This window comes from Papaver somniferum, chromosome 7 (genome assembly GCF_003573695.1).
Source record: "Papaver somniferum cultivar HN1 chromosome 7, ASM357369v1, whole genome shotgun sequence".
Lineage (NCBI taxonomy): Eukaryota > Viridiplantae > Streptophyta > Magnoliopsida > Ranunculales > Papaveraceae > Papaver > Papaver somniferum.
In genome coordinates this window covers 116,829,567-116,901,655 of record NC_039364.1, presented here as the reverse complement: position 1 = coordinate 116,901,655, position 72,089 = coordinate 116,829,567, and the positions used below count along the sequence as shown (strand labels likewise).

At 37.6% G+C, this 72,089-nt stretch overlaps 2 protein-coding genes across 4 annotated transcripts; both read left to right on the top strand.

Moving 5' to 3' along the window:
- Positions 1-41,067: 41,067 nt before the first annotated feature.
- On the top strand, positions 41,068-44,351 carry LOC113292926. 2 transcript variants are annotated; one of them, XM_026541735.1, is made up of 3 exons: positions 41,068-41,555; positions 41,686-41,758; positions 43,922-44,351. In XM_026541735.1, the coding sequence occupies exons 2-3, from the start codon at positions 41,755-41,757 to the stop codon at positions 44,305-44,307; spliced, it is 390 nt and encodes a 129-aa protein (XP_026397520.1). In that variant the 5' UTR covers positions 41,068-41,555; positions 41,686-41,754; the 3' UTR covers positions 44,308-44,351. The 2 variants fall into 2 exon arrangements, 1 of the variants encoding a protein (XP_026397520.1); XR_003331950.1 differs by having other exon boundaries at positions 41,069-41,555; positions 41,686-41,729.
- A 2,762-nt stretch (positions 44,352-47,113) lies between these two features.
- Positions 47,114-49,273, top strand: LOC113292924 (E3 ubiquitin-protein ligase AIRP2-like). Of its 2 annotated transcripts, none has more exons than XM_026541733.1 (5): positions 47,114-47,436; positions 47,783-47,945; positions 48,037-48,103; positions 48,234-48,468; positions 48,574-49,273. In XM_026541733.1, the coding sequence occupies exons 1-5, from the start codon at positions 47,354-47,356 to the stop codon at positions 48,779-48,781; spliced, it is 756 nt and encodes a 251-aa protein (XP_026397518.1). In that variant the 5' UTR covers positions 47,114-47,353; the 3' UTR covers positions 48,782-49,273. The 2 variants fall into 2 exon arrangements, with proteins under 2 accessions (XP_026397518.1, XP_026397519.1); XM_026541734.1 differs by having other exon boundaries at positions 47,339-47,436; positions 47,788-47,945.
- The last annotated feature ends 22,816 nt before the right edge of the window (positions 49,274-72,089 follow it).

Sequence of the window (72,089 nt, the reverse complement as noted above, 5' to 3'; positions counted from 1 at the left end):
AGAAATGAACTTAAAGAAGTAAAAGAGTCATCTAGAAAGAGATACACTCATTCAAGGTAGAATAGCAAGGCGAATCAACTTAAAGAACAATATTCCAAATTAGAAGAATCTTATTCTTCTCTTGCGAAGAAAAATGCCTTTCTTATTTCTAAAGAGAAAAATCTTCAGTCTCGACTTAAAGGTTTAATTGGAGATAAATTTGATGATGCAATGGACCGTTGGGAGAATAGTTGTCTGTCCTTGATTCAACACCTTATTTCGCAAAAGGAAGGTAGTCATAATAGTTTGACTGCCTTAACTATCTTTTCTTTGTCATATCTTTCTGAGTTCTTCATCTTAATGAAATTTTGTATTCTATTTTTCGCAGAGTCTGAGAAGAATCTTCATTCCTCCATTTCTGTTTTGGAGGATAAATATGCCAAAATTCGCAAAGAAAATGCATTGCTCGTCTCTGCCCTTACTGGTTCTCGCGACCGAGCAGAAAGAAGACTTGATTATCTTGCTTATTTTAAGGATATTCAAGATAAGAATCATCATAGAGCACTTCTTCGTCAAGTTCATCTCCGTGCTGAAGTCCTTGTAAATGATATTTTATTGTCCAAATCTCTTCCTCCTACATCAATTGAACCTTTTGAAGTAGATGATGATGAAGTTCCTCTGCTGATAGTGATTATGATTACGAAAGCGGTGCAGAGGATAATTTCTTGGAAGATGAAGAAGAAATTCCTTCTAAGGAAGCATCTGCTGGTGTTAATCAAAATGAGAAAGAAATCTCTCCTGAAGAAGTAATTGCTGGCGATAATCAAGGCGCTAGTCAAGGTGAAGATCAGAACCGAAATGAAGGAGAGGCTTACGATAATGAGAATATTGGCGAAGAACTTCTGTTATCTCCTGCCACTGGAATTAATACTGAAGCTTGAGCTTCTTATCTAGTTTTGTCTTCTTGAACTGTCTTATTCTTATCACTTTTGCGAGTTACATTTTTCAACCAACTTTGGAATCAACTTTTCCTTTTAGTATTTTGCTGATGAGAAAGATAATGTTTCTTGTTTATTGATTCCCATACTTGTCTCTCATTATCTTTCTTGCAAAAAATAATCTGTTACGAATACTTATAAATATTTTGTTTTATCATGTGGTCTTATTTTGCCTTCCTAATTAAAGGTCTTATTATGCCACCTCTTGTCATTGCGAAAAAATCGCAGGACATCCTTGCACTTTCATGCAAAAACCCATTGATCCTGTCTTAACTTTTTCTTTTGTATCATGGCCTCTTTAGGAATGTTGTGACAATATAACAGGCCTAAATATTCTTTCGAAAATAAATCCCCATGACATTGCCGTCTTGCGACGAAATCGCAGGACGTCTTCGCACTTTCATGCGAAAACCCATTGATCTCGTCTTATCTTTTTCTTTTGTATTATTGCCTCTTCAGGATTGTTGCACAAATATGACAAGACTTAATACTCTAGCGAATAGAAAGCCTCATGACATTTGCGTCTTAAGACACTTATCAGCTCCCTAATGGAGGGTGCTGCCCTTATCTCCCCCCTGGTTGCCCCTTCAAGGAGGCGTACTTCTACCATACAAGGTTAGCTTCTCCCATCCAGTCTTAACAACAACCAGTTGTTTTCGTAGACTCTTATCCCTTTTACCTATAGGGCTTATGGTTACGAGACTGCACTGTGGGGTTTTCTTCGGGCCGAGTGCAGTATAAGCCAAGACTTGTCAAGAATGGCAAGTTACGCTTCAAACGTCCCTGGCACTCTTGACTCAACCGTGTACCTCGACGCCTTGATCAGATCTGCACTCCTTGGGAGATTCCTTATTACCTTAGTCGCCCAACCCAAGTCATATGCTTAAGCTGAGAATCCAAGGTGCCTCTCCCGGATGGGCTTTATTGACCCCAAATCTCCATGACTCAGGTTCCGGTGGCGGTGTAGCCTTTCCCTGAGCCATGCAACAGGTACCCCCTAATATGACGTACTTTAGGTCTTACATTTGCCTCTTGCGAAATTTTATTCGTGAACTAGGGTGTACGCCACAAAGGTTCGCCCCTTTCTTTTATGTCATTGTTCTGTGATTATCTCTGCGAAAGTTTCACACATCATGATCTTGTTTTGATATGAGTATTCTTGCAATTATTCTTTCAGAATCCATAACTTCTCAAAGCTTCTTACAGATAATATCTTTTTAAGTACAACCTGTTCCATGGTCTGTCTAGTCTATGACCAACATCTCTACCTTATGGATCCATTAATCTATAAGATCCTGTTCCAACTATCTCCTTAATGATGTAAGGTCCATCCCATTTTTTCGCTAATTTTCCACCATTTTCTTGCTGATATATTGGTGTCTTGCGGAACTAAATCTCCTGGTTGAAATTCGCGTATTTTGACACGTTTATTATATTCTCGGGCTAATCTTCGCTGATAATTCTCCATATGTTGTAAATCTTTTTCTCTTTTTTCTTCTAATTCATCAAGTTTATTTAAGATCAAACCCGCACTAAGATTTTTCTCCCAAGCTTCTCTTTTTGTTGTCGGAATAACAACTTCTGTTGGTAACACCGCTTCAACTCCGTATGTTAAAAAAAAAGGTGACATTCCAGTAGCTTCTCTTCTAGTTGTATTATAAGCCCATACTGCATTATGTACTTGTTCGCACCATGCTCTGTGATGTCCTTCCCATTTCTTCTTTAATATATCTGCAATTGTTTTGTTTGTTGCTTCTACTTGCCCATTAGCTTGTGGATACAAAGGAGTAGACTTTCCACATTTTATCTTGAATGCATTAAGTAGCATTTCTATATTATGTCCTTCAAACTGTTTTCCATTATCAGATACCAACTGCGCAGGAATTCCAAATCTGCAAATGATATTTTCGAATATGAATGTAAAAATATCTTTGTCGCGAATATGCTGTACTGCTTTCACTTCTGTCCATTTTGTGAAATAATCTGTTGCGACTATTAAATATCTTCTTTGTCCAGAACCTGGTAAAAACGGCCCCAAAATATCTAAGCCCCACTTTCCAAAAGGCCACACACTGATTGAAGATGATAACGGTGCTCCAGGTGCATGTATTTTCATTCCATGCCGCTGACAATCTTCGCAGCGCCTTGATATTTGTTTTGCATCTTCGTGCATGTATGGCCAGTAATAGCCTTGCATTTTTGCTCTATGTGCCAAAGATCTTCCCCCGCTATGATTGCCAGCATCCCCACTATGTAACATTTTTAGAACTTTTTCTTCTTCCTCTCGTGTCAAACATCTGAGTGAAGGTCCGTTAAAGGATTTTCGGTATCGCAGCCCATCTCTTAATTCATAATTCGTTGCGCGGCTTTTTAACTTGTGTATTTCAATCTATTTCTTGGTGTTTCTCCTTTCGCCAAATATGCATGAAGTTCTATTCTCCAGTCTGCGATATTGTTCGTTTGTTCTTCTTCTTCATTGTCTATTGTCATCACTTCCACTTCCTCTTCTTATTTATTGATTGACGGTGACAGAACTGTTTGTATTTTTATGCATCTCGCAGTTGGATCTGTCATCATGCTTGAGATCAAAGTGATTTTGGGGAAGACAAAATTTCATATTTAATATCAAAGTGACCTACTTGTGCATTCCATCTCTCCACTCTTACTGACCTTTTAGAATTTTTCATCACTGATTCAATTGATACTTTTGTTAATACCTTTATCTTATGCGCTTGAAAATATATGTGGAGCTTAAATGATGCATAAACTAATGCTAAGATTAACTTCTCAATCTTTGAGTAATTCTTCTCGGCAGTATTAAAAGTTTTGCTAATGTAATAAATGGGTTTCTCCACTCCTGCGTCTATTCGCAATAACACAACACTTAATGCATGCGACGTCGTCGCAAGATAGATCAATAATTCTTCTCCTGGTTCTGCCTTTTGTAAAATAGTTGTATTCATAAGATGTTCTTTGATACCTTAAAAAGCTTTTTCACATTCATCAGTCCATTTAAATTTCGCACCCTTCTTGAGTATATCGAAAAAATATTTGCATTTGTCTGATGATCGCGAAATGAATCTCCCTAGTGAAGCTAGAAGCCCATTCAACTTCTCTACATCTTTTATTGTTGCTGGTGTTGGAATGTCACGAACTGCTTGCACTTTTTCTGGATCAACTTGTATTCCTTCCTTTGATACAATGTAGCCTAAAAATTTTCCCGATGCAACCCCAATAGTACACTTCTCAGGATTCAATTTAATGTTATACTGCCGCATTTGTTCAAAAATCCCCCCCAGGTCTTGTACATGGTCTTTAGATTCTTTACTCTTTACTAACATGTCATCCACGTATACTTCTAATGTTTTATGTATCCATTTTGCGAGCACCTTCTCTACCATTCTTTGGTATGTCGCTCCCGCATTTCGCAAACCAAATGGCATTTTCGTGTAACAATATAAACCTCTAAGGGAAAAGAAAGCAGTATGTTCTTGATCTTCTTTAGCGAGAGGGATTTGGTTATACCCTTTGTACCCATCTAAAGACGATACTCTATCGTTTCCTGCTGCGGATTCCACTATTTGAGGAATATCTGGTAATGGAAAACTATCTTTGGGGAAAGCTTTGTTTAAATAAGTGAAATCTATGCAAATCCTGATTCCTTTGTTTTTCTTTGGGACAATGACCATATTCGCTATCCATTCTGGGTATTTAGCTTCTCTTATGATTCCCGCATCAAGCATTTTCTGTAGTTCTTCTTCTATTTGGGAATGGTAAGTTGTTGCAATTTTTCTTATTCTCTGTTTAAATGGTCTCACATTTTTGTTAATCTCCAACTTGTGGCATGCAATTGATGGATCTATTCCCAGTATCTCATCCATGCTTCCTGCGAAAACATCTTTATATTCTCGCAACAGGTTAACAATTCTTTCTTCTTCTTCCACATCCATTTTGGTTCCAATTCTCAATATTAGAGGTTCTTCTATAGTCCCAACGTTTATTTCTTTTGTTGGTTCTGCGGAAATGTAACTGGGTTTAGGTTCTCCCATTGGTGTTGGTTCTTTTATTGTTTTCACAGGTCCTTCTCCTTCTTCCGAAATTTCGTTGGGTATTCCTTTGCCTTCTTTTGCCCTTATCATATATACTCTAAATTCTTCTTCTTTCTTTGCTTCCTTTGCCAACTTTCTGCGAAATTGTTTCTTTTTTGCTTGTCCTTCATAATGCTTTGCTTCAATTTGATGACATAATTTCGCATTGTCAACATCTCCTCTGATTTCACCTATTCCATTTGGTGTGGGGAACTTAATACATTGATGAAACGTTGATACTACAGCTTTTATCGCATGTATCCATGGTCTTCCTAACAACATATTATATGGTGATTCCATATCCACTACGCATAATGTTACGTGTGTTTCGATCTCTCCAAGTGGAATTCGTACCATTATTTCTCCTTTAGGTTTTGTTATGGATTTTCCAAAGCCGTGAACAAAATATGTTGAATTGGACATTTCTTCATCTTTAAATCCCATTCCCCGGAATGCATGATTAAATATTATATCCACTGAACTTCCTGTATCGATTAAAGTTCTGTTCAATATCCATTCTCCCGTGGATTTTGTTGTTGTCTCATTCTCTTTTCGCGTAATAGGCACTGTAATAACCAATGAAGATGTGTGGTTCAAATTTTCTTTTGGTATTTCTGCCGCCATGAATGTAATTTTTTGATTTTCCCAATCTTTCAAGGGTGATGTCTTTTCTACCGCCATAACCTTCCTTCCTTCAAGATTTCGTTTATGTATTCTTCCTTTGATGTTTTCATGGAATTCATTAACCATCGTTTTTGTTATCATATTACACTCCAATCTTTTGTCATCTTCATTAATTCTATTCGTCTTTCTTTTAACTGGTTCACTGATTTATTTAATCAATTTCTTGATTTGAACATTCTCAACAACAATCTTCAACTTTCGATCTTGAAGTCCCTGTTTCTAGCGCCATTATGTAGTTGCAGGAAATCCTACACTACACCCCTCATATGATTTCATTATTATTCAACTCATTTTTAGATTTACACTCTTAATTTTATTGATCAATCTTTGAATATTCTTACAAGAAAAGATAAAGGAATCAAGAATGACCTATGCTCTAGACTTTCTCTCTCCTATTTGCTTATTTCTTACTCAAAAAAAATCTCTCCCATTCCTTTACAACTGAACGACTATTTATAAGGAAATACATAGTGGATGACAGCTAATCTGTCCTTTATTTTCGGAAATGACTTGCGATATTCTCGCAACCTTACAAATCTCAATCTCGCAAACTCTCTAATTTTCGCAGGACCATCACATCTTTCTCATGATTTTAACTGATGTCGTTTATTATCTCATTTCTGAAATTATTCTGCGACGCTATTGTGTTGTGTTGTTGATAATTTCGCTAAGATATTATTGTTGCGAGATTTTGATCCTACAAGTTCGTTAACTGTCCCATTCTGAACTTACGGTTTGCGATCTGGTTCGCAAACCTTCCCTGTATTTCTGAAACTTAGATATCTATGGTTTTCGAAGTAGTTTGCTAACCTACCCTAAGCGAAAATATCAGAAGTTCTGAATTTCTCTCTTTTGATGTTTGAAACATTCCCAAATGATAAAATCATTTACGTGGGCAATTTTCAATTGATCTGCAAATTAATTCTTGAACAATGAATTGTTTCGAACTAGTATTTTTAAGGACCTTTGAACATCTATGCTTGAATCATATTTCGAGATATTTAACAAGACAAGCTTGACTTGAAGTTTCTTTTTTGTAAATTTACTAGAAGTCATACGACATAGTCTCATAAGATAGAATGAAAAGATAATGAGTAAATAGAATGGATGAGTCTTCACATACCTGATTGATGAAGTTCTTCAAATGTATCCGTCGATATTTAGTCTTCGAGGGTGATGTTTGATACTCAACTACCAAATTCTAACCGAGCATTGTTGTAACACTTTGGGACGTTTCCCATCAAAATGGATACCTCTTGAGCTAATTTACGACACCCGGGTTCTTAACTTCTAGATAACCTAGCGCATGTGCTATAACTTGTTCATATTCATCAGTGCATCAGTCAGTCTCATACCGTACTTGTCTTGTGTTTTTTTTTTTTGGGATATTTTGCGTTTCCTCCCTTCCTAAGATCTCTAATTAGCGTTTCCTCCCCAAATAGATTGAAATTAGTGTTTCCTCCCATCGTTACATTTTCCATCCATTACTTGGTTAGCTGAGTCAGCACTTGTGCACGCCTGGCATAAACTTGTACACGTGTTTCGTGAAATTTCTAGAATACCCTCCACTAAGAACCGGTTCTCATAATCATCAATTCCATTTCTCAATCCCTTCAAAGAACCCTAATTTTACCATCTACCAACTCGAGCTGCTGGTATTCTGATTCAACAAAAACCCCATCTTCAACTCATTTCCAACTCATCTCGGTTTTAATTAATTCGTTCAATAATTTAAATACGTTTGCTGCCATTAATGGTAATTGGAAATGAAGTAGAGATTGGGGAAGTTTCTTCAAATTAATGTCGCTGCCGTAATTCAAGATGATTGGTGAAGATTAAGAGTGGGTTTGATCTGAATCTGAATTTGACAACAAGATGGTGCCGAGATTACAAGAAGTTATTGATGCCATTGAATTAATGGGTTTTGCTGGTTTATTTAGATTGCGGAGATGGGTGTTGGTTTATTTGGATTGAACTGAATTATGACCGTAATACCACCAGTTCGAGAATCTGCAACCCACCAATGATAGCCGAGAAGATCAACTCAAGGCCCAACCGTCCTTGGGTTGTTTGCACGGAAGCAAACTCGATCTATATAGAACTGAATTACAACTCCTAATCTGGACTGTTATTTCTGCCAATTCGATCGTTAATCGAGATACCAAGAACTCACAACAAAACCCATTCATGCCTGAAATTGATCACTATTAGCTTCAATCTATTCCATCTCCATTCACGTCTGCCCTTACTTTCGGCTACAACTCAGGCCAAGTATTGCCCAACTTCTATACCAACAACCATCACCAAACCAAGATCGTTTTCTACAGAACCCATTCTGCGATTCCTTCTTAACTCCAAACAGCACCAGTGACTCAAGTACCATCAACGATTGCAGTCAGCTCCACCAGCGAAACAATGGTGCTGAGATTGATTTGGGTATATGGGTTTGATTAATGTTCTGTCTAGGGTTTAAGTCGAGTGGGAGATTGAGAAATTGAATTGGGTGAATCGATTAATTGATGATGTAGGGTTGGTAGAAGTTGGATCTGGTGATTTTGAGCTGAATTAGATGAATTTAGGGAGTGGGTCTGGGTTTGATTGATGTTGGTGGTCGGGGTTTGAAGCAGAAAAAGAGAATGGGAATTCTGCTGCTATTATGAATGGGAATTCTGAATTAAAAGGAGTTGATGGTGTGATGTGTTGCCATTGAAGATGCAGACGTCTCATCTGAGTCACAGTTTTAGGGAAGAAAACTGTAAATCAATTCGTACTGTATTTACGAAAATAAATGAGGGTATTTTAGTAATTTTATTCGACACGTGTATGTTTTTTCCACGCGTATATCTTTGTTTGACTCAGCTAACTATAAGTTGGATGGAAAATGTAACGATGGGAGGAAACACTAATTTCAATCTATTTGGGGAGGAAACGCTAATTAGCGATCTTGGAAGGGGAGGAAACACAAAATAGCCCTTTTTTTTGATTCAAGTGTCTTATGCAAGCTCCCCTAACTTTCTTGCCTTGTTATCTTCCGTAATTAGTGAATGCCTACGTCGAATGACTTGATAGGAAATATGAGCATCCTAGGAATGTAATGCAACTTACCTCATCAAGTATGGAAACAATCGTATCTTGACTCTTAACTAAGATAGATGATATGATTCACCTCCAAATTAGATGACATGAGAGACAAGGTGCTGGATCAACAATGCTGCAACTCATTGCAGATGCGTATATACCCTCCTCCGTAGATCGAAGAGATAAACACTGACTGTAGTTCATCGTCATCGGGACAAAAAACTAAAACATCACTCAATTGATCTGCAAATTAATTCTTGAACAATAAATTGTTTCGAACTAGTATTTTTAAGGACCTTTGAACATCTATGCTTGAATCATATTTCGAGATATTTAACAAGACAAGCTTGACTTGAAGTTTATTTTTTGTAAATTTACTAGAAGTCATACGACATAGTCTCATAAGATAGAATGAAAAGATAATGAGTAAATAGAATGGATGAGTCTTCACATACCTGATTGATGAAGTTCTTCAAATGTCTCCGTCGATATTTAGTCTTCGAGGGTGATGTTTGATACTCAACTACCAAATTCTAACCGAGCATTGTTGTAACACTTTGGGACGTTTCCCGTCAAAACGGATACCTCTTGAGCTAATTTACGACACCCGGGTCCTTAACTTCTAGATAACCTAGCGCATGTGCTATAACTTGTTCATATTCATCAGTGCATCAGTCAGTCTCATACCGTACTTGTCTTGTGTTTTTTTTTGTTGGGATATTTTGCGTTTCCTCCCTTCCTAAGATCTCTAATTAGCGTTTCCTCCCCAAAGAGATTGAAATTCGTGTTTCCTCCCATCGTTACATTTTCCATCCATCACTTGGTTAGTTGAGTCAGAACTTGTGCACGCCTGGCATAAACTGTACACGTGTTTCGTGAAATTTCTAGAATACCCTCCACTAAGAACCGGTTCTCATAATCATCAATTCCATTTCTCAATCCCTTCAAAGAACCCTAATTTTACCATCTACCAACTCGAGCTGCTGGTATTCTGATTCAACCAAAACCCCATCTTCAACTCATTTCCAACTCATCTCGGTTTTAATTAATTCGTTCAATAATTTAAATACGTTTGCTGCCATTAATGGTAATTGGAAATGAAGTAGAGATTGGGGAAGTTTCTTCAAATTAATGTCGCTGCCGTAATTGAAGATGATTGGTGAAGATTAAGAGTGGTTTTGATCTGAATCTGAATTTGACAGCAAGATGGTGCCGAGATTACAAGAAGTTACTGATGCCATTGAATTAATGGGTTTTGCTAGTTTATTTAGATTGCGGAGATGGGTGTTGGTTTATTAGGATTGAAATGAATTAAGACCGTAATACCACCAGTTCGAGAATCTGCAACCCACCAATGATAGCCGAGTAGATCAACTCAAGGCCCAACCATCCTTCGGTTGTTTGCACGGCAGCAAACTCGATCTATATAGAACTGAATTACAACTCCTAATCTGGACTGTTATTTCTGCCAATTCGATCGTTAATCGAGATACCAAGAACTCACAACAAAACCCATTCATGCCTGAAATTGATCACTATTAGCGTCAATCTATTCCATCTCCATTCGCGTCTTCCCTCACTTTCGGCTACAACTCAGGCCAAGTATTGCCCAACTTCTGTAACAACAACCATCACCAAACCAATATCATTTTCTACAGAACCCATTCTGCGATTCCTTCTTAACTCCAAACAGCACCAGTGACTCAAGTACCATCAACGATTGCAGTCAGCTCCACCAGCGAAACAATGATGCTGAGATTGATTTTGATATATGGGTTTGAGTCGAGTGGGAGATTGAGAAATTGAATTGGGTGAATCGATAAATTGATGATGTAGGGTTGGTAGAAGATGGATCTGGTGATTTTGAGCTCAATTAGATGAATTTAGGGAGTGGGTATGGGTTTGATTGATGTTGGTGGTCGGGTTTTGAAGCAGAAAAAGAGAATGGGAATTCTGCTGCTACTATGAATGGGAATTCTGATTTAAAAGGAGTTGATGGTGTGATGTGTTGCCATTGAAGATGGAGACGTCTCATCTGAGTCACAGTTTTAGGGAAGAAAACTGTAAATCAATTCATACTGTATTTACGAAAACAAATGAGGGTATTTTAGTAATTTTATTCGACACGTGTATGTTTTTTCCACGCGTATATCTTTGTTGACTCAGCTAACTGTAAGTTGGATGGAAAATGTAACGATGGGAGGAAACATTAATTTCAATCTATTTGGGGAGGAAACGCTAATTAGCGATCTTGGAAGGGGAAGAAACACAAAATAGCCCTTTTTTTTTTGATTCAAGTGTCTTATGCAAGCTCCCCTAACTTTCTTGACTTGTTATCTTTCGTAATTAGTGAATGCATACGTCGAATGACTTGATAGGAAATATGAGCATCCTAGGAATGGAATGCAACTTACCTCATCAAGTATGGCAACAATCGTATCTTGACTCTTTACTAAGATAGATGATATGAGTCACCTCAAAATTAGATGACATGAGCGACAAGGTGCTGGATCAACAATGCTGCAACTCATTGCGGATGCGTACATACCCTCCTCCGTAGATCGAAGAGATCAAACACTGACTGTAGTTCATCGTCATCGGGACAAAAAACTAAAACATCACTCAATTGATCTGCAAATTAATTCTTGAACAATAAATTGTTTCGAACTAGTATTTTTAAGGACCTTTGAACATCTATGCTTGAATCATATTTCGAGATATTTAACAAGACAAGCTTGACTTGAAGTTTATTTTTTGTAAATTTACTAGAAGTCATACGACATAGTCTCATAAGATAGAATGAAAAGATAATGAGTAAATAGAATGGATGAGTCTTCACATACCTGATTGATGAAGTTCTTCAAATGTCTCCGTCGATATTTAGTCTTCGAGGGTGATGTTTGATACTCAACTACCAAATTCTAACCGAGCATTATTGTAACACTTTGGGACGTTTCCCATCAAAATGGATACCTCTTGAGCTAATTTACGACACCCGGGTTCTTAACTTCTAGATAACCTAGCGCATGTGCTATAACTTGTTCATATTCATCAGTGCATCAGTCAGTCTCATACCGTACTTGTCTTGTGTTTTTTTTGGGGATATTTTGCGTTTCCTCCCTTCCTAAGATCGCTAATTAGCGTTTCCTCCCCAAATAGATTGAAATTAGTGTTTCCTCCCATCGATACATTTTCCATCCATTACTTGGTTAGCTGAGTCAGCACTTGTGCACGCCTGGCATAAACTGTACACGTGTTTCGTGAAATTTCTAGAATACCCTCCACTAAGAACCAGTTCTCATAATCATCAATTCCATTTCTCAATCCCTTCAAAGAACCCTAATTTTACCATCTACCAACTCGAGCTGCTGGTATTCTGATTCGACCAAAACCCCATCTTCAACTCATTTCCAACTCATCTCGGTTTTAATTAATTCGTTCAATAACTTAAATACGTCTGCTGCCATTAATGGTAATTGGAAATGAAGTAGAGATTAGGGAAGTTTCTTCAAATTAATGTCGCTGCCGTAATTCAAGATGATTGGTGAAGATTAAGAGTGGGTTTGATCTGAATCTGAATTTGACAGCAAGATGGTGCCGAGATTACAAGAAGTTATTGATGCCATTGAATTAATGGGTTTTGCTGGTTTATTTAGATTGCGGAGATGGGTGTTGGTTTATTTAGATTGAACTGAATTAAGACCGTAATACCACCAGTTCGAGAATCTGCAACCCACCAATGATAGCCGAGTAGATCAACTCAAGGCCCAACCATCCTTCGGTTGTTTGCACGGCAGCAAACTCGATCTATATAGAACTGAATTACAACTCCTAATCTGGACTGTTATTTCTGCCAATTCGATCGTTAATCGAGATACCAAGAACTCACAACAAAACCCATTCATGCCTGAAATTGATCACTATTAGCTTCAATCTATTCCATCTCCATTCGCGTCTGCCCTCACTTTCGGCTACAACTCAGGCAAAGTATTGCCCAACTTCTGTACCAACAACCATCACCAAACCAATATTTTTTTCTACAGAACCCATTCTGCGATTCCTTTTTAACTCCAAACAGCACCAGTGACTCAAGTACCATCAACAATTGCAGTTAGCTCCACCAGCGAAACAATGATGCTGAGATTGATTTGGGTATATGGGTTTGATTAATGTTCTGTCTAGGGTTTGAGTCGAGTGGGAGATTGAGAAATTGAATTGGGTGAATCGATAAATTGATGATGTAGGGTTGGTAGAAGATGGATCTGGTGATTTTGAGCTGAATTAGATGAATTTAGGGAGTGGGTATGGGTTTGATTGATGTTGGTGGTCGGGGTTTGAAGCAGAAAAAGAGAATGGGAATTCTGCTGCTATTATGAATGGGAATTCTGAATTAAAAGGAGTTGATGGTGTGATGTGTTGCCATTGAAGATGCAGACATCTCATCTGAGTCACAGTTTTAGGGAAGAAAACTGTAAATCAATTCATACTGTATTTACGAAAACAAATGAGGGTATTTTAGTAATTTTATTCGACACGTGTATGTTTTTTCCACGCGTATATCTTTGTTGACTCAGCTAACTGTAAGGTTGATGGAAAATGTAACGATGGGAGGAAACACTAATTTCAATCTATTTGGGGAGGAAACGCTAATTAGCGATCTTGGAAGGGGAGGAAACACAAAATAGCACTTTTTTTTGATTCAAGTGTCTTATGCAAGCTCCCCTAACTTTCTTGCCTTGTTATCTTTCGTAATTAGTGAATGCCTACGTCGAATGACTTGATAGGAAATATGAGCATCCTAGGAATGGAATGCAAAACAATCGTATCTTGACTCTTAACTAAGATAGATGATATGAGTCACCTCCAAATTAGATGACATGAGCGACAAGGTGCTGGATCAACAATGCTGCAACTCATTGCGGATGCGTACATACCCTCCTCCGTAGATCGAAGAGATCAAACACTGATTGTAGTTCATCGTCATCGGGACAAAAAACTAAAACATCACTCAATTGATCTGCAAATTAATTCTTGAACAATAAATTGTTTCGAACTAGTATTTTTAAGGACCTTTGAACATCTATGCTTGAATCATATTTCGAGATATTTAACAAGACAAGCTTGACTTGAAGTTTATTTTTTGTAAATTTACTAGAAGTCATACGACATAGTCTCATAAGATAGAATGAAAAGATAATGAGTAAATAGAATGGATGAGTCTTCACATACCTGATTGATGAAGTTCTTCAAATGTCTCCGTCGATATTTAGTCTTCGAGGGTGATGTTTGATACTCAACTACCAAATTCTAACCGAGCATTGTGGTAACACTTTGGGACGTTTCCCATCAAAATGGATACCTCTTGAGCTAATTTACGACACCCGGGTCCTTAACTTCTAGATAACCTAGCGCATGTGCTATAACTTGTTCATATTCATCAGTGCATCAGTCAGTCTCATACCGTACTTGTCTTGTGTTTTTTTTTGGGATATTTTGCGTTTCCTCCCTTCCTAAGATCGCTAATTAGCGTTTCCTCCCCAAATAAATTGAAATTAGTGTTTCCTCCCATCGTTACATTTTCCATCCATTACTTGGTTAGCTGAGTCAGCACTTGTGCACGCCTTGCATGAACTGTACACGTGTTTCATGAAATTTCTAGAATACCCTCCACTAAGAACCGGTTCTCATAATCATCAATTCCATTTCTCAATCCCTTCAAAGAACCCTAATTTTACCATCTACCAACTCGAGTTACTGGTATTCTGATTCAACCAAAACCCCATCTTCAACTCATTTCCAACTCATCTCGGTTTTAATTAATTCGTTCAATAATTTAAATACGTTTGCTACCATTAATGGTAATTGGAAATGAAGTAGAGATTGGGGAAGTTTTTCAAATTAATGTCGCTGCCGTAATTGAAGATGATTGGTGAAGATTAAGAGTGGGTTTGATCTGAATCTGAATTTGACAACAAGATGGTGCCGAGATTACAAGAAGTTACTGATGCCATTGAATTAATGGGTTTTGCTGGATTATTTAGATTGCGGAGATGGGTGTTGGTTTATTTGGAGTGAAATGAATTAAGACCGTAATACCACCAGTTCGAGAATCTGCAACCCACCAATGATAGTCGAGTAGATCAACTCAAGGCCCAACCATCCTTCGGTTGTTTGCACGGCAGCAAACTCGATCTATATAGAACTGAATTACAACTCCTAATCTGGACTGTTATTTCTGCCAATTCGATCATTAATCGAGATACCAAGAACTCACAACAAAACCCATTCATGCCTGAAATTGATCATTATTAGCTTCAATCTATTCCATCTCCATTCGCGTCTTCCCTCACTTTCGGCTACAACTCAGGCAAAGTATTGCCCAACTTCTGTACCAACAACCATCACCAAACCAATATCGTTTTCTACAGAACCCACTCTGCGATTCCTTCTTAACTCCAAACAGCACCAGTGACTCAAGTACCATTAACGATTGCAGTCAGCTCCACCAGCGAAACAATGATGCTGAGATTGATTTGGGTATATGGGTTTGATTAATGTTCTGTCTAGGGTTGAGTCGAGTGGGAGATTGAGAAATTGGATTGGGTGAATCGATAAATTGATAATGTAGGGTTGGTAGAAGATGGATCTGGTGATTTTGAGCTGAATTAGATGAATTTAGGGAGTGGGTATGGGTTTGATTGATGTTGGTGGTCGGGGTTTGAAGCAGAAAAAGAGAATGGGAATTCTGCTGCTACTATGAATGGGAATTCTGAATTAAAAGGAGTTGATGGTGTGATGTGTTTCCATTGAAGATGCAGACGTCTCATCTTAGTCACAGTTTTAGGGAAGAAAACTGAAAATCAATTTATACTGTATTTACGAAAACAAATGAGGGTATTTTAGTAATTTTATTCGACAGTGTATGTTTTTTCCACGCGTATATCTTTGTTGACTCAGCTAACTGTAAGTTGGATGGAAAATGTAACGATGGGAGGAAACACTAATTTCAATCTATTTGGGGAGGAAACGCTAATTAGCGATCTTGGAAGGGGAGGAAACACAAAATACCCCTTTTTTTTTATTCAAGTGTCTAATGCAAGCTCCCCTAACTTTCTTGCCTTGTTATATTTCGTAATTAGTGAATGCCTACGTCGAATGACTTGATAGGAAATATGAGCATCCTAGGAATGGAATGCAACTTACCTCATCAAGTATGGCAACAATCGTATCTTGACTCTTAACTAAGATAGATGATATGAGTCACCTCCAAATTAGATGACATGAGCGACAAGGTGCTGGATCAACAATGCTGCAACTCATTGCGGATGCGTACATACCCTCCTCCGTAGATCCAAGAGATCAAACACTGACTGTAGTTCATCGTCATCGGGACAAAAAACTAAAACATCACTCAATTGATCTGCAAATTAATTCTTGAACAATAAATTTTTTCGAACTAGTATTTTTAAGGACCTTTGAACATCTATGCTTGAATCATATTTCGAGATATTTAACAAGACAAGCTTGACTTGAAGTTTATTTTTTGAAAATTTACTAGAAGTCATACGACATAGTCTCATAAGATAGAATGAAAAGATAATGAGTAAATAGAATGGATGAGTCTTCACATACCTAATTTATGAAGTTCTTCAAATGTCTCCGTCGATATTTAGTCTTCGAGGGTGATGTTTGATACTCAACTACCAAATTCTAACCGAGCATTGTTGTAACACTTTGGGACGTTTCCCATCAAAACGGATACCTCTTGAGCTAATTTATGACACCCGGGTCCTTAAATTCTAGATAACCTAGCGCATGTGTTATAACTTGTTCATATTCATCAGTGCATCAATCAGTCTCATACCGTACTTGTCTTTTGTTTTTTTTTTGGGATATTTTGCGTTTCCTCGCTTCCTAAGATCGCTAATTAGCGTTTCCTTCCTAAATAGATTGAAATTGGTGTTTCCTACCATCGTTACATTTTCCATCCATTACTTGGTTAGCTGAGTCAGCACTTGTGCACGCCTGGCATAAACTGTACACGTGTTTCGTGAAATTTCTAGAATACCCTCCACTAAGAACCGGTTCTCATAATCATCAATTCCATTTCTCAATACCTTCAAAGAACCCTAATTTTACCATCTACCAACTCGAGTTGCTGGTATTCTGATTCAACCAAAACCCCATCTTCAACTCATTTTCAACTCATCTCGGTTTTAATTAATTCGTTCAATAATTTAAATACGTTTGCTACCATTAATGGTAATTGGAAATGAAGTAGAGATTGGGGAAGTTTCTTCAAATTAATGTCGCTGCCGTAATTGAAGATGATTGGTGAAGATTAAGAGTGGGTTTGATCTGAATCTGAATTTGACAGAAAGATGGTGCCGAGATTACAAGAAGTTATTGATGCCATTGAATTAATGGGTTTTGCTGGTTTATTTAGATTGCGAAGATGGGTGTTGGTTTATTTGGATTGAACTGAATTAAGACCGTAATACCACCAGTTCGAGAATCTGCAACCCACCAATGATAGACGAGTAGATCAACTCAAGGCCCAACCATCCTTCGGTTGTTTGCACGGCAGCAAACTGTCTCTATAGAACTGAATTACAACTCCTAATCTGGACTGTTATTTCTGCCAATTCGATCGTTAATCGAGATACCAAGAACTCACAACAAAACCCATTCATGCCTGAAATTGATCACATTAGCTTCAATCTATTCCATCTCCATTCGCGTCTGCCCTCACTTTCGGCTACAACTCAGGCAAAGTATTGCCCAACTTCTGTACCAACAACCATCACCAAACCAATATCGTTTTCTACAGAACCCATTCTGCGATTCCTTCTTAACTCCACAGCACCAGTGACTCGTACCATCAACGCTTGCAGTCAGCTCCACCAGCGAAACAATGATGCTGAGATTGATTTGGGTATATGGGTTTGATTAATGTTTGTCTAGGGTTTGGTTTGAGTCGGGAGATGAGAAATTGAATTGGGTGAATCGATAAATTGATGATGTAGGGTTGGTAGAAGATGGATCTGGTGATTTTGAGATGAATTAGTTGAATTTAGGGAGTGGGTGGGTTTGATTGATGTTGGTGGTCGGGGTTTGAAGCAGAAAAAGAGAATGGGAATTCTGCTGCTACTATGAATGGGAATTCTGAATTAAAAGGAGTTGATGGTGTGATGTGTTTCCATTGAAGATGCAGACGTCTCATCTGAGTCACAGTTTTAGGGAAGAAAACTGTAAATCAATTTATACTGTATTTACGAAAACAAATGAGGGTATTTTAGTAATTTTATTCGACACGTGTCTGTTTTTTCCACGCGTATATCTTTGTTGTCTCAGCTAACTGTAAGTTGGATGGAAAATGTAACGATGGGAGGAAACACTAATTTCAATCTATTTGGGGAGGAAACGCTAATTAGCGATCTTGGAAGGGGAGGAAACACAAAATAGCCCTTTTTTTATTCAAGTTTCTTATGCAAGCTCCCCTAACTTTCTTGCCTTGTTATCTTTCGTAATTAGTGAATGCCTACGTCGAATAACTTGATAGGAAATATGAGCATCTTAGGAATGGAATGCAACTTACCTCATCAAGTATGGCAATAATCGTATCTTGCCTCTTAACTAAGATAGATGATATGAGTCACCTCAAAATTAGATGAAATGAGCGACAAGGTGCTGGATCACCAATGCTGCAACTCATTGCGGATGCGTACATACCCTCCTCCGTAGATCGAAGAGATCAAACACTGACTGTAATTCATCTTCATCGGGAAAAAAAAACTAAAACCTACTCATGTTGCAAGGCAAAAGCTAGTAAAATATTAGTCCGTATAGGCCAAAGGGACTTTCGAAAGATATGCACAAGGACGTGCATGACTGGGGCTTCGTTGAGGTAAACATCCTCCTCACTTCCTTGAGAAAAGTTCCTCGAGGAAACTCAACCAACCAACACCTCCTCCTTATATATGTCTTATCGACATTTTTACAACTTCAAATTTTGGACCACTTTGCCATTCACCAAGTACCACGTCCTCGAGGAAAACATCCTCCACTACTTAGAGTAAATCTCACAACATAATCGTTCTACAACATCATTGATGATGCTTCCACTAGTAAGCTTCACAAGCTTAATATGAGGCTTCATCTTGTTCAATGATGCATCTTTGATCATGCGTCATACGAAAAGTGCGGGTGTTACACTGTCTTACGCTAGAAAAGGTCGATTGCAATAAAGGCTTGATATTAGATGTGAAAACTAGATGGAGTAACACTTACTTGATGTTAGATGCTGCGGAAAAGTATGAATAAACTTTTAAAAGGTTGATAGGGACTACCAACAAAAGTAAATTTTTTAAGAAGTAAAGGCTAATGTTTTACCTAATGATGATGAAATTGATAAAGTTATAGCTAGTGATGATATTATGAAAGAAGAGGTTGAGGTTGAGCATATGAAAGAAGATGAAGAGTTTGAGGTTGAGGATATGGAAGGAAGGTTGACGAATTGATCAAACAGGAAAGAACAAGACAAAGAAGTAGAAGAAACACCTGCCTCGTCTACATGCTCCTTGTGATGAATATTGGAAATATGCTAGAGGTCTTGTCAAGTGTTTAAAGGTATTCTTTGATGCTACTATTAGATTTTCTACTTTAAGACAAGTTACAACTCATACTCTTTTTATGGTAATTGGTATTCATCCATGAACAATTAGTTGGGTTTAGAAATAATGTAGCATCAGATACCTTTATTGCACGTATGGCTAGTGTTATGTTTGCTAAATAAAATAAGTATTGGGGTGTATTTGAAAAGATGAATTCTGCAATGTTTTTTGCACAATTGTTGGATCCAAGAGAAAAAAAAAGGGATTGGAGTTTACTCTTAACTGTTTGTATGAGAACAATAAGTAGGAGGTTCAAAGAGTTATAAAAAGGGTGAATGAAGAATTTAATATACTCTTTGAAGAGTATAAGTTAGTGTATTCAGTTCATGAGGAGGGGTCAACTTGTGTTACTCGGGTAATTGACAATTCAGTCAGTGTGCAAGACCAAGTGGTTTGGTGGCTAGATTCAAAATCCATATAGTGTTGATGGAATAATAATAACAAAACCCATGTAGTGTTGAGGGAGTAAGAACAACAAAGCTACATAGGTACTTGATGGATGTAATGAATGAATCTGATAGTGAAGTTAGTGAAGTAGGTCAAATGAATGACAAGTTTGACATATTATCTTGATGGTGGGTCAATAGTACCAGGTATATGACATTCTCATGTATGGCAAAGGATATATTAGTCATGCTTACTCCATGGATGTATCAATTGACTCTGAATCAACATTTAGCCCCAGGAAACACATGCTTACTCCATGGAGAGCTTCTTTATCTTCTAAGACAACTGAGGCATTGTTATGAACACAAAGCTAGCTACTAAAACCCATTGCTCTTGATCTTCTATATAATTATGTACCTGATGATCACTATAGCATGTAGGAAGGTAATGTATTGGTTCTTCTTTTTTATTTTCTTTGGTACTTACCGGTTCAAACTTCAAAGTTGTTAAAATAATTACTTTAGAATAAAGTTTATTTCTTGTTGGTTGTTGTATAATTATTGGGTCCTTTGAAAGTGACATACGTCTTTGATCCTTGATGCTTGAAGTTCATTTATTCTTGTCGTAGTCTCCCAGACTTACGAAATGGAAGTGGAAGCGTGAAAACTATGGAAACTTTTTTTTTTTTTTTACATATTTTTTAATGTTTAACGTTTAAACGTTTGAACTTAACTTGTTTTAAACTTTTTTCGATTGTGTACCTGTTATCTTAAGAACATAAGTAGTTAAAGAATTAAGAACAATTAGTTTTGAACTTTTGTTGGTTGCGTATCAAAGTTGTAGAAAAAAATTGAAGGTAAAAAAATTTCGGTACAAGTACAGGACCGGAACCTATTTTTTATTTACATATCTTCCATGGTAAAAACCCGGTACCTGACTGATACCAGACCGGTCTTATAGGTACATGAATAAGTACATGTACATGTACCCAAACATGGATCCGACCAGTAGGAGGTAGCTAGAGGTATTCGGTTCTTAATAAAAATGGATCATATCGTCCTTTGTGCAAGCCTACCTATAACGAAGATACAATAATGATCAATATTGTGTCAAAGAAATTACTACTCATTACGGCAAAGATCAAGAGAGAGAAACCATGACCTCCACAAGGTCCTAACACTACAACAAGATGATCGATGATGTACTATGGATTAACGTTTCTTCGTATTGTTTTTCATCAAGTTTAACAATCCTAAATTAAGTATCTATAAAATTAAATCCTATAGTTGGAATCATAGCATGCTTTTAGAACTCATGACCGTCCGTTGCTAATGTGCGAAAATTATATTGTTGTTAGTTAGATAATCTTATGATCTATATTTAGTTAATTGGTTTGTATGCAGAATTCGAAATTATGAGGAATTTAGAATCCCATGGAATTACGAATTCCACGATTTATGTAAATCCCTCGTAGGTCCATAAATCCCTTGATAAGTTTCCCAACAAATTTAAGGGCGGAGGCGTCGGATTCCAGATGGAGGATTTGCTGGAAAAGTGATTCCTGTAGTAAACGTGATTCCAAGAATTTGGACAATCAAACGTAGCAAGGGAAACATAAATTTACTAAATCCACTGAACTCATAATCTCACTTTTAAAATTCTTCATCCAAACCCACCAAAAGATTTAATGAAAATTATGTTTTCGGATAATTACGGGACTTCTTGGTCAATGTAATATGCATAAAAGGTAACACGGACATTAAATAAGGTTCGGACGCAAAAACACTTAGAGTGCGTTTGGTCGTAGAATTCACAATTCCGAGGGATTATAATTCCATGGGATTGCAAATATCTGGAATCATGCAAATTCCTCTTGTGTTTGGTAGTTAAGTGAAAATTCTCAGAATTCTTCACATTTCCTTGTTTCAAATTTCATGTACTGTTTGGAGACTGTTTAGAGGGAGAAAATTTGGCTTTTAAGGGTAAAAAAAAAGTAGGTCCATAAATCCCTCCTAAATTTTCCAGCAAATGTAAGGGGGGTGGGGGAGTGGGGTGGAATAATAAATCCCATGAAAAACGTGAATCTAAAGAATTTGGACAACCAAATATACCAAAAAAATCGTAATTCAACCAAATTTCCTGGACCGATGAATTCCACCTTTAGAATTCTGCATCCAAATCTACCATTAGTTTCTAATTGTTTTTCTCTTGTAGTTTTCCAAGAAGAAAGAATAGGTCATAATGGACCTTTAGGTTAGGCCCACTAGGCTATAAAGTAATGGGCCATAATGTGTTTTCAAGTTTTAACAGGTAATAACGCATGGTATAAGCCCCGTTTGGGATTGCTTTTTTTTAACCAAAAGCACTTTGTAACAAACTTGTAACAAACTTTTACCAAAAATTGTGTTTGGTAATTTTTTTTCAAAGTGCTTTTGAAGAGAAGCACTTTCATTTTAGCCATGCTTTTAAAAGCTACTCAACACTAGCTTTTAAAAGCTGGAAAAACAAAAGCTGTGGACCCACGTAATTCGATTTAATTGATTCTCTATTTTAACCTTGTTAATTTATTATAAAGACAAGTTTTACCCTCAAATATTGTACATTTAACATTATATTTCTAACTTTTATTTTATTTCTCTATTTTTTCATTTGTTATTTAAAATAATGAATACAATAGTAATTAAAATAAAAATAGTAAAAAATTTAATAAATATTAAAATAATAATATTTTCTAAGCAAACCATAATCATAATATTATTAAATAATTAAAATAAATAAAATAAATATTACTTATATTTTTTAAATATATTAAAATTAGAAATATAATTTATTATAATAAAATTGTATTTAAAACTAATTTTTGAAATATGTCTATTTTCGTCATTAACTACATCACCAGCACTTTTAAATACCAGTTTACCAAACAGAATTTACAGTTTGTTAATTGCGCAGTGCTTTTTAAATTATAGTTTACCAAACACCATGCCGATTTATTTCCACAACACAGCACAACAACGCACAACACATCACAACAGAAAAGCGCTTTTCTAAAATTCACAGCAATACCAAACTAGCCTATATAAAATTATCAAATTTTAAGTGTCGTGTCTTCCAACTCGAAAACACGATTCCCATCTCGGTTCCTGTTCATTGTTCCAACCCGGTTCCATATCCATATTCTATGTTGTGTATAAATATATTGGTTTTATGTGTGTTTTGTTCTGGCCTGCCGATTCTGTTTATCACGTTCTGGTTTTGTGAATATGTAGTTAGAGCCGATTACAATTAAGCTTAAAATTAGGAAAATTCGTGAGTAAACCTGCTTTACTATCGGTGTTAATTTTGAATCATAATGTACATAACATTAAATTTTGGAGAGGTTTCTCACTAAAGAAAGTAAACTAATGATCATCAATATAATTCCATTTTATTAAAATTATTAATGCGTAATCAGTACTGATTTCCTATCGAAGGATTATAATAAATTTTATGATAAAATCATTTTTTGACACTATTAATAGTGTATGTGCATTATGATATGATTTCTATCGTATTTATGTTTTTTTTAATTGTATGAGACTATGCTTACGATTTTTATAGGACTCTTTAACTATCACCACAAGTGTTATATCTTAGTAATAATTATATTATTATTATAAGCATGAGTTTGCAAAGCGTAAGGTTCAAGTTTTGCAGTTATCGACCTATTATGATAATGATTTTATTCCAGTTGATTGGCTATCACCAAAGTGATGCCAAAACACTTTTTTGGCCATTACCACAATTTTGTTAAAGAGGGAGGATCCACTCACACTCGTATTTTCATACTGTCTCACACTTTGGACATTTTTTTTTGTGAATAAAAACTAAACGATAACGTATTTGAAGATAATATTTTCAAGATATGTTCGTCGTATAAATCTCTACATACCCACAAAAAATGAGCAAATTCTGAAATACCAAACCTCATCATCTACCAACCTTAGTTTAAACGGTTGAAAATTTGTTTAATATTCGACGGTTGATTTTCAAAGTAGTAAATGGTGGGGTTATACGTTTCGAAAAGTGCTCATTTTTTTTGGTGTGTAGAGTCTTGTAAGACGAACATATCCCCAAAATATTGGCTTCAATTACGTTACCGTTTGGTTTTTATTCATAAAAAAGATGTCCAAAGTGTTAGATAGTGTGGAAAATAAAAGTATGACAAGATCCTCAAATACGTTATAAATGTTTTTTGCTTAAATATATTAGAATAACTGGAGAGATTGAAGAGGTGTGTAATATTAAGAATGATGAGGTTCGGACTAACTTCATTAGAAATCCAGCCTATAGAAAATATTATTTTAATGAAAAGGAGCTGATGGAGAGAGTTTCAACAAACAAAAATATTCAATCTACTATTAAGCTTGTTCCTGGTGGTAATTATGCTTCGTATGAAAATGAACATGATGATACTTATGATTATAATGATCTTTATGGAGACCCTGATTTTATGGCAGAAATCCTTGCTGGTCTCCAACCTAAGAAGAGGAATTTTAAAGTAGGAAATAAGGGGCGCAAACGTTTTTAAGTTCCTACTTTTCCTATTTGTGTTATTTTTTGTGTTTAGGAGCTTATTTTATGAGTTTATAGTGTTATTTTGATGTTATTTTTTCTCCCATTTAGTTTATGGGGGTGGGGAGGCCTTGAGCCTCCCATTTTGTAATTCTTGTAATTACGTTTTTTTTGCTTTAGTAAACCATTTTGACCTAGCAAAAAAAATAATTTCGAGTTCATATATTTAAGAAAACAATGAAGGATATGATTTTTTTATCATACATTTTGGATATATGAATTGACTTAAATTTAAATGGATCTCTAGTTTCATTCTCTTTCACTTTTCCTCTCTTAAATGCCAATTTTTGACCGTTTTTGATAGACAAATTAAAATAAAATTATGATTAAGTGAACGCCACATGATTTTTGGTACGTACTTTCTTGAAGTGCGTGAAGACGATTTATTTAAATTTTAAAATTCTTATTACATAATTGAGCAACCCATAACGAATTTTTTCATATTTTTGATGTGCAATCTAATTATATAATTTTATGACTAAAAGTCGGTGCATTTTTCAAACAAACAATTGAAGCATTATTAATTTTTGGATAAATTTCATATAAATGTTCATCTTCTTTATATACACTATTAGAATATAACCAGCTCGATAATAAGTAATTCATATGTTCTGATCTTGATTCGTGTAATTCATCTGCAGTTATTAAATAACATGATCAGTTCCAGTATTTTTTTTAATTGTCATGTGTTTTAACCGAGTTTATTTTAACATTAAAACGATCAACCACTTTTTATACTTTATGTTAGAGCATAGCTCGGTTGAACCCACCAAGCGCTGGTATATCAAGTTTGGTTGTCATATTGTAGTATCAAAATCCATCTAGTGTCATTTGATTGAATACTAGAGTCAACTTCGTTTAGGTTAGACTAGAAAGTCTAGGAATTTTGAGATATATAAGTATTACTCTGAAGACCTGAAGAATGAGAAGAAGTAACGACTACTACGACGACATCATCCTTCCACTTGAGGTTAGTAATATTGACTTGAACTTGTTTCTATTCCTAACGTATCTTTCAAGTCGTGCTATATTGAAAACATAACATGCGAAGCTTGTATATAATACTCTAGTGGATAGACATGATCATAATAGTATGGCCATAGTAGTAAGGAATTATATTACGAAGTATAACGCTTATCATTTGAACTTCGTAGATATGACATCGACATAGTCTTGTATGTAGTTTTATGATTATGTGTATGGGTGTATGGTGAGAATTTCATTCTAAGAAATAATGTTTTACATTTTTTTAAAGGAAGTAAGTTCATGAACTTGTTTCATTAATTAAAAGGGAAATCAATAGGTATGTTGGTCCGGCTATTCATTGCATATTCTTTGGATGACCAATATGTGTGAGTTCGTAGAACCGATCTTAACTCAGGTTATGTATCTAGGTATAAACGATCACAATACCTTGACTTATGATTTGGTAGGACCGGTTCTGGTAATTGGTGTAACCGATCCTAAGTAATCACCATGAGATGGTATGATCAATCGTTCTAATTGGTGTGACTGATTCTGGTAATTGGTGTGACCAATCGTAAGAGGTTGTATGACCGAGCCTTACAATTGGTATGACCGATCCTAGTGATTGGTATGACCGATCACAAGTAGATACCATGTTTAGGTAGAACCGATCCATGTGATTGGTATAACCGATCTGAACCCATGTATGTGACTTGGTAGGACCGATCACAACTAACCATTGTGACTTGGTATGACCAATCACATAGTAGTCTTGGAATTTTGGTACAACCAATTCTAAACTTGTTTGGAAGTGTGGTAGAACCGATTCCAAGATGCAAATCAGCTTTTCCATGAATTACATATTTTCTTCATGAACTTGTGTAGATTCGGAATTAGGGTTTGCTGTGTAAAGATGTCAACATACTTTGAACATGAGCATTAACTGTTAGAGCATTGCTCGATCGAACTTGCAAGCGTTGCTATCTCAAGCTTGTTTGTCAAGTTTAGTTGCCAATACTATAAATCTTGATTTCTAGTCTACTTATAGCTAAGTCTCAGACTAGGATAATAAGTGTAGTTGAGCTCTAGACTCCACGACGTTCTTCATGTAAAGACGAAAAACTACTCAAGGAACTGGTTGATGTTCATCGACAAAAAGGTATGTGGAGACTTGACCTTATCTATCACTCAAAAGTCTATCTATTTTATCTCCTATCTTGAGACAAAAGTTGTGTTGCTATATAGACTTCGATTATACACATTTGCTATTTTGAGCCGAATTTATCTCGCTTATCTATTTCTCGAAATATGTGTTGGTAAGCTTTCGCTTTGGACAAGTTCATCTTTACTCGTGACGAAAGTCATGTTGATTATTTCAATCTCTTGAAAATCGCTTTGATGAAAAATAGTTTGTGAATAACAACTATATAACATCCTCTAAGAATGTTTCAATGATTGAAATCAGAGTTTAGAATATATATCCATGGATGGATATAAACATTGTATGCGAACTCATACTTGTGTAAGTCCAAAATCCTTGAACTAAAGTATGTGTACGTTACTGGTTTAGGATGTCCGGAGCTAAGTCCGCGTACCTGTACCCGTACTGTCGGAAGTTCATATCCCGTGAATTTCTGCTGGAGTTTGTGAACTAAAAACAAGCTCAATCCAGGTACTTAAGTATGCGTACTTAAGTGGGTTATTTTCTAAAAACGGTTTATTCGTGAACTAAGACATTTATAAATTAAGGAATGCAATCTTTGCAAAACGTGGCTATAATGTTCATGAATCGATTCGAGTGAATCAAAATCATTTTTGCTTCGATTGTGTCTTGTATACTTCTATGAGATCTAATCAATTGAAAAACTCTCTAACTAGTTCTTTTGAGTCATTTGGACTAGTTATGGTAAAGATGAATAAGGTTGAAACGAAAGTGCTCATATGTCTAACCATTGGTTAACTATTGTTGAACCAACTAAGTGTACACGTTTAAGTACGGTTACTCAAACCTAAATGAAGTTACATTTCATTTGTGTATAACAAGCTAAGTTCGATCTAACGGTTGAAAGAAATTAGATTGCATCTAATCAGGTTTTCATCTAACGGTGAATATTGAATGCTTTGTTACCAATGTAACTTAGATTGCAAACCCTGATTCGGAGACTATATAAAGGAGAATTCTAGAAACTGGAAACCTAATACCCACACCTCCTATGTGATACTAGTTGTATAAGCTAGAGTCGATTCTCCTTCAACCTTAGGTTTCTCTCGATACCCTGTAGGTTAACGACTTGAAGACTTCATTGGGATTGTGAAGCCAGACCCTACTATTTTCTCTGTAGTTGTGTGATCTGATCTTGTGTTTATATCGTGATTGAGTACAATCGTAAGATTGGCTTGCGATTTATATATCCGATAGGAAAGATAGAAAAGTAGTCACAAACACCTTCGTCTCATCGTTTGTGATTCCACAATATCTTGTTTCGCTAGTCGATTAAGATTATTGTGAGGTGATTGATATTTCTAGTATGTTCTTCGGGAATATAAGTCCGGTATATCAATTGGTTCCTATTCACCTTGATTTATCAAAAGACGGAACAAAACTCGTAGGTATTTCTATGGGAGACAGATTTATCTATTCCTATTGACTTTTCTGTGTGAGAAAGAATTGTTTATTAAAGTCTTCGACTTTGGGTCGTAGCAACTCTTAGTTGTGGGTGAGATCAACTAAGGGAATCAAGTGCATAGTATCCTGCTGGGATCAGAGATGTAAGGAGCGCAATTGTACCTCGGATCAGTGTGAGATTGATTGGGGTTCAACTACAGTCCAGACCGAAGTTAGTTTGTAGTAGGCTAGTGTCTGTAGAAGCTTAATATGGTGTGTGTTCAATCTGGACTAGTGTTTATGGTTGAAATATATTCCTGCCGGAATTGGTAATTTGGGGTGTGGATGAGGAATGAATCTAAACCCTAAACAAATGCACTGCACGGGAGTGCTTTGTGTTTCGAGAAATCAATCTGTACAATTCTGGCCTAAACCAAGAAATGGCCGTTCCAGACTTGCTTCGGTCACAAAGTGAAGGAGATGGGGTTGATCTTAGGGAGGGAAGCGAAGAAGGTGTTGAGATTGTGAAGCTGTTGGATATGTATGATTTGTATCAGAAAGCTGAACTGGCTTTCAGAATGTAAGCTATCAGTTCCGGTGTTTGAATACGGTTGTATCAACATTTGCTTATGTTCTCTTGTCTTGTTTCAAAATTGGGAGGAGAACCTATTTATACAAGTCATTGAGCCTAACCCACGTCTCTCATGGGAAGTGGAGAAAGTGGAGTGATGGAGTTGCGTGTGTTAGTGTTACACGATCAGTCTTTCCCACTTCTCCCATCATCACTAACCGTCCATGACTTCCTGACACGTTCTTGTGATGGCGCGTTGTGTGCTGCACGCTGTAAACCGCCAGACCAATACCCCTGTATGTATCCCCCAGTTTGTGACATGATTGATGTCTCGAATGTGCGGATCGTGGGACACACAAAAGGTAGCATGTAATGCTAGGTTAAATAACTAAGTTATTTGGGAATTTGATACTTGTAAAATATCACGTGAATTCTATGCATGTAATGCATCAAATATATTCAGCATTTATGAAGCATCGCTGTTGAGCGTCTTAAAATAGCATCATGTCTATCCTACTTCATGTGATGGGTAGGAGGCTGCGCAAGCAAGTCCTCTCTTGGATGACTACATGGTGTGGTAGAGTGGCGGATGGTAATCACCACGACACCTCATTAACCAACTAACTCCTCACCAGGGCTGTATAACTAAGCAGGTGAAGTTGAACGGACGAGATGATCTTTGAGACACTCATCTGCGACCGTTGGTGGAATTAGGTTTCATGAAGAGGCGCGCAAGCATCACTCTTCATCTTGGTCGAATCCAAGCTTGGGACACGATTTTGGAAAGGCCGATTGGGCATGCGTGTAGACGGCATGCCGGTGTACATTCCCATACCTCATTGTCTCGTGAAAGTGTAATATAGATCGCTCAATTTTTCCGGCAAAGAGGAGCGGCTAGGATTGATTTGCGACAGAGATTTTGTGCCGCAAAGGCCGCGCGTCATGCCAACTTTGGGCGCGCGTTTCGAGGCGACCAAGCCTGGTCGGTCTTGGACGATTAGTCTGGTGTGCAGACGACGGGATGGTGTACACGCCTGTATTTCATTTTCCCATAGAAACGTGATCTAAGCCACTTAATTTGTCCGGCAAAGTTGAGTGGTCGAGATTAGTTTGCAATTGGGAGGTGTGACCACGCCTAGTTTGGGCGTGGGAATCGACGCAACCAGGTATGATATGCCTTGACCGATCGGGTGTGGAGATATATGGGCCCACAGTGATCATGTCGATGCGCACCGGACCTGCCTAGTCTATTCCTGGACCCTTCATTCGTGCAGGAGAAAATGGACGCTCGTGATGTTCAAACCCTAATTAGGGTTTCACCGGCCGTGCGTCATGCCTTGTTTGGGCGCACGAAATGGAACGACCAACTATAGTTGGTCCTGACCGATCGGTCATGTATGTAGGTGGGCCCACGGTGATTGTGTTGATATGCTCTGGGCTCTTTGAATCTACATCTACACCCTCCATCTATGCCTGCGAAGATGGATGGTTGAGACTGCTTTGCGACACATGTAATATGCCGCAGACCCTAAATTAGGGTTTCGTCCGCGCTGCTTTGGCTGGACGATTTGGCAAGCCATGCTACCCTTTTGGGGAGGCCGACCATGCGGATCCCGCATTGGGTCGGTGGTGAATACTCCAATACCTGCCTGGGGGTTATGGATCCGATCTAAGCCATCCAATCATGCTGGTGAAGTTGGATGGTCGTGATCATTTCTGAGACTGATTCGGACAGTCCAGATGCTCGATCGGGCTAGTATAACACTCTGAGAGTTATAGCCTGTACGGGTATTTCGTACATGCCTCCTTATTTAATGCTTGGAGATTCGTGTTGCTCTGCTGAGAGCGATCACTCAGTCGTCATGCCGCACCAATAATGAGAATGGATTAGTATAGGAAATACAAGTCTGGTCATGCATTAATTGGTAATGCTATAAGTTTATAGTGAAGAATTATTCTCCACTTTATCAACGACTTTATCCTTTGCAGGATGTTGGCACATAGTTTTGGATTTTACAATTTTAGCCTTAAATGAAAATCCACCATCAACAACTAGGTCCCGGGGTTTTTCTGCATTTGCGGTTTCCTCGTGAACAAAACTTATGATGTCTGTGTTATTTCTTTTCCGCATTATATTTTGTTATATAATTGAAATATCATAGGTTGTGCGTTGAATTGATCAATTGGTAAATCCAATTTTTGGTTGTTGATTGAAATTGATTGATCCTTGAACATTGGTGTTTGATACCATTCAAGTTATTTCTCTTGTATTCAATCAGGATCGCAGATTTGTATTTGTTTGAGTGAGGATTGAATCGAGAAATCGAGATATAACTCTTTTATATACTTTTTATTAAGATTGAGTCTGAATGTCTAGTTGATTCTCTTAAAAGTATATTGGAGTTAGTCCATACAGACTACTAAGAAAAATATTGGGTGAGGTTGTAAGACCCCCGCTTTTTCAATTGGTATCAGACCGGGCAAACACGTTTAAAGACCTAATAAGTCCGTGTTTGTAGCGATCTGACTATATGGACAACAGTAATCTCTCTGATAGCGCAACATCAGTTCAGAGTTCTCCTGAGGTGTTTCAAAATCCTGAGATATCTAAGAAATCTCCTGTATCTGCTTCTTTGACTGAATCTGCCTTCAACTGGGAAACGTGTCTTGATGAACAGTTGGATGATATTTCAGATGAGAGTGATTCAGAAGAAGGACAAAATATTGATGAGGAAGTCTCTCAACATATCAATCTCTTTGACCATGCTTTTAAAGAAAAGCAGTCAACAGCTTGCTTGGGTAAATATTTGGCACCTCTCTGTCAAGAAAACAGAAAGATGAAAAAACTCTTTAAAGGTTATGATTGTGGGTATAAACTATTACAATCTACTGTTAAAGATCGAAAAGAAGATATACGCTCAAAAAGGTCCGCATGTGATAATATTCTTTGAAATCTCTTTGTGTTGAAAGAAAGACTTGCATAATCAGAAGCAAGATATGACTCCCAGCAAAAATGTTTTAATGACAAAGAACTCAGTTTTATCGCCAGAGAAAATATTTTGAGCCTGATCTCGCTGCTGCCCTTGATAAGGTAAAATAACTGGAAGAGAATCTGAAAAGATTCAATTCTAGCTCTACAAAATTATCTTCTATGCTTGGAGCATGTAAAGAACATCGTGATACATGTGGTATGGGCTATAAGGGCATAGACACTCCAAGTACTAGTAAGATCAATTTTGTTCATTCTAATGACAACTCTTCATGTGAAAAAACTTTTCCAGCAGCTGACGTTCTTAGGAACAAGGATTGTGCACCTTCGAATTCAACTCGCGTGAGAACACTCAAGAACAATTCCTTTGACTGCTATTATTGTAGAAATAAAGGACATCTTAAACAGAGATGTCGTTTTCGACTGAGGAATAAAAAATTTCACAACATTCTTGCATGGATGTCTAAAGAAGTAATTAAACCTGTCTCTCATCTTGCTGGAGTAAAAGGCAGTGTCTGCAATCAAGATAAATACTATGATGAGTCATTTCTAGATTATGATTTTGAGACAAAAAAATGCCTACAATTGCAGAAGAAAGAACGTCAGATGGACAACTGACTCCTTAAATTACTTTGAGAAGAGAAAAAGGCATAAGAGAAGGAAAAAAGGTTCAAATTCCTTTACTATCTCTGAAGAACACTTTGAACCCAAGGTGTCTGCTCCAGATTTCATTCATATCAATAATCGAGTCTCGGAGCTCAAGACCAGCATAAACAGACTCAAACGGAGCATTAAAAAGGCAAGGAAAGCAGCAGGTTCAGGTATCCCTTGTTCTCCTCTGATTAAATCTCTTTCGACTAATCCTAGTGATTTTTATGAAAATATTCATGAAGGAAAGAGATAAGAATTCAATATTCTTGATGAGAAAAATGCTCATCAAAATACAACTTGACTACTCAATATATCATCCTTCTTGTAATTGTGGAAGGATGCTCATAATTCTCAAGAAGATTTTTTTTTTTGTCTTGAGAAAGTAGTCGTTGTTATATTGTACTTTTCATTATATTTTCTTTACGTAATGATGATCATAAAACTGTTGAGCCTTGCTCCAGTACTTTACATGATGTAATGTTTTTGATCGTCCACCCTGGAGAATAATTCCTTGTTGATTGCCTTGAAGGTTTTTTTTTTTTTTTTTGCATTGACCAATCAGTTGTTGCTTATCAACAATTATCTTATGTTCTTTTGAACTAAGAATGTCATCAATTTGTTTAGAATGGTTGTTGATTTTTTGAAGACTTCTTATAAATTTGGCTCCATTACTCTCTTGGTCTTGTACCAAGTTTGTAATCATAAGTGCACGTATACTTGACCAACACGGAACATATACGAGTAACACTCGGGTTTCCTATGAAACACTTATATATATATATATATATATATATATATATATATATATCATGCTCCTCTTTGATACATACACGTTTTGTAACGTCAAAAAGTTCACCTGAAAAGATTTTCTGTGCACAATGGATGGATGGAACAAGGAAGATAATGTTGAGAAGGGAAAGACTATCGAGTTTCACGAGAACCCTGTTTTCATAACCTGCTATCATGTTGTTGATCATGAAAACAAACTACCCGTTCTGATATCATCACAACTGCTAGGAAATCTTCTTTGAGATTTTGAGGTCGTTCATGAACAACTTGGAATTGCAACAAGGAATCTTGAATTTCTGAAAAGCGAACTGAAGAAAGCAACTGATGAGCTCGTCCATGTTCAATCTCTGGTTGCTGGTCATGTTTAATGTTTTTCGAAGTATGTTCTCTAAGAGATGTTTTGATTTTGTCTAGGAAACTTCTTATGAGAATTTATTCTTGTGTTTTTAAGAAGGATAACTAGGGTTTGGAATAGCCATTATTGTGATTACACATAGCTATGTCCAACGTTTTCATCTTGCAATGTTTTTAGATTTGTTTATTTAAATTCTAAAGATTGTTTGGAAGATGATTTTGCAGTATTAGTCTTTATGGTTTTATATATTGCAACTTGTTATGATATATGTGTGTTTGCGTCCGTGAACTATGATTGTCCCATACGTGGTCAAAAGTTAAGTCCTTCATATGTCGATATGCAAGTATTGATAAAAGATTGAATGAACTTTTGACAAACAAAAGATAAGCCTATTATGTCATTATGAAAAGATTGATGGAAGATAAGATGAGCTTTTGTTTAAAAAGATTAAGTCTATTATATGTCATTGTGAAAATAGTGATGAAGAATAGAATGAATCTTTGTTTATTCCGCAGTATTGATCTTCCCTGATCCATATTTTTTATGTATATATTGTGCGGCTCCGTAAGTTCTCTTATGTGAGCATTTCCGCTTGAATTAATCATGGGTTCTCTTGTGGTTAATTTAATTGAGATTTTTGGATACAAATTAATATTCTTATGTGATTTGTTAATGTCCAAAGAAATCCTTATTTTCTTGTGAAAGTAAGGTCGCTCTTGTTGTTCTTTCGGGAATGACATTTTATGGGGGAGATTTCTTAATTGAACTTGTGCTTAATTGCCAAATCTTTGTGGGGAGTTCGGCTGTGGAATATTATAGGGGTTATCTTGTATCTTTATAAACTCCTTGATGAATGCATTTAGTTTCGGCTATATGATTCCATCTAAAAAATTGATATGTACTTTCTTTTGGTCATGAAGTGTCTCTATGGAAATTTCATTAGGATCCCACTAGTTTTCGTACCTTTGCCAATTTTATTGACAAAAAGGGGGAGAACTAATGTGTAGTTCACACTACAAATACATATGGTTTTCGGATCATTATGTAAGAGGGAGTGGTTTTTATGTGAGATGAAGTATTGACTAAGGGGGAGTGATACATATCACCATAGTATTGTTGTCGAAGTTGTGATACAATTGAACTTTGATGTTGTGTAATAATACTATGACACTGTGTAACAATGATTGAGAGCTTTTGTTTTCTCATTTTTATGGCTACGGATCTTCAACAACGATGATGCTGAATTGAATATCTTTGGAATCATTGGAGTACTTGGAAGTGATGAAGATTTCGAGTAATGTTGAAGAACCAAGGAGATCAAACATGTGGATGAGAAGCTGCAAAGTTTATTTATTTTGTATTCCATATGTATTGATAGTTTTGTCACTAAAATTGACAAAGGGGGAGATTGTTAGAGCACTACTCGGTCGAACTCGCAACTGTTGCTATCTCAAGCTTGTTTGTCAAGTTTAGTTGCCAAAACGATAAGTCTTGATTTCTAGTCTACTCATAGCTAAGTATCGGACTAGGATAGTAAGTGTAGTTGAGATCTAGACTCCACGGCGTTCATCATGCAAAGACGAAGAACTACTCAAGGAACTGGTGGATCTTCATCGACAAAAAGGTATGTGGAGACTTGAACTTATCTATCACTCAAAAGTCTATATATTCTATCTCCTATCTTGAGACAAAAGTCGTATTGCCATATAGACTTCGATTATACACATTTGCTATTTCGAGCCGAGTTTATCTCGCATATCTATTTCTCGAAATATGTGTTGGTAAGCTTCCTCTTTGGCCAAGTTCATCTTTACTCGTGACGAAAGTCATGTTGATTATTCAATATATTGGACTGCATATCTTGGAATTAGGAAAACCGAATTTGGGCATTCATTGCATATCTTAAGAATATTTTCGGCTTTGGAAATTCCTTGGTGTCTAAACAACCTTGGTCTATAAGTACCTAAGTTTGCACTTCTAACAAACTATCCTAAGAGTCAGGCAAACTTCATTTCTTGTTGTTTCTGGTGGAGCCGTCTATTCGTAGAGGAAAGTATCCTAATAAGTGAAATCTCTTACAACCGCTCGTTTAAAGACTTATGTGGGATCAAGAAGCTCTACGATTACCATTGGTGGGAAACTAGATAATTGCATTGTTATTGTAGTTTTCGATTATTGATTTGATTGACTAACGGTTGTTGAAACTTTGATTGCACCTAGTTTGTTTATTCTTGAAAATCTTTTCTGATATAAGATTCACTCAGACTAGATCAAAGTATCGACGAGATCTTTAGAACTGTTGTTAGATCATCTTGTGATAATCCATTGTTAATAGACTCCATTCTGTGAGTGATTGATCACAAGAGGATTCAAGTGTTGTTGTGCAGGTATTTGAAGAAATAGAAGATTTGAAGACGAAAAAGAATTCTTAATAGTTTTTGTACCTTGTGGATTTAGTGCACAAACCTTGATCGGATAGGATCCAACTAGAATCAGTTTATCTTTGATAGATCTGATTGATTATTTGCGTGAGATCGGCATCACTTTATAGTTTGTCGTTGAGATCTATACTGATTGATTGCGTATCTAAACTTATCTCAGTAGTTATTGGATAGATTGATCTAACCAGACAGAGGAGTTTATTAGATTAAGCATAAGAGCCTTTATCAACAACTCAATAGTATATTCTAGCAAGATTGATTAGAGTGGTTACCAAACAGATTCTTCCTTTGTTGTTTCGAATACGATCCAAGGACTTTCTATTCACGTGCGTCACTCTAGAAGTCGAAGGCGCAAGGATACTGAGGGAACTAAGTATCTATGGGTAGTCTGCTTGGTATCAACTATACGAAGTTGGTATTTGATTTTGTATAGCGTTTTCATTATGAGAGTATTCAAAACTGGACTAGGTCCCAGGGTTTTTATGTATTTGCGGTTTCCTCGTTAACAAAATCTTGCTGTGTATTTTACATTATTTTTCGCATTATAATTGTTATTATAATTAAGTAAAATACACAAGTACGTTAACTCCGTAATACTTGATATTGATCTTATAAAGTTTCGATTATTTCCGAACCTATTATCAAGTACACACTTTGTTGTCGTATCGTCTCGATCTTGTATCCATAGTCAATCATACAAGTGATCTTGTTGTTGTATTGTCTCGATCTCGTATCCATAGACGATCACACGAAGTGTGAACCAAATTATCGTATTGTCTCGACTCTGTCCATAGACGATTACATTCGAAAGAAGACTTATAGGTTGATAAATAAAAAATTGTGGTGTATTTGGGTACCCTCATCTTTTCACTTTACAATGTTACATGTTTTATGGAGTTAAGAAATTAACACAGTAAGTTATTATTCACCAAAACCCACCACCATCACAAAACCGTATGATACCACTTTTTTTTCTCTACCACCACCCCGTGGCAGAGCCAACAGTTGACTAACCTGGTTCTAACCCCCTTAAAATTCTAATAACTACGTACATAAAAATCTTTAATTTTATCTTATAAATAAAACTTTTCCCGTCTACATTTTGGGAAATTTCCACCAAAGTTTACATGTTTCTTTTGAAAAAAATAGCCCCCTCAATGTCAATTTCTAACTCTTCCACTGCCACCCAGCCTTGTAGGTTGTTGGACGTAATTCTAATTTTCAATCACAAACGCCATGTGTGAGGTTTGGATAGAACAAAACGTCGCCAATTAATTTGTTTCATTATATTTTTTCCCATGTGATATTATCTTTTGTATTGCAATCAATTTTATTTTAACATTATATGTTATAGTATCAAAGATAGCAGGGGTACCATTTGGATGATCCAGCCATCATAAACATTTTGTCCTATACGATTTAACCTTATCCCTGAAATATATGGTACTTGCCTTTATCAATCGTGCCAAAAACAACCAACCACATCTTTCATAATACAATGTTATTCGTATTTAACGACACAAACCTAATATTATCCAACATTACTCACCAGCACCCACCGCCACTACTTATTCTTCCACCACCACCACCAGGGGCGTAGCCAGAATTTTGAGAAAGTGGGAGCAGAAACTCTTGGAAAGTCGGATATGGGTGCAAAATGGACTTTGTAACCATTTTATGATAAAAAAAACTAAAAATAATTACAAATGGGCCTGACTCCGCCCCTGACCATCACTAATGTTTCCGCCTCCACCATTTTATAAGAACTGTCACCGTTTCCATTACCGCCACAAATGTCTATTGATATTATTTTCATTTTTATCAAAATTATTTAATAATGGATATATATATATATATATATATATATATATATTTAAAGAAAAAAGATTATATTAACAAGGAAAATTAAAAAAGTTACAAGCCTAGGAATATTCAACACATCATCTAACTGTGAAGAATAGTGTCCCAATTAAACAAAATTTGGTTAACAGTATAACCTCTAAAAACATCAGTATCATGAAATCACAGAAGAATGGTTTGCTTTATCAAAAGACAAATATCTTTAACCTCTTTGTGTCTACCACCATAAACTCTACTGCCTCTTTCCTTCCATAAATGCCACGTAATAAATTATCTTCCACCAAATTTTCTTTCATCTTCCTTTAAGTTTGTTAAATTTCCAAGACTCAAACATACTTAGCACAGTGGAAGGACAAACCTATGAGATGTTAACAGCGTTCAGAAAATGACCCCAAACCTCAAATGCATATGAATAATGCAAAAATAAATGATCTGCATACTCATCTTCCTTCTTGCAGAAAGGACACAAAACACATCGAAATAAATGTTTCTTAAATTAATTAAGGGGACATTTATAAATGAAAAATTAATAATCATTTATTATGAGCAATTAGTGAAACACTAATTAATTAAGAAAACACTTTATAATGAGAAAAATTAATAAATCATTTATTATGAGAAATTAGTGAGCCACTAATTAATAAAGCACCTATAGTATTTAAGTTGAACAAACCACTACCGTAGATTTATCTCCTTCCTAAAAAAATCTCGGCTGCTCTTTATCTAGCCCAACTTAGCCAAGATTTCTTTTGTATTTAAGATAACCTTTATTATTGTGATTCTTAACACTAGTATCAATTTAAATTGGCGACGCATTAAAGAGTTTTCTTCAGCGAACCTTCATTATTCAGTCATTATTGCACAATGCCATATTTTGGGTTATGAAAGGTTCATCACATTTGAATAGTTTTCAATTAAGAGGTGTTCTTTTCATAATTTATGTATACCAAGTTTTTTAATAAATGTTTGTGATTAATATTTTAAGACTACTCACAACTGTTTACAATCGACTAAATTTATGGTCTATTAAGTTTGTTCATAGCATTAAGTGAGACTATGCTACATCAAAGGGAAAATAAATTTGGCATTTTCAATTTTACAAGTTTGTTGTATTGTTTAGTTATCACTACAGTGATACCAAACTATTATGTTATAAGTGTTGTATGTATTTTGAGTCTTTTTATTTTGATTTTAACGATTAGAACAACGCTGCTCATAAGTAATTTTGGTTCACACGTTTAAACAAGCATTGATGTTATCTATATATTTTCTATACATATAAAATAATAGCCACCCACATGTGACTAAAATTCACAACGCATTAGGTTGAACATATTTGTGTTTGTTAATATATTTTAAGACGAGATTCTCCCATCGATGATTCTAGTTGTGTATTTAATATACATATTGTTGTATCATGAGAATGTAAAATATCTTTAGATATTTTCATGTCTCACTTTGATCCTTTGCCTTGATGTCGTTGAGCATTTGACTTGGTGTGGTACGTGTTTTGTCCAATCTCTTTACTTCCTCGAATACATTAGGTTTTAGTTTTCCAACCGTGGAGTGACCAACTAAAGTCTCCGCATCCGGATGGTTATGGCGACCGAACGATACTCTATATTTCCATTCATTTCCTCTCAAATTGAATATAATCTTAAAGGAGTACCCATCATTCCTCGTATTAGTCTTCTTTGGATATACATAATCCTTTATTTTGTGGTTGTTCCTATCGTACGACCCACCTCTTTCGCAAAACATATCAAACCGATTCTTTGAACCTTTAATGTTCCTCAGTAGCACACATTTATTTTAAAGACCCGTTTCTACATCCCACTTAGTTGCCTCATTTTTACTTGTTGATCCCTGCATAAGGAAAAACAAGAGATTATATGCAATCTCAAAGTATAGTTCAGAATAAGTAATAATTCTAAGTGATCAAACAGTTTGGTAACCTACCAAATCATTCGTTATAATACTATGATGTATCCAGACCCAATGGTTTTGCAGGTGTTGGCTGATAGAGTACAATCTAAGAAACAAAACAAAGAAAAATTAGTGAAAATAAATTATAAGACGACATTAAAAGAGAAGAGATATTTATATCGAAACAAAAGTTGTCGGCATGCTCGATCATTAATTAACTACACCGAGAAAGAGTTGCTGACATGATCGATAGAAAACCAACAATGTTGATTGTAGATCTTGCGAAAACTTTAATACTTATAAGTTTTATGATTGGCATATAGCTTCTATACCGTCATTTATGCAAACTAAATGAAAAAATTTCAGATTTCTGGCGAACTTGTAGATACTATCGACATAGTAGTTTAAGAAAATACCATGCCGACTGATAATTATAGACCATCGGCATGCTCGATAATTAACTTTCAACGCCGGCAGTATACTGTGGGAGTACCTATTTTTCATGTACAATTTGTAATACCTGTCAGCATTGATGTTTTAGTAGAAGTTCATGCCGGCAGTATATACGATGGAATATTCTCTTGTAGGTGAAAAGTAACTTATCTTCCTGCATAGTTTTATTACGAAACCGACAAAGCAATTTTAATTTGGGGGATATTCATAGTTGCATGGTAGAAGTATGAATGCCATGATGAATAGTGCGTTATTGGTATGGTATTCATACTTTTACCACGCCAAAACTGAGTTTTTCAGGTGTAAAAATGGGGAATACAAGAAAATATAATCAAATTTCAATGCATTTAATACTTATAACTGAGTTTTTGTAGTACTTGTATGTTCAGCTAGTTTACTTTTCTCGGTTGATTCTTAACTTCAACCTTCATGCTCATTAATATTTGGACATAAGAGTGTCTGTCCCATCAACAAAATGTTGTAATTGTAAATTGTTATCATTAGCTAAAGATTGAGCATAAGTCCCTTATTGATGACCCGAATATTCAACAACATCTGTTTGTTCACGAGCATGACTTATCTTCGCCCAATCCCTTTTCCCTCAAAACTTCTCCTTCTACTTTCTCCTTTACACTAAAAATTGACAAATTACGGCTAACTATAATTAGTCAGAGGTAATCTAAGAATTACAAAAAACATATAGATAGGGGTATTGAAAATAACTTTTAGATAGCTCTATTTTTTTATCATCCTCCAATTAAATCTTCCATCCTCAAATTGTGGGTTCTTAATTAGTGGACAATCTGTAAATTTCATCTTTTCCTCAATTTCTTGCATAAATTTCATCTTTTTATAAATTTAGATAACCCATTACATTAGTGGGCAATTCAATCCGGAAACATGATTATTCATTAGCTGACCGGATTGGACGAAGAAATAATCATTAGAACCAAACAAAAATTATATCAGTTACAAGATTGTGCGGGCAATATTTGATTTATTGGTACCTTAATGACAATTAGCAAGGAAAATGTGAATTATTATTCGATTATCTTTCTTATAAAAACAAATGGTTTTGTCCAAATCCGACGGATATGCACGCGTGTTTCAATGTGATCAACGACTCCCAATGCTCTCAAAAATTCTAAATGTAGAAAACTGAAGGAGATAAATCGTGGCTTAGAATCCATCCCCTTCTTACGCCCTTATCCAACATCTTAGAATCAACTTCTTCATCCGTGGATCATTCTTAAAAACTGTTACTCCCATGATGGTAGCTATAGAGTTTTCGAAAATAAGCTGGGTTCCAACTTTTAATCCGTAACACAGAACATAACACCGGCATAAAAAATTAATAATAAAATCAAATGTTCTATAAAAGATACCCTAAATCTTGATTATTTTTGTTATTGGAAAGTCTGGGTGATTGTTTTGGGTTCATTTTGAAGGTATTCTCTATCGTTTTGGATTGATTTTTTTTTTTTGTTAAATAGAGGGTTGTTCTTTTTCAATGAGGTTTTAATTTCTTAATTAGTGTTCTCCGGTAGTGAAATTTTATTATTGTGATTTGATGAATAGACTGTTTCATTGCGGTTGTGGTTTTCCTAACGGTGGCGAAGGTGGTACGTATTCTCTATTCTCTTTTGAATGGGTAATGTTATGATTTTAAAGTTTTTTTTTTCTAATTTCATTTTGCATGTGATTTTCATTGTGTTTGCGTCAATCCACCCTCTTACGGGGTTTCCCTTTATTTTGTTTATGACTTTTACATAACTACAAATTGGGTTTTGATTTGTGTTTCCAATTCTGCACCTTCAGTAGAAAACTCATACTTGGCAGATTTGCAATGAAGTTTGGGACGGAGAACCTGATCCCGATAAGTACTTTGTTCGATCCTTTGGATCTGCATTCTGCTGAATGATAAGCATTCCAGAATTTTGTGACCTTAATGCTTGATTTTATTTTGCTCACTGCTTCGAACTTGGCATTTTTTTTCCTTCTATGAGTATGATGTTGTTGTTCTTTAATACAGTTTATGGTTACATGAATAACGTCTCCCCGATTTTGCTACTTAAACAATACAATAACAACTGATTGACCGTGAATGCTGATGTGTCAATGTTGTTTCGGAAAGAGACATCTTTTCCCGTTAACACTTCACCGGTAATTAAGAAATAAAACTAAAATTAGGACAATCGTCGGATTTATCTAACAGGTAATATCGAATATCAAAAACTATCTCTTTCTCTTTTGTTCTTCTTCACAGCAAAATCATCATTCGTAACATCTTTTCCTTTTGTTCTTCTTCACAACAAAATCAAAATTTGAAGTCCTGGATGAATTCTTGAGGACCGAAGTTTCAATAATATCAGAAGATGTGTTCCAGGGAATCGTTGAGATTCCTTATCATAGATTTGTTATTTCCGATAACTTAGAGAAATTATGGACTTGATGCGATGAAATTTCTTTCTATATTATGACGGATAACATTGAGATCTGAGAAGATAAGTATATAATGTACGCAATACATCTCTATCTTCATTTCTCCTTCTAAATCCCATCTTAACAACTTTATTCTCTTCTCTAGAGAAGATGTTTTTTCTTTAAGTTGTGTGAAAGTTGTGCCTAACCACTGTAATTTCACCATATATTCATCCTACCCAGGAAACAACTCCACGCATCTTCTATTAAAAATTGATTGAAAAAACAACTCCAGACATCTTTAACTTAAAAATGCTTCTATTTATATATATTTTAAGGGATTTTCTGCTTACAAATATGCAACAATAAAAACTACATTGATGCAGAATATATAAAGGCCACTACCGACATAATAATATCTGAGAAACTCGATGCAGACACGCTTATAGTTCACTTTCCTTCCACTCGATGCAGACACCCCTACAAATTTTGCTTCTTCAAAGAGAACGATTTTTTTGTTGCTGGAAAAACCATTATTTTAGGAAGATGATGAACCCGACTTTCATGTTGCCACATTTCTATTTTATTTTTATAATATCCATTTTACCCGTTAGATAAATCCGACGGTTTTTCTTATTTAATTTTTTTGTTTTTAATTACCGGTGACGTGTTAACAGTAAAAGATGTCTCTCTCCGAAACAACATTGACACGTCAGTATTCGCGGGCATTCAGCTGTTATTGAGCTGTTCAAGTAGCAAAATCGGTGTCTCCCCTCTAAAATGGATGTATTGTTTAAGTTTTTGTGGCTAGCCTGTTGCGGTAGTTTTATGATTTTTTGGATCATATGCTTTTATGTCTTAGGTACGGTCAGGTTTATTGTGCATTTACTTTGTTAAAAATCTAAAGAAAATAAATTACTATGATTCATTTGTAATTTTTCGTTAGAGAAAGATAAATTTGGAGAAATCATAATTCGAAGGTATAAGGTTCTATTCGTAGTATTCTTCCTTGCCTAGAGGTATAAGGTTCAATTTGCTGAAATTAATGTATGGTTCTGTTTTTATGGAATTTTCAATTATTCTAGATGTATTACGCAGTTAAACCATGAGTTGGTCGCAGAGATTGTGTTTCAGACGTCTCAAAGCACCAGAATTGGCGAATGGTTGATTCCCTTGAATTTGAGTATCCATTAATGTGTTGTATTTTTTTTTCAAGAATCTTGCACAAGACATAGGACCATTGTATAAATTTTGGCTATATTGGACACCCACAATCCAATGTTCATAATGTTAATAAGAAAGAAACCGGGAAAACTACAAGTCTCAATATAGCCCATTTGGCGTGGTTTTGCAGGAATTACTGGACTTGGTCTAATTTGGTGTGGTTTTGCAGGAATCTTCCATGGAATTAGATGCATTCCCACAACAACAGTAGATGCAGAACAAGCCGAAGCCCTAGCGTTACTAGAAGCAATCAAATGGGCAAAAGAAGTAGAGCTAAAAGAAGTCAACTTTGAGGGTGACTGTAACAATGTGGTGATGGTTGTCAATGGTCACAGGAAAGCAATTCATTGGACCAATAATAATATCATAGAAGATTGCATTTATTTACTCGGACAATTTGAGTTTTGGTCATGTTCTTTTGTTAAAAGAACAGTTAATAATGCAGCACATGTAGCTGCAAAGTTCTCTATAGAGTTTCCTGTCAAAACAGATTGGAACAACTCATATCCTACGGGTATTGAGGACTATATTCAAGCAGATAAAAAAGCTATTTAATCATCAATGCAACTCACTTTCGTATTAAAAAAAAATAAAAATAACTGTAGTCCATTTTTTTTTTTCAATGATCGTTTTTTTTTTCTTCTTCTTATTTTCTTATTTGGTCTATGTAGTCACGACCAACAGTTTCTTATAAACGAGTCCAACATCTAAAAATAACTACTCGTCCAGGTACAAGCTGCAACAGCCATTTATAACTTATCTGCTGGCCAATCGCAGGTTCTTCAATTTTTATTGTTAAGTTCTGCAATATAGATTGACATCACGAGAATTATTTTCGACTCTATATAGATTTAACAAGTAAGCCTTAGAATGTGTTTATTTATCATATAGGAAATGCATTGTTAAATTCAGACTCAACGCCTCAGGGCATTATTGATTCTGGATTATAGAGTTCTTGCTAAATGTATCCATAAATGTTTTTATTTTATTAGTTTTTCTTATAGCATGTGCTTGGAATTTAGGGCTTAGTTTTTATTTGCTTATTGAATTCTTTTCTTTTCTTGGTTGTGAATTGTACCTGTTCAAATATTTATCTAACATCTCTCAAAATATTACTTTCCCCATCACTCACATGCATATTGTTTTGATCCGACTTTTGGGAATGAAGAGATTCATAAGGTGTAGCCAATTGAATCGTGTATACTGGTGATGCTAGCTAGGTTTTGTTTGTGTATTTGTTTGAATTTGTAGTCATCATGGGAAGATCAAGAGACCGTGTAAGAATAAAGTTGGTGAATTTGTTTCTAAGGTGAGGTTTTTAACAATTCGTGGGGATTTATTTGGTTTTTTTTTTAAATTATGGACAGGAGCATGTTGTTTGAGTTTACAAATGTTAAGTTGTCAGTTTAGACAACTTGAAATCTCTCTTCTTTATAGGTACATGTACTTCTTCTATTGTTGGTTAACCCGACTCAACCATAAAAGCCATTTGAATGTCACGAGGTAGTACCTTAAAAGCCTTATGTTGACTTTGTATTAGATTGAAGTTTTACTCTTCTTTGTTCTGTGCGTTTGGAAATTTGGAATCCTAACATTTACATGATTTATGTGTTGAAATCACTGTATTTGTTACTGTAATGTAGCGCCTCTCTCTGAGTTCTGGGCCTTAGAAGTGAGCACTGGAAGCTCTTGGTAGTTTATTCGATGCCCGTATAACATAATTGAAAATTACTACTTATCCAAAATTAGATGAGATGACATCCAAGGTAACAAGAAGTTTAGTTCTAAATGTTCTCTTCTAGGTATTTAAAAAGATACGAGAATCTTATTCATTTGTATGTTTGTCAAAACTTACCATCTCACCATACAAAAATTTTATACGTACCGAGATTTTAGACAAATTAAAAACCGCTCTCTCATAGGTATGCCCCACAAAACCAGCACCCCTGCATTTCCTCAGCCGGCAGGGCCCATTTTCCGTGAGTGGGCGGTTTTTAATTTGTTCAGTGAGGCGGTATGCCTAGAATCACTGCTCACCAAAAGAACATATTGTTATTTCAGAATGCTGAAGAGTGTGTGCTGGCTTTGAAGTTGGAAGGAGTATAGCTTTCAGCGAACCTGTTTGTGCATTAGCAAATGGTTACGTCATATCCAAGATTGGGTCTGGAATGGTTGATTGTTCTGCACATCACATTGTTCCGCACACTTATCTTTTCACTTTCTAATTGCAGACAAACAAGTTTCCATCCCAGCTAAGGAAATCGCACATGCGCTATCAACTGTTTGTCTATTTCGATTACAAATGACCATGCACGCTTATCCTTTGACCATGCACGCTTATCCTTCAATTACAAAGACCCACAAGATTTATACGAAGGATGGCTTCATTTGTAATTGAAGTTGTAAGTCGGCTATTTCGTTAAATGCATTAAAATAGAATTAGGGGGAAAATAAGAATGAGAGTTATAAGCGTTCTATCCTTCTACGACAGAATTATCTTTCTTTTCTAATGTGTTCAATTCTTTTCGTCGAAAATCATGGATATTTCTGATATACTTTTGTTGTCTAAGCATGTATGATGAGTTTTTTATTTTGATTTTGGATCAAAAATTGGTACGAATAGATTTGATGACCAAACCCGTTTCGATGTACTTTCATTTTATTTTACTTTTTGGCCTTTCTGATTGTCATAATTGGTGCGGAGTAAGTCATTTTGTTCAAATAAAGTTTCGTGGTTTCCACAGGAATTAATCCACTTTTTGCCAACAAAATGATGTTTAGCTTTGGAAGTAGGAAAATCAAATCTACCATTGCACCATCTCTTTTGAGGGTAATTGGCGTTCTGCGTGATAGATGCAGAAACTGAATGATAATTGGTACAATGAAGGTTCCTACCTTCCAAGGTATAATGGTTCGCAATCATCGCCAGTCTCAAAAGAAAAAGCAAAGGAAAGATTTTGCATCCAGTTTGGAAAACGGCTATTTTCCTAAAAGAAACGTTAAATAGCAAATAACAACTATTTTTAAAGGCCATTTTCACAAAAAAAAACAAAAACAACAACTTAAAGCCCGGGCCATTACGGCACGGGTTATATTCTAGTCCATATACAAACACGAACATTATGCTTTAGTAATGCAAAGAATACTATACTCTAAAGATTATTAAACTGAATGACTTTTAGCAACACAAAAAAAAAAAAAAAAAAAAAAAAGAAGAGAAGAGAAACAAATAAATATTCTTCAGTTAAGGAAATTGATTAAATGAAGCCAAAGGAAAAGGATAGATATAAGCAAAGAAGAGAAGAAGAGAAATAAAACTGTTTTAGAAGATCATGAAGGTATCCCTTTCTTGACTTGAAGTTTGATACAAGTTTCATTTCTAAGCAATCTCTCCGGTAAAAGGAAAAGTTTTGTGTCTTTCTCTCTTTCTCTCTCTAAAACTGTCCTACTACATAATAATGTAACTTCCCACCAAAAGACTCCTTTTTCTAATACTATCTCTCAACGGGAGGAACTTCCACTTTCCCTTGCTTTTCATATTCCCTTAAACAAATTTGTTCCTCTGACTCCACAAAAACATAGGGACATAGAAAGAGGAGAGATGATGCAAAAACATTCGCAGAAACTGTCTTACAGAGAATCTGTCAAAGCTCTTGAAGCTGATATACAACATGCCAATGCTTTGTAAGTTCATGGAGTTCTTCAATATATCCTACCTTCTTCTTTTTTTCTTTTGATGATTTGTACTTTATTTTCATGATATTTTGTTGAAGTCGTCTTTGTTTTGCAAAAGCAAATCATAAATTATGAGAACCCATGTCATTGAAGCAGTTAAGAATTGGTTACGGTAGGAGTTTTAGCTTTATTTATTAGAAACCAAGAAAGATGTTTCTTTTTTTTTCCTTTTTTTTGAGGGGTTTAAGAAAAACCCCATTTCATTGTGTTAATTTCTGAGAAAACATAGTTAGATTGTGTATTTAAGAGGCTGAAACCGATGATATTTTTGAGTTTGTGTATGGGTTTTTTGCAGGGCAGTTTCTCTTCCAAGAGATTATGGGGGAGAATGTCTTCAAATGAGATTGTCTTTCAATCCTCTTGCTCCATTGTTTATATTTTTGATTGAATGGATGGATTGTAGTTGTACAGATACCCTCCCAAACTACCTAGGTCTTCTTAACATACTTATATACAAGGTAATTTGTTATGTCTTACTATTGCATGTTACTTGTTCCCACATTTCTGTAAGTGAGTAACCTGTAATTAAGCTTCTTAAATTTGTTTCAGGTACACGTTGACGGCAAAACAACTATATCTTCACATGAAAGGAGAGCCAGTCTTAGGGAATTCTATGGTTTGTACTACAATTTATCTCTTGCTTCGTAATGTGATTATAGTATATTTAGGCCAAGTTTTCAAATACTCAATGGTTTTTTTTCTTTAACTGTCATATTGGCTTTCTAAATGAAAACACTCTTTTGCAGCTGTTATATATCCGTCTCTTCAACTAATAGAGGGCGACTTAACCGCACTGGAGGAAAAATGTAAGATGAGTTGGTTTACACATGTCTCAGAAAAGAAAAGGGCCGAAGAGAGGAGAAGGATCATCAGCAAGGATCTTGAAACGGATGATGAATGTGGAATTTGTATGGAAGCTTGTACTAGGATGGTCTTACCCAACTGTGGGCATTCCCTTTGCCTTAACTGCTTCCATGATTGGTAACTAAGACTTTATTTTTAGTTCTATTTCCTGTTTAATCTGTTTCCACGAGGGAAATTGCATCCCACTGACTCATAATTGTGCTGTTTGTTTTCTTTGACTAGGAATTTGCGATCTCAATCCTGCCCTTTTTGTCGTGGTAGCTTAAAAAGAGTAACCTCAAAAGACTTGTGGGTTCTTACGAGTAACGACGATGTGGTAGACACAACAACTCTTGCAAAGGAGAATCTCATACGTTTCTATCTCTACATGAATTCTTTGCCTCTTGTGATCCCTGATACCCTTTTCTTTGTACATGATTACATGGTCTGATGACTTATAAATGGCAAAGATGCTGACTGCCCCTTGTAATTTGTACATAGTCTTGTATGGGAAGTCTAGCTGTTTGTTCGTCTTAGAGTGTTGACCTCAAGCTCCCATAAAGAAGATACTGATGCTCAAATTTGGGTAGATTGTTGTTCTAGAATCTACTAACTTAAATTCAAGTTTACTGAATGCCCGATTCTCAGACTCGAATTTGGTGTCTTTCTTCCTCTCATGATCGGCCAAAGAGTTGAAAACAAGATGTGAAGCACTTGCTATTATAAAGGAAATGCAGATGAAGGAGGGATAACGTATGCTCGTAATATATTCTCAGTTATTTTGGAAACCCTGAGAATTTGAATGAAATTATTAAAGCACATGCCTTGCCAATTACTGTACATAAAATTCGCTATGAGCAATTCTTCCTGCAATGTGCTGGTAATTTTATTATCTATCAAGAAATGTTTTACAGCATAATATGTAATTTACATGTTTAACGTGCCTGACCTTCTTTTTGTTGGGTGTAGTAACAACAACCTTAATTAATTGAGAAAAAAATACTTAGATCAAACTGACGCTTGATTGATATTCTGGGAGATGCAGTGATACATGTAACAGGAAAAAGTAGAAGCACGTATGAGATACGTTGACCTAAAGGCAATATCGCCTGCTACTCCTCTTATAGATGCTATAGTTGTTGACGAGATGCCTCCAGGATACAACTACTGATTTCACTCCTCAATACGCTGACCTAAAGGAAATATCGCCTGCTACTCCTCTTGTAGATGCTATAGCTGTTGACGAGATGCCTCCAGGATACAAAGAGAGTACTCTAATAACTTGGCAGTGATGTATGAAGAAGTGAAATGGTTACAGTAAAACAAAAACAGTAGCATGGAAAACTTAAGAGAGGAAGTGATCTGTCTTGCAAAATTGGGTTGAGAACTTCTTTTATAGTCTACTAAAAATTGACCCGTTACTGACAATAAAAGATTCTCACGGGTGACTGACAAAAGCTGAGTAAAAATCATTTTTCTGACGCGTACATAAAACATTTTTTGCTTTTGTCAGAAAAGCAGGTGTGTAGAAAACAGTTAAAGCTTTTGCTTTTGTCAACCCGAACCCGAGCCCGGCCAAACCCGTCCCGACCGACTGGACGGCGGCGGCGGCGGCGTGCGTGCTTCGGTGCGAAGCACCGCGTGTACGGGAAAGGCAACCTTGCCCTAGTTTAGGTCTTCTTCCTCACACAAAAGTGTGTAGACCCAAAGGGCCATGCCCTTTAGGCAAAACCCATGATATTTAAGTCTAAAACTCTTAAGATTTTAGTCTATGTGAGACTATTGTTTCATTTATTCAAATGAAAAAACAACTAGTGGGCAATAGGTCTAGGGATCAAGTCATGGTCCATGCTTTTCAAAACCCGTTTTTTCTAACAATCCCCCACATGAATGATAAAACATATCGATAAAACACGAGAAAACAGAAGACATCAAAATTTGGCTAATGTGTCCTAGAGATTGAACCTTAACTTAGTGAGAGGTTACCGGAACTGCTTGTTGTAACGGTGAACACAATGTCTTGAACCACCAACAGTGAATGCAATTCAGAAATAACAACCATACTTGATGTCTCAAAGGAAAGCTGTCAAGCTCTTGCCGTTGTGCCCGTTTTGGTCGTGGGCTAAATCCCGAACTTAATGAATGTCTCTAGAGAATCAACTCAAATTCTCATAGGAAGTGGCCCCACTTCCAAAATCCACATAGGTGAGTCCATTAAGAGTGTCCTGCCACACCTCGCTTTAAACAAAGCCGTGGAACCCATTAAGATCTCAACAGATCATCCTAACTCATGCATGTAGCACTATCACACAGTTACACCATAGGGAGGGACAAAGATAGTGCTTTCTCGATATCACCATAAATTAGTTGTCTCATTGAACCTTGATCTTGGAGATCCATTGACAAGGTTGAGTATCCTTCATGGTGATTTATTCTATGAGCTTAAGTCCTATCCCCCTCGATGTGGATCTAACTACCTCTATAGATAAGCCTTTCGTCAAAGGATATGCAATATTATCTTTGGAATTTACGAATTCTATAGAGATAATACCAGTAGAGATTAGTTGTTTCACTGTCTTGTGTCTTCTTTGTAGATGTATAGACTTTACGTTGTATACACTGTTCCTTGTGCAACCAATAACAGCTTGACTGTCACAGTGGATTGCGATTGAAGACACATGCTTGGGCCAGAGTGGAATTCCTCCCAAGAAAGCTCGTATCCATTCAGCTTCCTCTCCATCTTTCTCCAAGGCTATAAACTCAGACTTCATAGTGGATAGAGCTATACATGTCTGTTTGGAAGACTTCCATGACACAGACGCACCTCCAAGTGTGAAGATGTACCCACTAGTGGATTTGCACTCATCTGAGTCTAATATCCGGTTGGAATTACAATACCATTCTAGCACAACAGGATACTTCCCAAAAATTAAGCAATAGTTCGAAGTGCCTCTCAGGTAGCGTAGATCTCTGTAGAGAGCATTCCAGTGATCCCTCCCAGGGTTGCAAGTGTACCTGCTCAATCTACTCACACTGTAGGAAATATCAGGTCTTGTATAGTTCATCAAATACATAAGACTGCCAATAACGCGAGAGTACCCGAGTTGAGAAATTCCCTCACCCTTGTTCATTTTCAAGTTACAAGCGGGATCATAAGGAGTAGATACAGGTTTAGCATTTTCATGATTAAATGTATTAAGTACAATTTTGTCATAACCTTGTCTTGAGTTAGTGGTACGAGGAGGGTTCCCCGAAGATCTTCTCTGGTGCCGTTAGTTTAATTATTTGTAGACGTTAAACCTAATGTTGTTAGTGTACTCGCGTGTCTCAAACGAGTTGGTCAGATGTTTAGTTCATTTATTTCAGTGAGTGGCTGTAAGAGAACTTATGAGAATTTTAATTTAAATCATCTTTCTCTTTTTTCTTCTTCTTCTCCGTCTCTTATCTTCTAAGGCAGAAACCAGCTGCTTGAGATCCGTTTGTAGTGTATATCACTACAAGTGGTATCAGAGCACTCGACTCTGAGTGACCTTGATCACCATGGTGACTAGAACTGAGTTTGAAGCTTTAACCAAGCAGATGGAAACATTGGCTAAAGAAATTCAAGATCTCAAAACACAACAAAACACACCATCGCCCTTGTTATTATCCTTTATGATGGATCTGTTTAAGGCAGAAGCAAAAAAGGCCTTGTAGGAATTGAGGGATCATCTAATGGAGGAGGAATTCTAGAAACCCCGATTCAACCAGGTTTTCCATACAAATCTACTGGAAGCTGGGCTACTGGTGAGAACTCTAATTTCATTCACACTCATAAGCTTAAAGTTGATTTTCCTAAGTTTGATGGCCTCAACCCTAGAACTTGGCTTAGGAAGTGTACCAAGTATTTCCAGTTACATCCTATGGATGAAGTACAAAAAGTTCACTTAGCAGCTATGTACCTAGAAGGAAAGGCTGATATATGGTTTCAGGATTATCAAATTGGAAAGGAATCCTTAGTGTAGGAAGTATTTCAAAGGGCTATATGTTCCCGATTCCAGGAATTAGGCCATGCTGATATAGTGGGAGAGTTTAATAAATTGAGCCAAGTTGGTACAGTCTTGGAATACCAAGAAGTGTTTGAAGAACTGAAAGCCTTGATGTTAGATAAGAATAAGCATCTTACATAGGAGTATTTTACTTCTAGTTTCATCAGTGGACTCAAGTATGAATTGCGAATAACAGTTCAAATGTTCTCCCCAACTACCTTGGAAAAGGCTATTTACCTAGCCAGGATGCAAGAGGTTTTGTTAGAAAATACTGCCTGCCAAGTTGCCACCACTACTTATTCCACAAGGCCACAGAAGCATATTTTCTATCCCACAACTAAAGTCTCCATCACCAAGAGGCAGCACCAGCACCAGTACAAAGCTTCCACCCATCAAGAGACTCACATATGTTGATATGAGAGCTAGAAGAGAGAAGGGGATTTGCTACAATTGTGATGAAGTCTTCTCCGAATGCCATAAATGCATTAAACAACAATTATTCATGCTTGTTGGAGATGATGAGGGAACTGCTACTTCTGAAGATGAGTCACCTACCAACTCCCCCCTTATCCAAGAGGTGACAGAGGATGAGGTAGAGATTTCAGTTCATGCATTGACAGGTAATATCACCCACAACACTATTAAGATTTTGGGATCTATTAAAAATAAGAAGAAATTCACCATTCTGTAGATAGTGGAAGCACACATAACTTCATTGATCCTGAGTTAGCCAGGCAGTGTGTTTGTTATATAGAACCCACGGGTGCATTCCAAGTAGCAGTGGATGATGGAAATAAATTAATAAGCAATTATAAATTCCCAGACCTTCAATGGCAAATGCAAGGCCATTCTTTCAAGTTTGATATGTGGGTTTTAGCCTTAGGAGGCTGTGATATGGTTCTAGGTGTTGATTGGATGAGAGAACTCAGTCCTGTTAACTTTGACTTCAAGAATATGCTTATTTCTTTTAAGAAAAATGGGAAGGAGGTTATTATACAAGGCAATGTTGAGTCCACCAACATCTCAATTATGACAGGAGAGTCTTGTCAAAAGTACTTGCAGAAACACAAACATGGCTTGGTGGGTCACCGATTCTCCATCACTAGTACTGATTCAACACCCACAATATCTACCATACTGCAACCCCTTATTGATTCATTTAAAGGCATATTACAGGAACCTACTGCTCTCCCTCCCACTAGAGCGCATGGCCACCATATTCCACTTCAACCATTATCTTCTCCACCTAACCTTACAGGATTCCATACATTCAGAAGGAGGTAGTAGAGAAGTTAGTGCAAGAAATGCTTAATTTTTGGGTTATCAGGCCCAGTCACAGTCCATTTCTATCTCCCATACTCTTATTTAAGAAGAAAGATGGTAGTTGGAGGTTTTGTGTGGATTACAGGAGATTAAATGACATTACCATCAAGGATATATATCCTATTCCAGTCATTGATGAGCTTCTAGATGAACTTAAAAAGTCTAAGGTGTTCTCCAAGATTGATTTGAGGGCAGGGTATCATCAGATTAGAATTCATCCACCAGACACCCACAAAACTGCATTCAAGACTCACCAAGGGCACTATGAGTTTTTAGTCATGCCATTTGGCCTTACAAATGCACCAACAAGCTTCCAGGCCTTAACGAATGACATTTTTAAACCTTATTTGAGGAAGTTCATTTTGGTATTCTTTGATGATATTTTAATCTATAGACAAGACATGGAAACTCACCTCTAACATTTGTCCATTGCCTTTAGCATACTCAAGGAGCATTATCTCTTTGCTAAATTCAGCAAGTGCTCCTTTGGATAGTCCCAAATTGAGTATCTTGGGCACATCATTTCTGGTGAAGGTGTTGCAGCTGACCTAGAGAAGATATCCTGCATGGTGAAATGGCATGTACCCACCACCTTGAGGTATCTTACAGGTTATTACAGGAAGTTTGTCAAAAATTATGGCCTTATTTGCAAGCCATTGACAGACGTACTTACGAAGAATAATTTTCATTGGAATGCAGAAGCCTAATCAGCTTTTGAGCAACTTAAAGAAGCTGTTACTTCAACCCCTGTGTTCACACTTCCAGATTTCTCAAAACCATTTGAGCTAGCAACTGATGCATGTGATTTAGGAGTGGGAGTTGTTCTAATGCAAGAGAAAAGGCCTATAACTTTCTTCAGCAAGGGCATGGGTGCAAGATTTTTAGCCGTGTCCACATATGAAAAAGAAATGATGGCAGTAGTCACGGCAGTCAATAAATGGAGAACATATTTGATGGGCAACAAATTTACAATTTATACTGATCATCAAAGTATAAGATACTTCACGGAATAGAGAGTACACTCAATGCTTCAGCAGAAATGGCTTGCAAAACTGTTGGGGTATACATATGAATTAAAGTATAGAAAGGGAACTGATAATGTTGTAGTTGATGCCCTTTCAAGGGTGGAAACAGGAGGAACTTCCATGTGTCAAGCTATCTGTTAAGTCCAACCAGTTTGGTTACAAGAGATACTAGAATGTTATACTAATGATGCCATGGCTCAAAGGTTAATTCCCGAGTTATTGGTGGAAGGAAAGGCTATGGACCACTACTCATACCAGCAAGGGATAATAAGGTATAAGCAAAGAATATATGTGTGTAATACTGGAGATATGAGAAAAAAAATACTTGATGATATTCACTCATCTACTATTAGAGGACATTCAGGGGGACATGCAAGCTACCAAAAAGAAAAGTTATATTTCTATTGGGTGGGAATGAAAAACCAAGTCATCACTTATGTCAAGGAATATAACATATGGCAGCAACACAATGGGTTCAACACACTTCCAGCAGGGCTCCTCCAACCCTTGCCCATACCAGATCAGGCTTGAGAACACATTAGTATGGACTTCATAACAGGGTTACCCAAGTCAGAAGGTAGGGAAGTAATTTTAGTTGTGGTGGATATATTTACAAAATATAACCACTTTATTGCCCTCATACATCCATATACAACATCTTCAGTAGCTAAGAGGTTTCTATATACCATATACAAGCTACATGGTATGCCAAAGTCAATTGTTTCAGACAGAGATAGTGTGTTCATCAGCAATTTTTGGCAGGTGTTATTTTCTAAAGTGGGTACTTCATTAAATTTGAGCACTGCCTACCATCCTCACTCAGATGGACAAACAAAAAGAGTAAATGTTTGTTTAGAGTCTTACCTTGGATATATGACTAGTTTTAAACCTTCAAAATGGGCCTCTTGGTTGCCACTAGTTGAATGGTGGTTTAATACTTCATATCATACAAGCTTGAAACTCACCCCATTTCAAGCACTTTATGGTTATGCTCCTCCACAGTTTGGCGTTCAGTCTTCTCAAGCTGGGATACATGCATCAGTAGATGATTACTCACAACAAAGTCAAGAAATAGATGGATTATTGAAGGAAGAACTTGAAGATGCCCAACACAGAATTAAACAACATGCATACAAGAAGAGGTCAGAGAGGATCTTTGTTGTGGGAGATTGGGTATATCTGAGATTGAAGCCTTACAGGAAAGCTACTGTGCAGCTGAGGAGAAATCTAAAACTTGCTGCAAAGTTCTTTGGCCCTTACCAAGTGGTGGAAAAAATCGGCATTGTGGCTTACAAACTAAGGCTTCCAGCTGGTTGCAGAATTCACTCCACCTTTCATGTTTCTCATCTCAAGCCAAAAGTAGGAGCATGTGTAGTGGTGCAGACTAGTCTACCACAGACTGATTTGGAAGGACAATTGCAAACCATACCCATGAAGATACTATCCACAAGAAATTCCTAGAAGAATCAACAAGAGGTAACTCAAGTATTGGTGCAATGGGAGGGCATGTCCGAATCTGAAGCTACTTGGGAGGATAAATTGTTGATGAAGAAGCAATTTCCAAAGCTGATCATTGAATAAGTATCAAAGAAATCTAGTGACAGGTGAATAAGTATCAAGGAAATCTAATCCTTCCTTTTGTCTATAGCCTTTAGCTACCAACCTAGCTTTGTGCTTCTCTACAGTTCCATCCGTTCTAAGCTTCCTTTTGAAGACCCATTTGCAACCTACGACTTTACTACCAGGAGGTAAGTCTACAAGCTCCCAAGTTTCGTTTTGCTGAATGGACTCCCATTCATTTATCGAAGCTTCTTCCCAGAAGGGAGCTTCCGGAGAATTCATAGCTTCCTTATAGGTTTGAGGTTCAGACTCTATCGTAAGAGTCACAAAATATGGACCAAAACTTGTTTCAGTTCTAACCCTCTTACTACTTCTAGGTTAGGTCTCAACTTCTAGAGACGGGGGATGACTAGTCGAAGGAACATCTGTAAGGTCATCATGGACCCTTTTGCGAGGTCCAGACCCTAAATAAAAAATGTGTTAAAAAACACCGTATCTCTAGATTCCATTATGGTGTTCATACAAATGCTATTATGTTCAGAACTGATGACCATGAACCTATATGCACTAGCATGCTCATGATATCCTAGGAAAACACAGTCCACAGTTTTAGGTCCTATTTTGGTTCTCTTGGAACGAGGAATGGCCACATTGGACAAACACCCACATACTTTAAAGTATGCATATGAAGGTTGTCTTCCTTTCCATAATTCATATGGAGTTTTGTCAGATTTCTTAAGTGGAACTCGGTTCAAGATATAGCATGCAGAGAGAATCGATTCCCTCTACAGGTTCGAAGATAACCCTGAACTAGCTAACATAACGTTCACCATATCTATAAGTGTTCGATTTTTCCTTTCAGCTATTCCATTCGACTCGGTTGAAGAAGGTACAATAGTTTCATGAATGATGCCATTAAGTTTACAAAATTCTCCAATAGGTATCACATACTCACCGCCGCGATCTGATCTAAGAGTTTTAATTGTAACACCTTTTTGGTTTTCTGCTTCAAGTTTATATAGTTTGAAAGCCTCTAAAGCTTCATCTTTACTTCTAAGAAGATAAAATATCGTGAGTAATCGTCGACAAAAGTGATGTACCATTTTTTACCACCTCTAGTTGGTGTTGATTTCAAATCTCCTAAATCCGAGTGGATTAGTTCTAAGGGAACTGTACTATGTTCAACCCTTTTGTTAAATGGTTTTCTTGCATATTTAGATTCAACACAAATTTCACATTTATGACTTCTGTCAATGTTTATTTTAGGAATGCAACCTAAAGTAGCAAGTCTTTCGATGGATTTAAATTAACATGTCCTAGTCTATCATGCCAAACACGTGAGGAGTCACAAATATAAGCAGAAGAAGATGCATTAACATTCATTTTAAAGCAATTACACTAAGCTTAATCATGTTTTCAGTGACATAACCTTTTCCTACGAAGTCATCACTTTTAGAGATTACAACATTGTTAGACTCAACTACAATTTTAAAACCTTTCCCAAGTAAGATGGTTTCTGAGATAAGATTCTTGCATATGTCCGGGACATGATACACGTCATTCAATGCGAGAGTTTTTTCTGAAGTGAGCTTCAATTCAACCTTGCCTTTTCCCACCACTTTCGCGGTAGAAGAGTTTCCCATAAACAATTTCTCATCTTCTCCCACTTTGAGATAGGAGGAGAAAGCATTTCTGAACTTGCATACATGCCTGGTGGCTCTAGAATCTAACCACCAGTCTCTCACATTGGTCATATTAGAGACAAGGTTGACTTCAGACACCATGCCAGTAAAATATCCAGAATCATCTACTATGTTCGCCTTATTTTTCTGTTTTGAATCATTTTTGGTCTTTTTAGCGCCCTACAGTCTTGGGCCATGTGTCTGGGTTTACCACAATTATAGCAGTTACCTTTGACAGTGTTCTTAGATACACCACCCTTAGGTTTAAGTTGGTTACCTTTGAGACGTTTGTTGTGTTTGTTACCATTTTTGCTGGATTCAGATTTTCCATCATGTCCTTTCTTTGGTGCAGAATTGTCATCTAGGATATGAGATTTGTTGGACATGTCTTTGCTTAACAATAGGTTCTTGTCCTTGCAGCAGAGCACCTCCTCAACTTGAATCTTTTTTCCCAGCTATATCATGGTGATTTCACGAGTCTTGTATCGCAGCCTCCTCTGGTACTCAATCCACGAAGGTGGATATTTTTCAATAACTGCAGATACTTGGAAAGCTTCATCAATAACCATGCCTTCAGCAAGAATTTCGTTGATGATTAACTGAAGTTCCATGAATTGATCAACCACAAGTTTTGCATCATTCATTTTGTATTCAAGGAACCTAGCCACCAAGAACTTCTTGCTTCCAACAGCCTCAACAAGATATTTTTCTTCTAAGGCTTCCCATAAATCAAAAGCAGTAAAATTCTCTTTTGCATTATAAAAATCATATAAGGAATCATCCAAGTAGTTAAGTATATGATTTTTGCACATATAATTCTTCCTAGTCCACCTATCCAGTCTATCTTCATAACCATGGTCATGAAGCCTTCTTGAGGGTTTTTCCAAAGCGACTTTATCTAACCTTTGGTCTTTGAGGAAAAATAACATTTTTGATTACCATCGTTTAAAATCTTTTCCACTAAACTTAGCGGGTTTGTCAACAATACTTTTTACCATGCTGTTACAAAAAATATAGTAGTGAAAAAAATATTGTCTTTGGATTATTAGGCGTAGTAACAACAATCTTAATTAATTGAGAAAAAATACTTAGCTCAAATCGACGCTTGATTGATGTTCTGGTAGATGCAGTGATACATGTAGCAGGAAAAAGTAGAGGCAGGTATGAGATACGCTGACCTAAAGGCAATATCGCCTGCTACTCCTCTTGTAGATGCTATAGCTGCCGACGAGATGCCTCTAGGATACAACTAGTGATATCACTCCTCAATGTAGTATACAAATAGAGTATTCTAAGAGCTTGGCAGTGATGTATGTGTTGATGGTGGACTTTCGTTTAAGGCTAAAATTGTAAAAGCCGAAATTATGCGCTAACATCCTGCAAAGGATAAAGCCACTGATAAAATAGAGAATACTTCTCCATTGAAAACTTATAGCATTATCAATTAATGCATGACCAGCCTTGTATTTCCTGTACTGCTTCACACTTATCATTATTGGTGCGACATGACGACTGAGTGTTGCTCTCAGCAGAGCAAAACGAATCTCCAAGCATTAAATAAGGAGGCATGTACGAAATACCCGTACATGTTATAACTCTCGGAGTGTTATACTAGCCCGATCGAGCATCTGGACTGTCTGTATCAGTCTCAGAAATGATCACGACCATCCAACTTCACCAGCATGATTGGATGGCTTAGATCGGATCCATAACCCCCAAGCAGGTGTTGGAGTATTCACCACCGACCCAATGCGGGCCCCGCATGGTCGGCCTCCCCAAAAGGGTAGCATAGCTTGCTAATACGTCCAGCCAAAGCAGCGCGGACGTTAAACCTTAAATTAGGGTTTGCGACACATTACATGCGTCGCAAATCGGTCTCAACCATCCATCTTCGCAGGCATAGATGGAGGGTGTAGATATAGATTCAAAGGGACAAGAGCATGTCAAGACAAACACCATGGGCCCGCCTGCATACATGACCAATCCTTCAGGACCAACTATGGTTGGTCATCCCAATTCGTGCGCCCAAACAAGGCATGACACACGGCCGGCAAAACCCTAATTAGGGATTGTGTTGCGATCACGAGCGTCCATATTCTCCTGCTCGGATGAAGGGTTTAGGAGTATACTAAACAGGTATGGTGAGCATCAACATGATCACTGTGGACCCATCTATCTCCACACCCGATCGGCCAAAGCTTATCATGCCTGGTTTCCTCGATTCGCACGCCTAAACTAGGCGTGGTCACACCTCCCAATTGCAAACTAATCTCGACCACTCAAATTTGTCGGACAAATTGAGTGGCTTAGACCACGTTTCTATGGGATAGTAAAGTATAGGCGTGTACACCAGCCCGCCGTCTGCACGTCGGGTTGATCGGCCACGACCGACCAAGCTTGGTCGTCTCGAAACGCGCGCCCGAAGTAAGCTTGTCGCTCGGCCTTTGCGGCACAAAATTTATGTCACAAATCGATCCTAGACGCTCCTCTTTACCGGACAGATTGAGTGGTCCAGATCACACATTCATGGGGCAGCAAGGTATAAGCGCCTATACTGGCATGCCGTTTACACGCATGCCAATCGGCCTGGCCAAAATTGCGTCCCGATCTTGGTTTCAACCAAGATGAAGAGTGATGCTTGCACACCTCTTCACAAACTCTAATTCCACTAACGGTCGTAGATGAGTGTCTCAAAGATCATCTCGTCCGTTCAACTTCACCTGCTTGGTTATACAACCCTGGTCAGGAGTTAACTGGTCAATGAGGTGTCGTGGTGATTATCATCCACCACTCTACCACATCATGTGGTCGGCCAAGTCAGGACTTGCTTGCGCAGCCTCCAAACCATCACATGAAGTAGGCTGGACATGAAGCTATTTTAAGACGCTCAAACAGCGATGCTTCATACATGCTGAGTATATTCGAAGCATTACTTGCATAGAATACACACGATACTTCACAAGTATCGACTTCCTAAATAACTTAGTTATTTAATCTAGCATCACATGCTACTTTCTATGGGTCCCACGATCCACACACTCGTGACATCAATCATGTCACAAACTGGGGGATACATACTGGGGTATTGGTCTGGCGGTTTACAACGTGCAGGGCACAACGCGCCATCACAAGAACGTGTTAGGAAGTCATGGACGGATAGTGATGATGGGAGAAGTGGGCAAGACTGATCGTGTAACACTAGCACATGCAACTCCACTACTCCATCATTCCACTTTCTCCACTTCCCATGAGAGACGTGGGTTAGGCTCAATGACTTGTATAAATAGGTTCTCCTCCCTATTTTCAAACAAGAGAAGAAAACAGAAACCAAGTGTTGATACAATCGTATTCCAACACCAGAACTGATAGCTTTCATTCTGTAAGCCAGTTCAGCTTTCTGATACAAGTCATACATAACAAACACCTTCACAATCTCAACATATTCTTCGCTTCCCTCCCTAAGATCAACCACATCTCCTTCACTTTGTGACCGAATCAAGTCTGGAACGATCATTTCTTGGTTTAGGCCAGAATTGTACAGATTGATTTCTCGAATCACAAAACACTCCCGTGCAGTGCATTTGTTTAGGGTTTAGATTCATTCCTCATCCATACACGCCAAATTACCAAATTCGGAAGGAATAGTTTTCACCCATAAACAATTGGCGACCACAGTGGGAGGTTAATCTCTCGGTTGTAAAGTCAATTTCTTCAAAATCCGATTCAAATTCATCAATTTCGAAGGGCTAGATCTTAGATTCGATTTAATCATCAACTTGTTTCAAGATGGTAGAACTTAGGTCGGGATCAACAATCAATCCTGATGTAACTAGTGCGGATAACACTCTTGGTATCGATGTACCTGTCAGTGAAGCTACCGTGGTCAATACATCTCGTGCAACCGTCTCTTCTACCACCAACGCCACCGGAGCAGGAGATATTTCAGTAAGTGTAACGCCTCTTATCACCAGAGCCAGAGCAGCTGCAACCCTGGAATCTCTTCAAGTGTATCACCTCCGGCGATCACCAGAATAAAAACTTCCATTCCTTCATCAGGACGGGGATCCGGAGGAGCAAGAGGAGGACCATCTCCAATTACCATCGTAGACTTGATGGAGAGGCAAGAATCTATTGCTAAGACTCAAACGGATATGGATGCAACTCAGAAAGAGGTACTCACTTTCCTCAAAACCTTAACTGAACGATTGCCACAAGACTCACGACAACCCCTGGAGCCAACAAGGGATGCCTTCATGCCCAGAACAGGTGTTTCCACTCAGACCCACATGAATGAAGAAAATCGTGTTGTTCCTGGACGCCCAAGGGAGATGGACCGGTCTCCCAACTTCATCACACGTGAAGACCTTGAACGACTTATCCAAAACTGAGGCAAAGGAAGCATGATGGAGGTTCACCAACATCAGCCGTCGTACCCTCAAGATGTACAACGAATTCCTCTCCCAAGAGGATACACCTCTCCTCAGTTCTCTCTCTATGATGGTACTGGTAACGCTCATGAACACATCTCTCGATTTTTAGAATCATTAGGAGAACATGAATACAATCGTGTTCTCCGCCTGAAAGAATTCTCGAAGTCACTTACGGGAAGGGCGTACACCTGGTACAACAACATCGCGCCTAACAACATATCCAATTGGGACGGGATGGTCAGTGCTTTCTATAAAAAGTACTTTTTCGTGTCCGAGCAGATCACTTTTTCAGACCTGGGGGGAATCTCTCAGTGGAACAACGAACATCCGAACGATTTCGTTAAAAGGTTCAGAACTCAAGTACTAGATTGTCATGATCCGAATATCACTGAACGAAATTTGGTGGATCTGTGCATCAACGAGATGATACCTATATACCGCGCCCTACTGGAGAATCTGGGCTTTCAGACGTTCTCCGAACTCCATGAAGCTGTCAAGCGTTCAGCCACAACTTCCCCAGCGTTACTAGAGTGCAACAGGGTTGTTCGAAACGAAGACCTACGTGAGAGTCGAGGAAGCATGCGCCTCACCAAGAAACAATACAACACTGGTCCTTCTGTGAGCGTGGTAGGCGAAGGAGGAAAAAGGAAAGCTTCAGCAACGGAACGACAACCCAAGCGTGCGACTCCAGCACAGACGACCTCGTCTCAAAAGGGAGTAGGCAAGACTCCTACACAAGACACCGAAGATGCAGGCTTCCCATTCCCCATGAGTTAAGTGATAGAACTCTTGGAGGCATGGATTCAAGACGACGCTATCAAGCTGCCTCATATCAGATGCCCGCCAACCGAGAAAGATATGGTGGATCCCAAGTACTGCCGCTACCATAGGTTTGTCTATCATTCGACTAAAGACTGCAACATACTGAAGCAAATATTCAAAGAAAAGATAGAGGCAGGAGAACTCCAGCTTGGAAACGAAGATGTTCATAGAGATCCTCTCCCTATCAGGAACTGCATGATTTTCGGGGATTCTGTTCGCAAGACTGTGCAATCTATGATGGAACATTTTTGCGAGATCTTGTACTTCTCCAAAGCACAGCGTCAGGACATATTTGCATCCCTCAACCGCGTTGTCTCAGGCAGGCGCTTGTATCTGTAAAAGGAAGCGGTCTCGAAACCTCAGTCCTTACTGGAAGATGCAAGCCAGGGAAACTGGGGACTCTTAACCGTTGCTCGTTTGAGGGATGTCGAGTTCGATAGCACATTGATCAATACGGCCTCTGAATTCAACATCATCACTCTCCAGACCTTGAAAGCAGCAAATATTTCAAAGCAGGAAGCTACTCACAACCGAACTGTGATTAAGACTCCAGAAGGAGAACTTGGAGACGCATATGGATACATCGATCTTGAAGTTAAATTGGGTGACTCCCTAACGCAAGCAAAGTTCTACATAGTCAAGGAGCATCCTAATTACGACATGATCCTAGGACACTCTTGGATACACGACAACAAGGCAACACTGGAAGTTTGTCCTCTACCGGCTTCGGTACCCGAAAGGATATCCAACAAGCCGTCTGGACCTGGGGACTGTCTGTTGCCGCACCACCTACAGCTTGCCAACGTGATACAACTTCCTGGAGAGATCCCGTCAGCGTACATTAAAAGGTTCCGAGCCCAAGTAAGTCTCATCACACAATCCTTTTTGCAACCAATCACTCCTCACTCTGACAAGCACTGGGGACTGGTTCCGACTAACAAACCAACCCCGATAAGAGATGAATGGGAGGCCGGCCCCTTCAAGCGTTTTATCAAGAGCTTAGAGGTTGTCTCGGTCAAAGACGATAAAGCCAAGGTCCAGGATCTGCACGACCAAACCCATTTGGAATTGGAGATCTGGTGACGAAGACGACTACATTCAAGGTTGGGAGCATGACGGTGAAAGTAACCAATCCACCTGGCTCACCCACTGAAAGAGAGGATGAACCATACCTGGTAGCAGACGTTATCCTAGGAGGCTACTGCAAGCTCATCAACGCTGACAAACTGGAAGGCGTAACGATTCACTCGCGATGGCTCAAACCCTACCTACTACTTAAGACGTTGTGCTACCACTTTCCAGCGTCCTCCACACTTTAAAACGTGTGCTGTTTTCTCCAGCGTGTCTTTTTACAATTACCTTCTCATGTCATATTTGTAATTCCTCCAGAAAATGATTGCAATACTTGCATTCATAATTAGGGTTTCAATTTTCAATTTCAAATTAATTGAAGTATTATTTCCATCCAAGAACTTCTTTACCCCTAAAGGAAGACACAAAGTCCTGAGTCAGCCTAAACCCATTAGAGCAAAAGAGAAGGAAACCCTAATCAAACATTTCTTAAGAAGTCAAGGAAATAGAATATGTGCGGAAAAGGAAGATGCTTTGATCCATTCACCTAACAAGACCAGAGAGATCTCACGTCAGGAGCACATGCAGGTCCGTGGTATTCCATTATGACATTATTTCTTTTATCATAAAGAATCACATACATATGAAGGCACACCATTGCGCTTGAAAAGGTTCAGATGTAATCTTAACAAAGGATTATAACATAAAAACCTTTATTCAAGAAAGCAAACAAACCTGGACTCAGCCGCCACTGAGTACAAGGAAGATGTTTATGAATTACGAGAATGTATTTAAAGAGGAAAAAAAACAAAAGCCTAGCCGTCAACAAGGTCGACCGCGTCAGCACCACTACTAGGTCCTGCTTCAACGCCATCACCATCGTGAGCCGTTACTGCTTCTTCCTTCGGATCTGCCTCAGCTTCCTCTTCAGATGTTTCTACAGCAACACTCTCCACCCCAACATCGTTAGCAGGAACAGCTTCCATGTCTTCCTCAAAGGCCACATCAACGTTAAGGATTGTATTGACTGCTTTCAGACGCTCAGGTTCATCTGTGTCAGAATCAAGGATTATCACACCGTCGTGGATTGGATAATCACATTTATCTTCACCAAGAGGTTGTTTGTGTTCAACCCTCCGCCTCTTTAGCCGTGATGCAAACCTCTCTGCCCTTGCGCTCACTGAGGCTTGCAACGCTTCATCACGCCTCCATTGCTCCTCCATGTCGATTTCAGCTGAAAGGGCACATATACGTCCCCTGACAATACGCAGGTGCAGAATGGACATCCCATGTATAACACGACCGACTTCGCGAAGTGGGAGATCGATTTTAGCCATTACTTTTTCGTGCGCATCAGCTCCGGGCTTGTCGACTTCGAAACTTTTTTCTGGAGAAGTTACAGAATGGTCATCGCCCACCGCTTCCATGATAAGCTGCAAAGAAGAAGAAGTTATGAGCACATAAAAAATGTGTATATCATCATCAATCAATCATAAAATCAGATAAGTATGGAGAAATACCTGGATATACAACTATGGATGAGAAGAATCCTTGGAATTTATATCTTGCAAGTCAACAGAATCCCATGAGAAAAAAAGTCTTTATTGGCCACCTATGAAGGCTACTGATTCGGGATAATGATCAACGAGGCTTATCGGATATATCTGGGAAAAGCTGTCGTGCAATGGAGAAGAGTACACCCAGTTCAAGAAGTGGTCCAAGCTCTGTCCAGATGTACATGGAGGAAACCAAAAACGACTCGCCTGACCAAGTCCTTCCTCCTTCATGACCCTAATCAAGACTTCCAGGACATCACCTGACGATCTATGCGGTAAATACGTATTTACTTTACTTTAGCTTAATTGTTTCAGCATAAAAAATCGTCACCATCTCATGCCTACCCCAGAATAGTATAACCATTACGTGCTAGGCAGAAGACTTAATGTTGATGGTGGATTTTTGTTTAAGGCTAAAATTGTAAAAGCCGAAATTATGCGCTAACATCCTGCAAATGATAAAGCCACTGATAAAATAGAGAATACCTCTCCATTGAAAACTTATAACATTATCAATTAATGCATGACCAACCTTGTATTTCCTGTACTGCTTCACTCTTATCATTATTGGTGCGGCATGACGACTGAGTATTTCTCTCAGCAGAGCAACACGAATCTCCAAGCATTAAATAAGGAGGCATGTACGAAATACCCGTACAGGCTATAACTCTCGGAGTGTTATACTAGCCCGATCGAGCATCTGGACTGTCCGTATCAGTCTCAGAAACGATCACGACCATCCAAATTCACCAGCATGATTGAATGGCTTAGATCGGATTCATAACCCCCAGGCAGGTGTTGGAGTATTCACCACCGACCCAATGATGGCCCCGCATGGTCGGCCTCCCCAAAAGGGTAGCATAGCTTGCTAATACGTCCAGCCAAAGCAACACGGATGTGAAACCCTAAATTAGGGTTTGCGGCACATTACATGTGTCGCAAATCGGTCACAACCATCCATCTTCCTAGGCATAAATGGAGGGTGTAGATATAGATTCAAAGGGCCCAGAGCATGTCAACACAAACACCGTGGGCCCGCCTACATACATGACCAATCGGTCAGGACCAACTATGATTGGTCATACCAATTTGTGCTCCCAAGCAAGGCATGACGCACGTCCGGGAAAACCCTAATTAGGGCTTGTGTTGCGATCACGAGCGTCCATCTTCTCCTGTTCGGATGAAGGGTTTAGGAGTAGACTAAACAGGTCCGGTGAGCATCAACATGATCATTATGGACCCATCTATCTCCACACCCGATCGGCCAAAGCTTATCATGCCTGGTTGCCTCGATTCACACGCACAAACTAGGCATGGTCACACCTCCCAATATCAAACTAATCTCGACCACTCAACTTTCTCGGACAAATTGAGTGGCTTAGATCACGTTTATATGGGATAGTAAAGTATAGACGTGTACGCCGTCTGCACGCCGGACTGATCATCCAAGACCGACCAAGCTTGGTCGTCTCGAAACGCGCACCCAAAGTAGGCTTGTCGCGTGGCCTTTGCGGCACAAAATTTCTGTCACAAATCGATCCTAGCCGCTCCTCTTTACCGGAAAAATTGAGCGGTCCAGATCACGCATTCATGGGGAGCAAGGTATAGGCGCCTATATCGGCATGCCGTTTACAAGCGTGCACAATCGGCCTGGCCAAAATTGCGTCCCGAGCTTAGTTTCGACCAAAATGAAGAGTGATGCTTGCGCACCTCTTCACAAACCCTAATTCCACTAACGGTCGCAGATGAGTGTCTCAAAGATCATCTCGTCCGTTCAACTTCACCTGCTTGGTTATACAACCCTGGTCAGGAGTTAACTGGTCAATGAGGTGTCGTGGTGATTATCATCCGCTACTCTACCACACCATGTGGTCGTCCAAGTCAGGACTTGCTTGCGAAGCCTCCAAACCATCACATGAAGTAGGCTGGACATGAAGTTATTTTAAGACGCTCAAACAACGATGCTTCATACATGATGAGTATATTCGATGCATTACTTGCATAGAATACACACGATACTTCACAAGTATCGACTTCCTAAATAACTTAGTTATTTAATCTAGCATCACATGCTGCTTTCTTTGGGTCCCAATATGCACACACTAGAGACATCAATCATGTCACAAACTTGGGGATACATACTGGGGTAATGGTCCGGCGGTTTACAGCGTGCAGCGAACAACGCGCCATCACAAGCACGTGTCATGAAGTCATGGACGGATAGTGATGATTGGAGAAGTGGGAAAGACTGATCGTGTAGCACTAACACACGCAAATCCACTAATCCATCACTCCACTTTCCCCACTTCCCATGAGAGACGTGGGTTACGCTCAATAACTTGTATAAATAGGTTTTCCTCCCTATTTTCAAACAAGAGAAGAAAACAGAAACCAAGTGTTGATACAATCGTATTCCAACACCGGAACTGATAGCTTTCATTTTGTAAGGCAGTTCAGCTTTCTGATACAAGTCATACATAACCAACACCTTCACAATCTCAACACCTTCTTCGCTTCCCTCCCTAAGATCAACCCCATCTCCTTCACTTTGTGACCGAAGAAAGTCTGGAACGGCCATTTCTTGGTTTAGGCCAGAATTGTACAGATTGATTTCTCGAATCACAAAGCACTCCCATGCAGTGCATTTGTTTAGGGTTTAGATTCATTCCTCATCCTCACACCCCAAATTACCAAATTCGGCAAGAATAGTTTTCACCCATAAACAGTATGAAGAAGTGAAATGATTACAGTAAAACAAAAACAGTAGCATAGAAAACTTAAGATAGGAAGTGAAGTTATTTCTGTTTCTGTTTTGAAAAATTGGGTTGAAACCTTCTTTTATAGTCTACCAAAAATTGACCCGTTACTAACAATAAAAGATTCTCACGGGGGACTGACAAAAGCTGAGAGAAAAATATTTTTCTGACGCGTACAGAAAACAGGGACAAAGAAAGACTCAAAGCTTTTGCTTTTGTCAGAAAAGCAGGTGTATAGAAAACAATTAAAGCTTTTGCTTTTTTCAGCCAGTCAAAAGCATGCGAGACACACATGTCAGTAGGCCAGACATAAAACAGAGTGTAGAATTCTTTTGCTTTTGTCAGTGAAGAAGCACGCGTGTCGGACACATAAAACGGAGCCAAACATGTACATACAAAGAGTAAGATTCTATTGCATGTGTGGAAAACACGTACGAAAAATTTCAGTAAAAAGATAGGATCTAATAAGCCCGTACCCGAGCCCGAACCCGGCCCAACCGAATGGCGGCGGCGTGCGTGCTTCAGGATGAAGCAATGTACGTACGGGAAAGGCAACCTTTCCCTAGTCTAGGTCTTCTCCCTCACACAAAAGTGTGTAGACCCAAAGGGCATGCCCTTTAGGAAAAACCCAAGGTATTTAAGTCTAAAACTCTTAAGATTTTAGTCTATGTGGGGATATTGTTGTTAGAGCACTGCTTGGTCGAACTCGCATGCGTTGCTATATCAAACATGTTTTTCAATATTAGTGAATAAAACTATAAGTCTTGATTTCTAGCGTATTTATAGATGTCTCGGACTAGGACATATATTGTGTAGTTGAGCTTGGTTTTCACGACGTTCATCATTTGAAGACGAAGAACTACTAAGGGGAGATTGTGGAACTTCATCGGCGAAAGGTATGTAGAGACTTAAACTCATATATTTCTACTCTATCTCCTATATTGAGACATAAGTCGTATTACGATATAGTTTTATATATATAGATTTGAGATTTCGAGCTGAGTTTAACTCGCTTACATATTTCTCGAAATATGTGTTGTCAAGCTGTCGCTTCGACCAAGTTCATCTTATATCATGTGAAAATTGCCGAGTAACATCTTACATGGTTTGTGTGATATAATCATTTGGTGTTATCTTGGAATGTTTCGTAATGTTTATTTCAATAACTTGAAAATTGCTTTGATGCTAATAGTGTGTGAAAACGGCTATTGTCATCCTCTAAGAAAGTTTCAATGATTGAAATAAGAGTTTGGAACACTTAACCATTATTGGATATGTCATGTTGTGCACTCTTGCACATATGTAATCCATGTCCGGGAACCATAGTATGCGCACCCGTTTGCGTACCTGTTGGTTTGAGAAATCCGGGAACCTAAGTATGCGTACCCATTTGCGTACTGGCGTACAAGTTCATGTCCGAGAATTTTTGCTGGGATTTGAAGTTTGCGTACCCGTTTGCGTACTGGCGTAACTCAATCTTAGTACGGGTATTTCAAGTATGCGTACCCGTTTGCATACTTGAAGGTTAAAGTTCTAAAATCGGTTTTAAACATGAACATAAACATTTATATAATAAGGAATGCAATCTTTGCAAACCGTGGCTATGATGTTCATGATTGATTCGAGTGAATCAAACTGATTTTGCTTCAATTGTGTTTTTGTATAATTCTATGAAAATATAGCAATTGAACAACTCTTTAACTAGTTTCATTTGAGTCATTTGAACTAGTTATGGTTAAGATGAATAAGTTTGATATGAGAGTAATCATATGGCTAACCTCGGTTAACTATTTGTGAACCAACATGGTGTACACGTTTAGGTACGGTTACATAAACCTAAATGAGGGTACATTTCATTTGTGTATAACAAGTTAAGTTCGATATAACGGTTGAAAGATATTAGCTTGGTTGAATCAGGTTTTTCATCAAACGGTGAATATTGAATGTTTTGTTACCAAGGTAACTTGGATTGCAAATCCTGATTTGAAAACTATATAAAGGAGAACTCTAGCAACTGGGAAACCTAATATCCACACCTCCTTTGTGTTATTAGTTGCATAACTAGAGTTGATTCTCCTTTAACCTTAGGTTTCTATCGAGACCATGTAGGTTAACGACTTCACTGGGATTGTGAAGCCAGACCCAACTATTTTATTTGTAGTTGCGTGTTCTGATCTTGCCTGCTTCTATCGTGTTGAGTACAATTGAAATAATTGACTCGACATTAATTTCTCTGATATTCAAGATAAAAGTTATCACAAACATCTTCGTCTCATCGATTGCGATTCCAAAATATCTTGTTTCGCTAGTCGATTAAGATTATTGTGAGATGATTGATAATACTAGGTTGCTCTTCGGGAATATAAGTCGGTTTACCAATTGATTCTTGTTCACCTTGATTTATCAAAAGACAGAACAAAAACTCTTGGGTATTTCTGTGGGAGACAGATTTATTCAATCTATAGACTTTTCAGTGTGAGACATATTTGTTTATCAAGTCTTCGACTTTTGGTCGTAGAAACTCTTTGTTGTGGGTGAGATGAACTAAGGGAATCAAGTGCGTAGTGTCTTGCTGGGATCAGAGACGTAAGGAACACAACTGTACCTTGAATCAGTGTGAGATTGATTAGGGTTGAACTACAGTTCAATCCGAAGTTAATTGGTAGTAGGTGAAAAGGCGAGGGTACCCAAATATACCTCAAGCTAAAACTTTTCCTACCTATAAGTCATTTCTCCGAAAGTGATTGTCTATGGACTGAGTCGAGACAATACAACTAATCGGTTCACACTTCGTGTGATCGTCTATGGATACAAGATCGAGACAATACAACAACGAAGTATGTTAACTTGATAAAAGGTTCGGATAACCAAACACAATAGGATTACTTATCAAGTAAATAGGAATTAACGTTTGTGTATTTTACTTTTAATTATAATAAAAACAATTATAATTGCGGAAATAGAAAAGTAAAAGACACAGAAAGATTTTATTAACGAGGAAACCGCAAATGCAGAAAAACCCCGGGACCTTATGCAGAATTGAATACTCTCAGGATTAAGCCTCTATACAAAATCAAACCAACTTTGTATAGTTGAGACCAAGCAACTAAACCTATATTTCACCTAGTTCCGTCAGTATTCCCACGCCTCCAATTTATGAATAAGTCATGTACTTGGAACAATTCCTTTGGTTCGTATTCCAAACAGTAAAGGAACAACAAATCTGTTTGGTAGCAACTCTCTTCAACCAAGTGATGTGAGTTCGACAAAGGCTCTTCTGTTTATCTCAATAAACTCCTTCGTCGGGTTCTTAGATCTATCTTATGATCAACTACCGAAGTAATTGTTAAGATTTTGCAATCAATACTTGTAGGATCAGAATCTCGCAAAAATTATGTCTCAGCGAAGTTATCAATGGTATAGCACAATAGCGTCGCAGAACAATTTCAGAAACGACGTCAGCAAGGATCATGAGAAAGATGTGATAGTCTTGCGAAAATTAGAGA

Excerpts from the sequence above, each read along its gene's own strand:
- LOC113292924 (XM_026541733.1), top strand. The coding sequence starts at position 47,354 with ATGATGCAAAAACATTCGCAGAAACTGTCTTACAGAGAATCTGTCAAA. Across the intron at positions 47,437-47,782 it reads ATACAACATGCCAATGCTTT|GGCAGTTTCTCTTCCAAGAG; the intron begins GTAAGTTCATGG and ends GGTTTTTTGCAG. Across the intron at positions 47,946-48,036 it reads TTAACATACTTATATACAAG|GTACACGTTGACGGCAAAAC; the intron begins GTAATTTGTTAT and ends AATTTGTTTCAG.